The sequence below is a fragment of the Cavia porcellus genome, unplaced genomic scaffold (assembly GCF_034190915.1).
Source record: "Cavia porcellus strain 051 isolate PalLab524CR breed Dunkin Hartley unplaced genomic scaffold, mCavPor4.1 scaffold_6, whole genome shotgun sequence".
NCBI classification, from domain to species: Eukaryota; Metazoa; Chordata; class Mammalia; order Rodentia; family Caviidae; genus Cavia; species Cavia porcellus.
Window position 1 is genome coordinate 75,139,302 of NW_026947489.1, and position 72,089 is coordinate 75,211,390.

At 36.6% G+C, this 72,089-nt stretch overlaps 1 protein-coding gene and 1 pseudogene across 1 annotated transcript; one reads left to right on the forward strand and one right to left on the reverse strand.

Moving 5' to 3' along the window:
• Nucleotides 1-14,750: 14,750 nt before the first annotated feature.
• Nucleotides 14,751-58,151, reverse strand: LOC100733787 (olfactory receptor 3A2-like; annotated as a pseudogene).
• A 6,139-nt stretch (nt 58,152-64,290) lies between these two features.
• On the forward strand, nt 64,291-65,238 carry LOC100734066 (olfactory receptor 1468-like). Its single transcript, XM_003469520.3, has one exon. The coding sequence runs from the start codon at nt 64,291-64,293 to the stop codon at nt 65,236-65,238; it is 948 nt and encodes a 315-aa protein (XP_003469568.3).
• The last annotated feature ends 6,851 nt before the right edge of the window (nt 65,239-72,089 follow it).

Genomic DNA, 72,089 nt, shown 5'->3' on the forward strand with positions numbered 1-72,089 from the left:
GTATTGACACTTCTTCCACCTGTCTATGGTTTATTCTGACACTGATCTGAAGCACACAGCAACTATGCCCTATTACACTTCAACATTTCATATATAAAATAAAAAATAAAAGTTATACCTGCAACAAAGGCCACAGGATTACCTTGAAAATCAAGTCAGATTCTAGACAAGACAGTTATTTGTCAAATGGGAAGCGCTCTTTTCATGCTTGGAAATATTACTACATTTAGTGGTTATGGACATAAGCTAAGCACCATGGTGTATTTTCAGTATTCATAGAGCCTCCAACAAGGAAGTTTATTGTCTCTAAGGATAATGCCAAAATATGATTCCAGTAAAAACGTTGCATAATAATAAATAGCATTGCTGTGGCACTTGGGTACAGAAGACTGAATTCTTTGGGGGTACAGACCGAGCTTTTCTAGCTGTACCTTGTTGTCTAGCACAGTATCAGTAAGTATTTGTTAGATGAAAGAGCAAATGAAAAGATTAGATAGCTAGCTAGATAGGTAGATGACCGATGATAGATAGATAGGTAGATAGATTTAAACCTTACATGAGTGTTACAAATTGATTTTGGTTTTCAGTGCTTGAAATTTCTCTAGGTAAGTGACCATAAAACTCTCTGAGCTTTATAATAAGCTTGGTAAATTCAATTGGAGCAGGTTCAGTGAGTCAACATTTTCACAATCCAATGAATAGAACGCTAAAAATAATTATTTAGTAATAAAGGAAATAATTAAGAGATAACAATTACCTAGAACCTAGTGCTTAGTCACTATCTTCTATCCTTATTACCTTCAATAAATACTTTAACGAGCTTTCTCTTACTGTGTCACTACACAGGAGCTCTAACAGCAAGTATCTCTGGTGTTACTGCTTTTCACACTTCCTAGTTCCGCACTCCTCCAAGGAGCTCTTTGTTCTTGAGCATTTTAACCACCTTCCCTCTGCTACTGTTGGCCTGCAATGATATAAACACACAGTTTCTGTTATCTCAAGGCAGAATTGGGAAATATCCAGCCTCCCTTCTCATTGCTTCTCCATGACTACTTTTGATTCTTGTCTAACTTCTCTGAAGAGCTGTCTTAATTTGCCATCTTCATTTTTTGACTTCCACTCCCTGGGTCTCCCTTTACACCTGTCTCCTCTTCCACCACTGCTCTCAAAGGGCCATTAAGGAGGCTGTGCACTGCTTGGTGACCTCTTCTCTGGTCTACTTGGAAGTTCTGCACTGGAGCCAGGAAGTGACACTCAAATAAAGAACGAGAGTTCCCCCAAAAAGTACCACAGCCATCCTCAGCAATAGCAAGGTAAGTGACCATAAAATTCTCTGAGCTTTATAATAAACTTGGTAAATTCACCTTCCAGTTCATGGCTCACAGTTCATTTCTTCATTAATAAATTAACACTTCCAGTAGTAAGAAAAGAGACAAACATCTTAGAAATATATATGCTTATATAAAAATGTTTATATAGCACATATATACACACACACACCTATATATACATATCTTTACTAGCAATTCATTTCAAATTAAGGAAATAATAAATTTTAATGTTTAGATTATTTCATTAACAAAGACAGAGGTAACTGGTAATTGCAAGTGTCAACTTATTCCACTTTTGCTGATTGACACTCTACATATAAGAATTCTTAGCTTGTAAGTAGGTATTGTTAAAAAATTTTTTAAAATTATCTGCTAAATGTCTATGGTGATTATTTCCAATGATGAAATTATGGATGATTTTTATTTTACTCTTTTGTACTTTCTAATTTTTAATAATCATATATTTTGTTGTGTTATAGAATAAGCAACTTGTATCTGGATATTAAATACATGAAGTATCTTTATTGTTGCACCAAATGAAGAACTGTCTGGTTTCATGTTTATGCCAAAGTAGCAAGGTTCTCCCCTGAATCATGGAGACTTTCACATTAAAGTTAAACCTGTCTTTATAATTAGCTTTATTACATGTATTTTATTTGGTGGCCCAACATGAAAATATTCTATCTCATCCTTTTGGCTTTTCTGAACAATGCCTGCTCCCTCAGACCTGGATTTCCAGTTATATTCTTTTAATATTCTTTTTTTTTTAATTTTATTTAAGAGGAAAAAGAGAAAAACACAAAACAAAACAAAGCGGTGTAAGGGTACATGTAATACAGAACTACAAAAAAAAAAACATAATAGTAAGGAATCACCTGCTAATAGATTACATATTATCATCTTGGAAATAGTTGCTCAAATCACAGTATCAAAGAATACAAAGTGGACATTCAAACAGAGAGACTGCAAACAGCTGTGTTCAATGATCCAAAAACATTAATATAGTCAGCTATTTAACACCCCTAAACACACTTGCTGTTATATCCGTTAGAGCTCTTTTTTTCCCCTCTCTTTTTTACAACAAAATTTACACTTTTTGGATTTTATTACTCCTTAGTTCTTATTACTTTTTTGGGGGGAGAGAATAAAGTCAAATATGGAAAACCAAGCTGTCAGTCAAAACCAAGGATAGACATAGCACATGATGTAGAACAGAGTACAAGGTTATCAACAATGGTTATCAAAGTTGTCTCTTGTTTCCTTAAAAAGAATAGTCTATCTCATTATATATTATAAAGTTGGACAAAACAGTAGGGAACAAGACCAATAAAACTTGGGCATTGTAAACATTACAGGACTTCCAAAGGAGACAACAGTCAAACCAGAATGGGCAACTTAGTGAATCTTATTGCCTTCAAAGTAGTTGCCTATACCCTCAAACTTGATATTATCATATAGAATGGAACAGAGTCTAATCAGTCAAAACAAGATCGTGGGAGCATTACAGGACTTCAAAACAAGTTAATAGGATATCAAAAAGAGTTACTATAAAATATGCTAATTTTTTTTAAATTTTTCCCCTTAATTAAGACAAACATAAGAAATAACTAAATAATTTTTTAAAGAATATGGGAGAGATTGAGATAAGCTCCAACATGGCATGGATCTCAGGAGATACTGCTAGATCTCCCCCTGGAAGGGCTGCAGGCTGCCACCCTGCCTCCACTCACAGGGAGAGGAGATGCTGGCTTGGCTTCCCAGAGACCTAAGCTCCAACAGGGCGAGGATCTCAGGAGACACTGCTAGTTCACCCCCTGGAAGGGCTGCAGGCTGCCACCCTGCCACCGCTTACAGGGAGGGGAGAAGCTGGCTTGGCATACCAGAGTCCTGAGCTCCAACATGGCATGGATCTCAGGAGACACTGCTAGTTCTCCCCCTGGAAGGGCTGCAGTGGGCTAAACTACCGCCGCTTGCCAGGGAGGGGAGGTGCTGGCTTGGCTTCCCAGAGTCCTAAGTTCCAGCATGGCGTGGATCTCAGGAGAGACTCCTAGTTCTCCCCCTGGAAGGGCTGCAGGCTGCCACCCTGCCTCCGCTTGCAGGGAGGGGAGATGCTGGCTTGGCTTCCCAGAGTCCTAAGCTCCAACATGGTGTGGATCTCAGGAGACACTGCTAGTTCTCCCCCTGGAAGGGCTGCAGCAGTGGGCTAAACTACCGCCACTTACCAGGGAGGGGAGGTGCTTGCTTGGCTTCCCAGAGTCCTAAGTTCCAGCATGGTGTGGATCTCAGGAGACACTGCTAGTTCTCCCCCTGGAAGGGCTGCAGGCTGCCACCCTGCCTCCGCTTACAGGGAGGGGAGATGCTGGCTTGGCTTCCCAGAGTCCTAAGCTCCAACATGGTTCCAGTTATATTCTTTGTATTCATTTATTTATAAAATGATATCCAGTGATTCCCTCAGGCTTACACCTGCTGCTTTGGACAAATCATTCCCAATTCATAATATTACTTACTTAAATATATTTTCCCATCACACCATTATTACTTTTATAACTTTAATTTTCCTTTATTACTTTTCTTCATTGCTTGTCTCATTGATTCTCTTTAAAATACCTATCCTCATCAAAACGATTTATTACACAAGAGGGGAAATATTTTCAGATGTAATTTGCACCTGGCTTCAAAGATAAGCTCTAATATTCACTAGCTGTGGAACTAAGGGCTAGTGACTAAGATTCTCCAAGCTCAGTTTCCTAAACTACAATCTGTAATGATTAAATGAGCTAAGAGAGGGGCAGTCACACAGAACAGTGCCCTAAACAAGGTAAATCACAAGAAAGCGTGAAGCTAACATATGACATTTCATTCTTTCCATCCCAAGATAATTTTTTATCGCGTTGCAAAAAGCAATATTACATTTCCTTTTTTAAAAATTTTTTAAAATTTTATTTAAAAGGAAAAAGAGAAAAGCACAAAACAAAACAAAGCGGTGTAAGGGTACAAGTAATACAGAACTACAAAAAAATAGTAAGAAATCATCAGTTAATAGATTACATATTATCGTCTTAGAGATAGTTGCTCAAATCACAGTATCAAAGCATACAAAGTGGACATTCAAACAGTGAGACTGCAAACAGTTGTGTTCAGTGATCCAACCAAAAACATTAATATGGTCAGCTATTTAACACCCCTAAACACACTTGCTGTTGTATCCTTTAGAGCTCTTTTTTTCCCCTCTCTTTTTTACAACAAAATTTACACATTTTGGGTTTTATTACTCCTTAGTTCTTATTACTTTTTTGGGAGAGAATAAAGTCAAATATGGCAAAACAAAGCTGTCAGTCATAACCAAGGATAGACATAGCACATGATGTAAAACAGAGTACAAGTTTATCAACAGTGGTTATCAACAATGTCTCTTGTTTCCATAAAAAGAATTGTCTATCTCATTAGACACTATAAAGTTGAACAAAACAGTACAGAACAAGACCAATAAAACTTAAGCATTGTAAACATTACAGGACTTCCAAAGGAGACAATAGTCAAACCAGAATGGGCATCTTAGTGAATCTTATTGCCTTCAAAGTAGTTGCCTATACCCTCAAACTTGATACTATCATACAGAATGGAACAGAGTCTAATCAGTCAAAACAAGAAAGTGGGAATATTACAGGACTTCAAAACAAGTTAATAGGAAATCAAAAAAGTTACTATTATATATCCTGCTAATTTTTTTAAATTTTTCCCCTTAATTAAAAAAACCATAAAAATAACTAAATAACTTTTTTAATGAATAAGGGAGAGATTGAGATAAAAGAGGACATAACAATATAACAATACAGGACAAAGCATGACTGTTTCAGCAACCTAGTGCTTCACCACCAAATAACCCGACATAATAGTAGTTACCATTATGTCTGTCCTTTTCCTTGAAATATTTGAATAAAACTTTATATACTATAGCTTCAAATATTTCCATATCAAGAAGCCCGGAATAAAGACTTTCCAATTAATAAGTGAAAACTTTATAAGGCTTGAAGGCCACATAATGGGGAATCATGATTACCACATATTTTTATATATTTGAATCATTACTTACATTAGGGAAACTATTTGGAATTCACACATGCGAGATTGATTTATTTCACTTATGAGTATGGTCTCAAGCTGCGTCCATTTATTTATAAATACCTACCACTGTCTTCAAGGTTTCTACCCAATTTGTCCTCCAATAGATTTAGTGTTTCTGTTTTAATATTCATATCTTTGAGCCATTTAGATTTTAATTTAGTACATGGTGATAGACATGGGTCTAGCTTTAGTTGTCGGCAAATGGAGAGCCAGTTTTTCAAGCACCATTATTAAAGACATTGTCGTTCTTCCAATGAACCTGCTTGGCTCCTTTATCAAAGATAAGGCGGTTGAGTGTGTTTGTAGTTGTGGTTGTATCTTCTAATCTATTCCATTGATCTTCTTCTCTGTTTTGTTTCCAGTACCATGTTGATTTTATTACAGTTGCTTTGTAGTATAACTTCAAGTCAGGGATTGTGATGCCTCCTGCTTTGTCTTTGCTGCTTAGAAATGCCTTTGCTATTCTAGGTCTCTTCTGGTTCCAGATGAAATTTAGGAGTGATTTCTCTAGATCTATAAGGTATGTTGATGGTATTTCTATTGGGATTGCATTGAATCTGTATAACAGTTTTGGGAGAATGGCCATTTTCACAATGTTTGTTCTTCCTATCCATGAGCAAGGGATGTCTTTCCATTTTCTGAGATCATCTTAAATTTCTTTTTTCAGTTTATTATAATTTTCACTGTATAAGTCTTTCACTTCTTTAGTAAGAGTAATTCCTAAATATTTCATTTTGTTGCTTGCTAATGTGAAGAGTGTAGTTTCTCTTATTTCCCTCTCTGTGGTTTTGTTGTTCGTGTATAGGAATGCTATTGATTTCTGAGTATTGATTTAGCATCCAGCCACATTACTGAATTCATTTATTGTATCTAAGTGTCTTTCAATGGAGTTTAGGGGGTCTTCTATGTAGAGTATCATGTCTTCTGCAACAATATAATTTAACTTCTTCTTTTCCTTTTTTTACCCCTTTTATTTCTCTTTCTTGCCTAATTGCTCTGGCTAGTACTTCCAGCACTATATTAAATAGGAGTGGTGATAAAGGACATCCTTGTCTTGTGCCTGATTTTAAAGTAAAGGCTTTCAATTTTTGGCCATTTAGTATGATGCTGGCTGTTGGTGTGTCATAAATGGCCTTTATTATATTGAGGTAAAGACCATCTATTCCAATTTTCTGTGAGGTTCTTATCATGAATAAATGTTGGACCTTATCGATGGCTTTTTCTGCATCTATAGAAATGATCACATGATTCTTATTTTTGGCTTTATTGATATGGTGGATTACATTTATTGATTTACATATGTTGAACCATCCTTGCATTCCTGGGATGAATCCCACTTGGTCATGGTGTATAATCTTCTTGACGTTTTGCTGCATCCTATTTGCCAATATTTTATTGAGGATTTTTGCATCTGTGTTCATTAGGGAGATCGGTCTATAGTTCTCTTTTTTAGTTGGGTCTTTCTCAGGTTTTGGTACTAGAGTAATATTTGTTTCCAGGAATGACTTAGGAAGGATTTCTTCCCTTTCAATTTCATTGAATAGTTTGAGGAGTGTCGGCATTAGGTCTTCTTTATATTTCTTGTAGAATTCTGCAGTGAATCCATCTGGGCCTGGGCTCTTCTTTTTAGGTAAGGACTTAATTACATTTTCAATTTCATTAACAGAGATTAGGTTATTCAACAGTTTTACATCCTCTTGATCTAGCTTTGGTACTTCATATGTTTCTAAAGTATCTGTCTATTTCTTCTGTGTTATCAAAATTTTGAGAGTAGAGGATTTTGAAATAGGTGTTGATGATCTTCTGTATTTATATTGGGTCTGTAGTGATTTCACGTTTTGCATTTCTTATTGCATGAATTTGAGCTTTTTCTTCCCTTTTTAAAATAAGGTTAGCTAGGGGCTTATCAATTTTATTTATTCTTTCAAAGAACCAACTCTTTGATTCGTTGATTCTTTGGATTGTTTTCTTAGTCTCTATTGCATTGATTTCTGCTCTGATTTTTATAATTTCCTCTCTTCTTTTGGCTTTGGGCTTGACTTGCTCTTCTTTTTCTAGCTGTTTGAGTTGTAGCATCAATTTATTTATTTGCATTTGTTCTGTTTTCCTGATGTGGGAACGCAGTGCAATAAATTTTTCCTCTGAGGACGGCTTTCATTGCATCCCACAAATTCCGGTAAGTTGTATCTGCATTTTCATTTTCTTTTAGGTACTGTTTAATTTCTTCTTTAATTTCTTCTGTGACCCACTGATTACTCAAGAGTGTGTTATTCAGTTTCCATGTGTTTGCGGAATTTTTGCAGTATCTTTTATCATTGATTTCTAATTTCAGAGTGCTATGATCCGGTAACATGCAAGGGATGATTTCAACTCTATTGCATTGGTTTAAATATGTTCTGTGAGCTAATATATAGTCTATTTTAGAGAATGATCCATGTACTGCTGAGAAGAATGTGTATTCTGGTGTTGTTGGGTGGATCATTCTGTATATGTCTATCAAATCCATTTGTTCGCAGGTGTGATTCAGTTCTGTTATTTCTTTGCTCATTTCCTGTCTGGTTGATCTGTCCCTTGGTGTCAATGGTGTATTAAGGTCTCCTGTTACAATTGTGTTACTGATAATTTGAGTTTTCATTTCTGTTAATAGTTGTTTTATATAACTGGGTGCTCTGGAGTTTGGTGCGTATATATTTAAGATAGTTATCTCTTCCTCTTGGAGTTTTCCCCTTACGAGTATGTAGTGACCTTCTTTGTCCTTTATGGTCATTGTTGGTTTAAAGTTCACGTTGTCTGCAAACAGAATGGCTACTCCTGCCTTTTTTTGGATTCCTGCTGCATGAAGTATTGTTTTCCATCCTTTGACTTTCAATCTGTGAGTATCCTTCTGGGTTAGATGGGTTTCCTGTAAATAGCATATGGTTGGATTTTGTTTCTTGATCCATTCTGCTAGTCTGTTTCTTTTGATTGGTGCATTGAGACCATTTACATTAATGGTTATTACTGTTAAATGCTGGTTAATTGTAGGAATGTTATCTCTCTGCTGTTGCATCTTTATCTTTGTGTTCTGTTTAATTATTTGCTTTGCTTAGTGGTTTTTTCCTTTGTGTATCTAAACTGTCTTTCAATATTTTTTGCAGGATCGGTTTGGTGTTCATGAAGTTCTTCAGCTGTTCTTTGTCCTGGAAGTATCGTATTGCACCATCTATTTTGAATGATAGTTTTGCAGGATATATCAGTCTTGGTTGGAAATCATTTTGCTTTACGATCTGGAATATTTCACTCCATGCTCTTCTTGATTTTATCGTTTGTGCTGAGAAGTCTGCTGTGATTCTGATAGGTTTTCCTTTATAAGTGATCTGTCTTTTCTCTCTGACAGCTTTTAATAATCTATTCTTATGTTGGATTTCTGGGATGGTGATTATTATATGTCTGGGTGTAGTTTTATTTTAGTTATGACTGTTTGGAGTTCTATATGCTTCACTGATCCTGATGTCAGTTTCTGATCTCATGCTTGGGAAATTTTAAGCTATTACTTCTCTAAATATCCTCTTGACATCCTTTATGTTGTCTCCCTCTCTTTCATTAATCCCTATCATTCTTATGTTATTCTTCTTTGCATCGTCTTGCAGTTGTTGAATTGTTGTTTCCTGATTCCGTGTTATTTTCAAAAGATCTTTCCTTTCCTGTTCACTAGCTGCAATCATGTCTTCAAGGTCTGAAATTCTATCTTCACTTTCGTTAAGGCGGTTTTTACAACTTTCAGTGGAGTTTTTTATTTCCTGTATATCTCTGTGCATCTGCATTATGTATTCTGTTTGTTTCTTATATTGCTTGTCTAGGGATTCTATCTTTTTGTTTAGTTCCTCCAATTTTTTATCTGTGTTTTCTTTAGATATATTTAGAATCTCTTTCATTTCTTTTATCATTTCTTCTTTTATCTGGGAGATTATTTCGAGTTTGAATTTCTTTAAAGCTTCCTGGAGTTCCTTGTCAACTTCAGTAGCTATTATGTCTGATATATGAGGTGGATGGGATATATTTTCTTCTATATACATCGCTCCTAGGGTTTCCTGAGATGGGCTGGAGGTTTGAGGTTGTAATTTGGTCTTTCGTTTTGTCATTTTCTATATTTCTGTGTTTCAAGTGTTATTTGAAAGCTTCCTCCGGATCTGTTGAAAATCCCCTTCTATGTTTGGAGCTACTGAGACTCTGACACTGCGCTATCCCAAGCCATTGGGCCTACAGAACCAGTGGCCCTCCTCTGCCTGCTCAGAACTCCGCAGTTCCAGACAAGCTGGGCCTCAGGAACACTGTGCGCCCACCTGCCCCTTGGAAGATCCACAGCTCTTCAATTGCAGCTGGGTTAGGGTGCTCACCACAGGCCGCAGTGCCTCAGGAGCCTGTGATCCCTCCCTGCTTGCAGAGATATTCACAGTCCTCCAGACAAAGGAAAGGACTTCTGCAGGCACTCCAGATCCGCCCAGCTCCTCCTCTGCAGGCAGATGGCTAGGCGCAGCTGGGCTCGGGGGTTAGTGTAGGCCTGCCCATCCGTCAGGAGCTCAGCAGAGCTCCAAGTGTAGCCGGGAGGGATGGGGAGGCAGCTGTAGTGGCCTCTAACCCACTGCTCCACTTCACTGCACCCAGAAGCCTGGGGGGTCCGGAACAGTCTGAGATTTGGGCAGCCTGTGCTGGGCACTCACCACAGGCTGAGGTGCCTCAGGAACCTGCGATCCCTCCCTGCTTGCAGAAATATTCAGTCCTTCAGACAAAGGAAGGGGCTTCTGCAGGCACTCCGGATCCGCCCAGCTCCTCCTCTGCACGCAGATGGCTAGGTGCGGCTCTCTAATTAATTTCTTAAAAAATTTGTATTAGGACATGTTTGCTGTATATAATGATTACATGGGCTCCCGGTCTTGGAAAATTGTAAGATTTTTCACTTTAGGGTTCTGTGCTAGCTGTTGTCAATTTGTGCTTACTTTAATTTTTCGCAAGAAAGAGATAACTCTTTGGTATTTGCTTTGGCAAATTATTTTATTTTTGAAGAAAAATGATATGAAAGTTTATGCAAAAGTCATTGTTTCTTAAATCTATTAATTAACAAGACTGAATATCCAATATCTACTCAGCACTATGGCAGGTGTGTCTGGAAGACACATTATAGGCAGCATAGATTTCTCCCTATGGATCCTATGATATAACTGGAGAGAACAGAAGAGCTTCAAGAGTGACAGCAAATATTATGATAGTTACTTGCTATGAGAGACAAGATCTTTCAGAGTCACTTAAGATCAGCAAATTCAAGCAAAATGATGAATGAATCTCCTAATTGAGGCTATAGTTAAGAGATGAAAAATTGAAAATTGAATCGGAAGGAGAAAAGGAGGGCACCCTCACACATGACAAAGTTTAGATTGGAAATAGTGGTGAAAAGAAAAAGTTAGTGGGGGCTGGCACAAGGCCCTAAGTTCAATGCACTGCACCACCAGAAAAGAAAGGAAAGAAGAAAGAAAGAAAGAAAGAAAGAAAGAAAGAAAGAAAGAAAGAAAGAAGAAAGAAAGAAGAAAGAAAGAAAGAAAGAAAGAAAGAAAGAAAGAAAAGAAAGAAGAAAGAAAGAAAGGGAGAGAGAGAGAGAAAGAAAGAAAGAAGAAAATAAAATAAGAAGAAAAAAGTATGAAAAAGCAAGTAAATACTGGCTTTGGAGGATGGGGTGACACAGCAGACACTGCTAGGAGGAACCAGCAGGAGGTGTAAAGAGCACTGAGCTGGAGAAGAGCACAGGCTCAGAGGCTATTAATGGAGCCTTGACAGAACAGTTCAGTCCTGAGTAGGAGGCAACTGTCTCCAAAGGGACAAGGTGACGGAAACCAATGAGTTCAGCAGCACACAATAGTTGGCCGGAGTTGGAAAATGACTGGATACAGCTTGCTTGAAGACCATTTTATTGGATAATATACTCAGGGTTATATGCTTAAGAAAAGATTTGCACACAGTTTCAGTTCACGGTCAAGTGGTCTCATTGCTTTTGGTTTCCTATAGGGTCTGATGTCAATGGCAGGGAGAACATGGCAAAGCAAAACTACTTACCTCACGTCGGCAGAAAGAAAAGAGGAAAAGAAAGACACCAGAGAGCCACAGCCTTCAGGGTTATTTACCAGTGGACTTTGCAAGGTTAGGTTCACTGAACAAAAGTTCCACTGTCTTCCAACCTGGGCACCTGGGCCTTTGACACAGGGACCTTTGAAGAACATTTAACATTCAAAGCATAACAAGAATGGGATGTGGATAACTGGAGGAAATTTCTTAGTGACCATATTGTCTCTTTGGCTTTCAGGAAATCTTTATACCTCTCTATCCATGAATTCCTTATCCATGCACCATCCCACAGGAAAGAAGTGCCTCTAGTTTATTTGGTGTGATACTTGTAGTGTAGTTGGGGAAAATCAGTCACTTCTGCTGCTCCAGCCCATCTTCACGCCTTATTTTAAAAATATTTTCTAGTAAAATGTACTATAAACAGTTTTAATGACTTTACACAAATTCATTCAGAATTATTTAAAATATTTTAGTAGACCTTGAGGACATCTTCCAGAGGTCAAGATGTCAACCATTTGTTCTGACACTCTGTGATCTTAATCAAGCAACAAGTGTGTCCTATTGCACTTCAAATTTTTAATTTGTAAAATAAATAATAATGATAGACACAGTGATAATGATAGACACAGAACTATCTCAAAAATTAAATAAGATGCTAGATATAAAAGTGTATTTGTGAACTGGGAAGCATGCTTTGCCAGATAGGAATTATTATTACTGTATTTAGTGGTATTTGTTGATGTGTATCTCCATAGTATTTTACAAGGTTTATGTTAGCATCCATGAGAGAAGTTTATGACCTCTAACAATAGTGCTAAAAGATTTTTCTAATGACAGTGATTATATTATAATAAGCGATATTTGTGTGTAACAGATTGAATTCTTTGATGATTGCCTTAGTCATTCTCTTCACTATTAAGGCACAATATATGAATCCACAACATAAAAGGGGAGAGATTTATTTTGGCTCAGTTTCAGAAGTTTCAGTCTTTAAATGGTCCCCCAGCTCCAAGGAACAAGAAGCAGGTGAAAAAGCCTGAGTGGAAGACGCTGTTCATATCATGTCAACTAGGAAACAGAGCAAGGTGAGAGGAAACAAGAATGGAGATGCACCCTTCCAGGTCATACCCCTGATGACCCACCTCTTTCTGTCTGACCTCACTCTGCAGCACACTCAGCTCTGAATGCATCTGCAGATCAATCCCCTGATAAGCACAGTCCTCCATCAGCAGTCACCACCAAAAGCTCTGCCTCTGAATATACGAGGCTTTATAATAACCTGGGTAAACTCAATTGGGCCATCTTTAGTGACTAGACATTATTTGCATCTAATGAATCAGTTTTAAACATAATGATTTATTTAAAAAGGAAATAAGAGGGACCAATTATCAGGAGTCACGTATTTTATTATATTCTACTGTATCACCCCCAATACATTCTTCATTGAATATATCACTACACAGACCAAGTATCAAACATCTGTTATTACCATCATTTTTGTTTATTTAAATAATTTTCCTATTCTACTGATATTCTCTTTGTATATCTCTTTATAGCTCTTTCAAGAATATCCTTGTTCGTGAGCATTGTTATCATTTTCCTGTTCACTGGTGTTTGCCTACAATCATATAAACACATAATTTCTGTTATCTGTAAACAGAACGCAAAAATATCCAGTCTCTCTTATCATGGTTTCTCCATTTCCTGCCTTACCCTGCTCTGTCTCTCAATCTTGAATAACTTCTCCAAAATGCTGATGACATCTTCCTGTCTGGATTTCCCCTTCCCTGAATCTCCCCCTGCACCAGTCTCCTAACCACCATCGCACTTAGAGGGCACTGCTTAGATTACCTCCTCTTCAGTCTATTTGGCAGGTGTCCACCCATCCTCTAATGCATGGTTCCATCTCCATTTCCTGACTAATAAGCTAAAAGAACTTCCAGGTATATAAGAAAATAAGGCAAACATCTTAGAAATATAGTTGTAGTTATATAATATTTATATAATATTTTTGTAGCATCACACTGTAAAGTATAGTTAACTACTACTAATTATTTTCAAAATAATTAATTGCTAAATTCTAGTATTTAGCCTAGTATATTAGCAAAGATAGAGATAACTGGTAATTAGAAATGTCAACTTCTTTAATCTTTTTTGAATGTCAGTCTATGTATAAATCAATTCTACTTTTTGTAACTATAAACTATTAACCAAAAATTTAACAGTTACACACTAAATTATACATGAAAATAATGAATATTTCAGAATGGTGAGCATATGAGAAATTTTATTTAAATTTTTCTGTATTTTCTCTTTTTTTAATAAGTATGCACTTCATTGCATTGTGCAACCAGCTGTTTGAAGCTATAAATCAAATAAATGAATTATCTTCTTATAGAGATGAGAAGGAAGAAAGCTGGTTATGTTTAAGACAGAGACAACAAAGTGCTTCACTCAATGAGGGGCTTTTATTCCATATGAGCCAAATACTTTTCTGAAATTAATTTGATTATTTTTATTTTATGTTGTTGGTAGTCATGTACACAAATATTCTCCCTCGTCTTTATGGTTTTTATAAAAGTGCCTATTTTTTGAGACCTGGGGTTTTCAATCTGTTTTCTTTTTATTGACTCATTTAAGAAACTGATGTCCAATAATTCCATTGACTTGTATGAACTACTTTGGGACAAATCAAATTCATTAAACAGACAAAAACTTCTCAATGCATTTTTTCACTTATTTAAGGAATTTTCCATCCAATTAATAGTCTCTATTAACTTTTCAGTGGCCATCTTTCACCTTCATATACTCTTCTTACTTGAAATGATATTTTATCCTTGAGATGCAATAATTTCAGATCAAGCTTTCCATTGGGTTGAAATTCCAGATCAGACATTTAGAAGCTTTGTCTGATACACCCAGTAGTTGGTGACTTAGGAGAAGCTACTCAATTTCTTCGATGTTTGGTTTCCTAATCTATATAGGTAAACCTGTATGTACCTCATAAGGTTATTAGAACTGAGCTAACAGAGTACAGTTACCTATAACAGTGCATGGTATTTAATAAAAATGAAGAAAGGAGTAATATCAATCTATTTATCGTACTTCCCATCCTGTCAGGCTCTGAACCCACTGCTGACACACCATTCCATTTGCATTAATTACAATAATTGCTAGAGACAGTTATAGGAGTCTTGACATTCATTGAGTGCATGAGAAAAGAGTCACACTTAAAGGCCACCTCCTTGTGATCATTCTCCACCGGGCACCCTTCACATCAGGGTTCCTCAGGCTATAGATGAGTGGGTTCAACAGAGGGCTGATGACAGTATTGAGGATGCCAATGCCCTTGTCCTTCTCTGAAGCCTCCACTGAGCCCAGCCTCATATAGCTAAAGAAGCCTGTCCCATAGAAGATGCTCATGACGGTGAGGTGGGAGCTGCATGTGGAGAAGGCGTTCTTTCTACCCTCAGCAGAGCAGATTCTCAGAACTGCAGCTACTACACGGAATAGGACACAGTGATGAGAACGAATGGAGCCACACCCATAAAAGCTGCTGCTACAAAGAGAAGTTGTTCATTCAGTTGGATGCTGGAGCAGGAGAGCTGGAAGAGCTGAGGGAGATCACAGTAGAAGTGATTAACTACATTGTGGCCACAGAATTTCAGGGTAGACAAGGCAACAGTTCAGGTCAGTGCTTGCTAAAGGAAAAGACATGTGACATGCCCACCCAGGCTTTCTGAATCCCCCAGCTCATGTGGGTGCTGTAGGTGAGGGGCTGGTAGTTGGCCGGGTAACAGTCATAGAACATGACAGTTAGCAGTCTGCCCCAGCTAGCAGGTGGAAGAAGAAGAGCTGTGACAGGCAGGCTCTATAGGGGATGCTCCTCTCCTTGCACAGGAATTGCCTCAACATGGTAGGAACTGTGATGCTGAGATAGAACAATTGATATAAATTGATATCAATTTAATAATTGATATATAAAATTGATACATTGGACTCAGAGATAGAACAATTATATAAAATTCTTTAGTTTGGGAAAAAAATTTGGAAACAAACTGGGAGCAAATGAGCTTCTTGAAAATTAAAAGGAAAGATGATTTTTTTATAGACAAAATTCCATGAAGGGAACTACAAATGTATGCATATCATGGCCATAACTGTGTCCCCACAACTCTCATGTTGATGTGTCTTCAAACAGGTATGTCTTGTTATTTTTAGGGGATTGGCTCTAGGACTCCTCAGATACCAAGATCTCCCAGCCTCAAGTCCATGATACTTGCATATAACCTATTCACATCTTGTTTTACACTTTACGTCCTCTATTGATTATTTATAATACATCCTTGAAAGCCCATGTCATGTAAATATAGTTCTTGTCCTGTGTCATTTAGCAAATGATGATAAGGAAAATAGTCTTTACATGGTAAGAACAGATGCAAATTTTCCAAATACTTTCATACCACCCCTGAGCTTTTGCTGTTCAATCTCCTGACTCTAAATATGCACCATCTAATCTATACTCTATCACAGAACTAGGGACCAAATAAATCTGTTACAGGGCCACAGGCACCCCCACAGAAGATCAATTAGTGATGCTCTCCAAGTCACAAACAAGTCACTCAACATACCCAGTGATCCACTCTAACCTCCAGCTAAGGGTAGATACTCAAATTACATGGAGTTTAACTCACAGAGGAAAAGTGTCAAGTTGGAGGCCCAAGGGTTCAATCCATAAGCAGAAGAAGACACTTCCTGATGAACCATGTTTTCATGTTGACACAGACCAACCACTATCAAAATATTTTTGCCTTCTCCGCATAGACATGTTCTTACCATTATGTAAGCCCAGTGTCTACAAAGCTGTACTGCCCTCCTTCCTTTCACTCTCCCCCTGACTGAATTATTTTGCTAACAACTTTGAAATCCTCCTAGATATTGGGGTTCAAAGTCTTGGCTTTCACTGATTGTCTTTTCTCTCCCTTCACCTACCACTATCCCAGTCAACAAGAGCTTTCTTGACAGGGGCAGGGAAAAAACATTCCAGGGCCCAGCAGTCAACTTCTTTCCTATGGAAAACAAGTTGTGAACATGCAGCAAAGGGGTCTGAGTTAGTACTTACTGAGCTAAGGAAACAGGAACTTCTTGGACAAGGAGGAGAGAGTCATCCTGGCCTGCTGACTCCCCAGAGAGGAGAGAGTTTATAAACACTGTTATACAATGAGACAACTTCACTGACATCACTTTCATACTGGGAATATTTTCCCTCCCCTGTACTACTCCTTGGAGGCTTAGAACATCTTCCAGGGGGAACAAGAGCCAAGTAAACAAGGGCTTCTGCCAACACACAATGACTTCTAGTAATTCCAAATGAATTGGACTTTTTCAAAACATTTCTAAGTATCACTTTCACAGATATGGCAAAATCCAGTCTTTTACGTAAATCTATTTAAGCACTTATGTATAAGTGAATTTGCAAAGCCTTACAGTCTAGAAAGACAAGAAGGCACAGCCTGTGAGTCTCAGGCTGGGCAGATTACTTTCTTCTCTACTGCCATAGCAATCCGAAAGCAATGACTTAGTCCTCAATTTTTATTTCCATTCCAGGCACTTAGCTGTTGACTATACATCTGTGTTAGAAATCTCTGCGTGAGGACTTCCAGGAGAACATGGTGGACAGATAGCAGCAGCTACGGAGGCTCTCTGAAAGACGCAGCATGGAATTCAGGAATGGTGTTGAGTAAGGAATCATAAGCAAGAAGAGATATGCCTTGGTGACCCAAGAATGAACTGGGCTGAGAGAAACCAACTGGGAATGCAATCCTGGTGCTATAACAGGAACAGATAAAGCCTCAGCATGGAAGCTGGAGCCCGTACCATTGGAAGCCACAATTTGGGTTTCCCCCTGCCGTGGCTGCATGTGCATTGGCTCGGCAGGGAGAGAGATGCGCGGAAGCTCAGAGAACAGGAATCGGTGAACGGAGTTGAGAGCGGGATGGGCGGGGAGCCGTGCATCCACCTCCAGTGAGTGAGGGAAAACTGGGACTCTTCCACAGTCTAGGAGACTCCAACAGAGGACATTCTGGGACTGAGCAGACTTGCGGGAACAAGGCGGTGCAGTGACTTCAGTCACTAATCCCCCCTCTCAAGTGGGATTGGTAAGCAGTGCCTAGCCCATGTGACACTGCTGGCTGAGACCCAGTAGGCTAGCACAGCCCAGGTCCCAGCTCCTCAAGGTGACCTGGAGGGGCGGGCCCCGCATAGGCTGCCTGGTCTGCAACTTCCTGGTGTGCTGCAGTGGGTGGGAACGCCTAGCCAGGGCAATTCAATCAGACTGTGACTCACAGGGAAGGAAGGTGGGCCTCCTATATATGCTTGCATATATAAGGAACAAAGAATATGGGAAGAGGCAGCAACAAGAAAGGGTCCTCGGCCCCCAATCCTGAGAAAGAGGCAACAGCAGACACAGCACCAATAGACATAAAGTGCTATCTCAAGAGCCTCATAGACAAGTTCAGGAATGAAGTTATTAATGACCTGAAGCTAGACATAAGCAGAATAGTTAGAGAAATGCTAAGCACCACCCAAGAAAAAACAGATGGTGGAATGGAAGAACAGAAAAAGAGGGGAGAATTGTTTAATAGAGAAAATAGAGAAAGCATAGAATACGTGAAGCAGGTTCAAAGAGATTGCCAGGAAACTAAAAAGTCTATCGAAAACTGGCATAACAGCTTGAAAGAAACTAAGGACAGATTATCTGAACTGGAGGGCAGATTTGTAATATGGGAGCATGAAATGAAAAACTTCTTAAAAATAACAAAGAAACAAACAGCAATAATACAAAGACTAGAAGATAATAAGAGGGTCTATAACTTAAGAATTAAGAACATAAAAGAAGAAGTGGGGACACAAACAAATGAACTACAAAAGCTACTCACAGAAATAATCCAGGAGAATTTTCCTAATTTAGCAAAAGGTAAAGATACTCAGTTGTATGAAGCATACAGGATCCCAGCCACCTATAACCCAAACAGAGCAATACCCAGGCATATAATAATAAAAATTCCAGAAATTCAATACAAGAACAGAACTAAAAGCCATCAGAGACAAGAAACAGATCACTTACAAGGGAACACCCATCAGAATTACAGTAGACTTCTCGGCACAAACCATCAAATCACGAAGAGTGTGGGGGGAAATAATTCAAGCTTTGAAAGATAATAATCTCCAGCCAAGATTGATATGTCCTGCACAACTATCTCTGGAAATTGATGGAAAAACAAGGTGCTTCCAGGATAAAGAGGAAGTAGGGGAATATGCAACCACCAATTCAACTCTACAGAGAATACTGCAAGATATTCTAAAAAAGAAAAATATGAAGAATCCAGAAGTAGCGGCAGAGAGGCCACAGTGAATGGAGCAGAAAACAAAATGAAGAAGACAAACTGACAACTAATGACAGAAAAAGAGCTCAACAGAAATGAGGCAGAGAAAATTGGATGATAGGAACAGCTATTTTGGAGAAAATGACATCTTGAGAGGTAATGCTGATTTAGTATCATCTTGTTTTGAAGTCTCATCAAGCTTTTGTTTTTCTGTCTCCATTGGTCTAAACAGGTGGTATCTTATTGGATTTTATTATATATGATAGTATAAGCAAAACCTTTTATAGACAAGGAGATTATACAGAAACTATTGTTCATTTTCTGTTTGTTGATTCTAAATACCCTGTAATACTGTCATTCTCTTAAATGGTTTTACATTGTTTTGATATATTTGATGCTATGGTATATGAAGTTATACTCAAAGATTTCAAGGAAAGACACAATATGGTAACTACTTTATGTCAGTATAATCTTGTGGTGAAAAACTATTTTGCTTAAATGGTTATGTTTTGACCTTCACTGATTTGCTGTTATGCCCTCTTTTATCTCAATCTCCATTTTATTATTTACTTTTTTTATCCTTTTAATTAAGGGAAAAATAAATTTTAAAATAGCAGGATATATTATAGTAACCCACTTTGACTTTCCATTATCTTGATTTAAAGCCCTGTATTGCTCTCACCATCTTGTTTTGACTGATGTTCCTCTATTCTGCTTTGCTTGATAGTACCAGGTTCAAAAGTTTAGGCAACAGCTGTGAAGATAGTGGGATTCATTATGACGCCCATTCTGGTTGACTATTATCTACTTTTGAAGACCTATAATGTCTCCAATGTTTTGGTTTTGTTGGTTTTGTTCTTTACTGTTTTTTTTCAATTTTATTATAACTAATGATATAGGCAATTCTATTAGTGATAGCAGGAGGCATTATGGTAACCATTGTTGATTACCTAGTATTATGCTTTTACATTATCTATTATGTCCACCCTTTTGATTTGACTGACTGTTCTGTTATGTCACATTTGGTTCTACTCTCTTCCAAAAAAGTAATAAGAACTGTGAGAGCAACAAAACCCAAAATGTGTAATTGTCATTGTACAAAAGAGAGGAAAAGAAAGTGCTCTAAACGATATAACTGCATGTATATTTAAGTGTATAAGATAGATAATGATATTACTGAGTTTTGTTGAATCATTGAACAGAACTGTCTGCAGTCTCACTGTTGGAATGTCCACTTTATAAGCTTTAATTTTGTAACTTGAACAATTATTTGTAAGATGACAAAATGAAATCCATTAACTAGTGATTTCCTACTGTTTATTTTTTTCTGTAAATCTGTATAACTTGTACCCTTTCTCTGTTTTTTTTCTTTTTCTCCTTAAAGAAAATTAAAAATAAATAAATTTAAAAAAAAAAAAAGAAATCTCGGCCTGAACATCCCACAAGAATCTCAAACAATGCAAAAGTGAATACATCTACTGATCGGTAACTGGTGGTCCAGTTAAACACCAGCTCAACTGAACCAGCATGGTGATGAGCATGGACAGCCCACATGAGAACTTTTGCCACATGAAAAGGGGCCAGTAGAGGTAGAGAAGTCGTGTTTGTTCTAAGCAGTGTCATTGTTTGGAGTCATTGGTTCTCTTGGAGGAACTTGTCTTGCTGGTTCCCGTGATATGAACTCAGATGTTCATCAGATTGATAGAATTTGGAAGTGGGAATAGGACTCTGTAGGGAACTGAATCACAGCTAATGCCTCCTAGTTGATAAACTAACCTTACCAACCTGAAGGAGTTGCTAATGGTGCTCACCACAGTTAGCAGTCTTTCCTTTCACTGAGCTGCAGTCCCAATATCTTTCCAAGATAAGCTTCCAGAGCTTCTCAACCTCCAAACCATGTGCTCCTTTCTTCCTTTCCTTTGTACACTCTTTTTGTTTGTTTGTTTGTTTTTGGATACCAGGAATTGAACTCAGGACCCTGCCTTGCCAAGCAAGCACTTATGCTGCTGAGCTATATCTCTGGCCCCTTTAATTTATCTTTTATTTTTCTTTTTTAAGTGGCTGAGAACTCAAGTTACAGAAAACTAATCCCACCCTCCATATATAGAAACAAAGCTCAGGCCCAAACCCAGCACAAATCCACCTGAAGCCTTGGCTAGAGTATACATTCTGGGTCAGACTGAACCTATCTCAGGACTGTGGACACTAGAGCAAACTCACTGCTTTCACTTTTTGCTGTCTGATGGATTTTTCTCTTGGTGTCATCCGGGTTAGTGTTTTGGTTTTGTTTTTTGTTTTTCCATGTTCTATTTTTTTCTCCATTCTGTTGTGTCCTGATTATTTTCTTTTTTTTTTTTTTTTGTATGTTTTTTTTTTCCATGTGTGGTTATTTTGTTTCCTAGGGTCTTGTTTCTTTATTATTCTCTCATTACTGGGACAAAACACCTTACACCCAAAATTAGGGGAGGAAATGTTTATTTGGCTTATAGTTTTTAAAGGTTTCAGTCCACAATCAGCTGGCTCCAAGGCAGGGTGGCATGGCACTGGGACAACACTTCAAGGCATCAGCCAGAATTTTTTAAAAAGGAGGAGAATAAGCTTCATTTACTGCCCTACATTGTACACAGGTTACCCCCACACCCAGGGAGGGTAAAGCATTCACAAAATCTCCTTGCCCTCCTCTTGCACAGGATGAGGATATTTACAAAGTATCAATTATAGCATAGTGTATCAATTATAGCACTCAGTATTAATGCTTTTTGCCTTTCTTTTCCTTTTATACCTTCTTTTCTCTCTCATTCTTGATTTAGATCTCTGAACTTTCTTTTTATTTCATTCTATTCATATACTACCTCTCTTTCATCAACCATCTTGTTTGATTTTGAAACTTTCATGTGAGTAAACATTGATTCTTCTCTGTCTAGTTCATTTCAATACTTTATGTCTACTCTTCCAATCCTTCCCTTTTCTGTCCTAAAAATACCCAAGATTTGGGTCATCATCCTTTGCCTTCTAGCCCTGATCCTACTATATTTAACCTCATCTACCCCTTCATCCTATGCACTATCCCTCCTAACATCCCCCCACACATAACAGGATAAAGTCACTCAAGTAAGGGGGAAATGCTGCATATGAGTTCATGGTATAAGTGGGATTGCATTATAAAACTGTAGCACTTGCCCTTCATTAAAGATATTGAGGATAACAGTGACCATAGTTTGTCATTAGACAGCTGTGCTTGAATCTATTCTTATGGCTAACTTTACTACTTAGATCAAGGTGTTGTACTTGGTATGGTCAGTTTCTCTCCCCTGTATGAGAACACTGCAACAGTAAGGACTTCTAAACAGTGCCATAGCCCATCACCAAAGAAATAGACCTTGAGTCAAGTAGATAGCAACTCCATATTCTTAATATATTGGGAAGGTGAGTTCTAGGGATAGACATAGAAACCAAGAACCATCTATATCTACTAGACATCCTGGGGAACAGGCATCTCCCCAAAAACTCTTGACATCATGGATAAAGCTATCTAGCATAAAAATCCAAAAGAAACAAAATAAAATCCACAGAAAACAAAATAAAATAATAGAAAATACAAAATGACAAGATGAGAAATCAAAATGCAAACTGGACACCCAGCCCACCCAGGGGAAGTCCAGAACACAAAAAGATGGAGGAATTGGAAGCCAACCTGAAACTCTGAAATGATAGCAGCAGAAGTAAAAAAAAATGCCTAAAGTACAAAAAATGACAATCAAAATGAAAGACATTAAAGCAGACAAAAATTTTAAAAATAGAGAAGCTTAGGGAAATAATAGAAACCATGAATTCTCAACAAAGACAAGAAATAAAATGAATGAAACAGATCCCAACAGAAATCCAAAAGTTTAAAAACTCCACTGAAAAATCCTAACCCTGACTCTTAATGTAATGGCTTCAATTCACCAATTAAAAGAAACAGACTGGCAGAATAGATCAAGAAACAACATTCAACCATATGCTGTATATAAGAAACCCTTTTAATCCAATAGCAAATTCATAGACTGAAAGTCAAAGGAAGGAAAACAACACTTCATGCAACAGGAACTGCCCCCAAAAAAGCAGGTGTAGATATTTTCTTTGCAGACAATGTGAACTTCAAACTAAGAATGTTCAAAAGAAATAAAGAAGGTCACTATATACTGGTTAGGAGAAAACCTCAAGAGGCAGAGTTAATAATTTTAATATATATGCACCAAATATGGATGCACCCAGCTATATAAAACAAATATTAGTAGAAATTAAAAGTCAACAAATCAATATTACAATTATAGTGGGAGACCTTAACACTTCATTGACATAAAAAAACAAATCAATGAGGCAGAAAATCAGAGAAGAAAAGAGCTGAATCAAACTTGTGAACAAATGGACTTAATAGATGTGTAAAAAGTGTTCCACCTAACAAAAAAAGAATATACATTGTTCTCAGCTTCATACAGGACATTCACTAAAACAGGCCATATATTAGGTCATAGAAGATGTTTAAATAAATCCAAAAAAATTGAAATTATCCTATGTATATTGTCTGATCATACTGTTGTAAACCTGGAAATTAATGACAAAAGAAATTGCAAAAACTCCATAAACACATGGAAATTATATAACACCCTCTTAAATAACCATTGGGTCACAAAAGAAATTAAAGAAGAAATTAAACAATATCTACAAGTAAACCAAAAACAAATACAACTTCCCAGAACATGTAGGATGCAATAAAAGTAGCCCTCAGAGGGAAATTTATTGCAGTGAATTCCCACATTAGAAAAACAGAATGACTGTTTCAGCAACCTAGTACTTCACCACCATATAACCCGACTTAATAGTAGTTACCATAGTGTCTGTCTTTTTCCTTATTTGGATAAAACTTCATATACTCTAGCTTCAATTAACTTGTTTTGAAGTCCCGTAATACTCCCACGACCTTGTTTTGACTGATTAGACTCTGTTCCATTCTGTATGATAGTATCAAATTTGAGGATCTAGGCAACTACTTTGAAGGCAATAAGATTCACTAAGATGCCCATTCTGGTTTGACTATTGTCTTCTTTGGAAGTCCTGTAATGTTTACAATGCCTAAGTTTTATTGGTCTTGTTCTCTACTGTTTTGTCCAACTTTATAATATCTAATGAGATAGACAATTCTTTTTAAGGAAACAAGAGACAACGTTGATACCATTGTTGATAACCTTGTACTCTGTTCTACACCATGTGCTATGTCTATCCTTGGTTTTGACTGACAGCTCTGTTTTGCCATATTTGACTGTATTCTCTCCCCCCCCAAAAAGTAATAAGCACTAAGGAGTAATAAAATCTGAAATGTGTAAATTTTGTTGTAAAAAAGAGAGGGAAAAAAAAAGAAAAAGAGCTCTAACGGATATAACAGCAAGTGTGTTTAGGGGTGTTAAATAGCTGACTATATCAATGTTTTTGGATCATTGAACACAGCTGTTTGCAGTCTCCCTGTTTGAATGTCCACCTTGTATTCTTTGATACTGTGATTTGAGGAACTATTTTCAAGATGATAATATGTAATCTATTAACAGGTGATTCCTTACTGTTATGTTTTTTTTTTTTTTGTAGTTCTGTATTACGTGTACCCTTACACTGCTTTGTTTTGTTTTGTGTTTTTCTCTTTTTCCTCTTAAATAGAAAAAAAGAAAAGAAAAACAGAATGAACACTAATAAAAACCTGCTTCTATGCTTCAAACACCTAGAAAAAGAAGAGCAAGTCAAGTCCAAATGCTGAAGGAGGAAGGAAATTATAAAGCTCAGAGCAGAAATTAATGCAATAGAGACTAAGAAAACAATACAAAGAATTAATGAATCAAAGACTTGTTCTTTGAAAGAATAAATAAAATTGATAGGTCCTTAACCAACCTTATATAAAAAAGGAAAGAAAAAACTGAAATTCGTGCAATAAGGAATGAAAAGGGTGAAATCACTACAGATCCTGTGGAAATACAGAAAATCATCAATGCCTACATTGGAAACCTCTATTCCCATAGATTTGATAACACAGAAGAAATAGGCAGATTCCTAGAAACATCTGAATTACCAAAGTTGGATCAAGAAGATGTAAAAATGCTGAATAACCCAATTACAAGTAATGAAACTGAAAATGTAATTAAAACCTTACCATCAAAGAAAGCCCAAGTCCTGATGCATTAACTGCTGAATTCTACAAGAAATTCAAGGAAGACTTAGCGCCAGCACTCCTTAAACTTTTCAAGGTAATCCTCCCCAACTCATTCTTGGAACGAAGTATCAACCTAATACCAAAACAAGAGAAAGACCCAACTGAAAAAGAGAACTACAGGCCAACCTCCCTAATGAACATAGATGCAAAAATCCTCAATAAAATACTGGCAAACAGAATGCAGCAAATCACCAAGAAGATTATACACCATGACCAAGTGGGATTCATTCCATGAATGCAGGGATCATTCAACATATGAAAATCAATAAACTTAATAAATCATATCAATGGAGCCAAAATTAAGAATCACATGATCATGGGGTCCCTGGCCAGCGGGTGTCCTGAGTTCTGGAGGCTGAGCAGCCTTCAGTGAGTGTCCTCAACACCATTCCCTGAACAAGGAAGTTTGGGATCGTTGCTCCCACCAGCGAAGGAACTTCACAGCTTCCTGCCACACTCAACTTGCAACATAAGGCTTGGGCCTGCCTGCTTCACCCCCAGTGATTCTCTCTCAATCCTGGGAACTGGGCAGTCAGAGTCCCAGGAGGTGAGGGCATAGAAGAGGATTTCCAACAGGCCCTGGGAAAACCTTGGAATAACACTGAAACACGGAAATATAGGATAATGACAAAACTAAAGACCAAAATACAATCTCAAACCTCCAACCCAACCCAAGAGACCCTAGGAGCTATGTACACAGAAGAAAATACATGTCATACACCTGAAATACCTGACATAATAGCAACTGAAACAAAAGAAGCAATTCTGGGAAGCTTTAAGGGAATTGAAACTAGAAATAATCTCCCATGTAAAAGAAGAAATGATAAATAATTTAAAGAAATGCTGAACATATTTAAAGAAGACACAGTTTAAAAATTGGAGGAACTAAATAAAGAGCTAGAATCCTTGGATGAACAACGTAAAAAACAAACAAAATACATAAAGCAGATGCAAAGAGATATACAGTAAATCAAAAATTCAATTGAGAGTTGTAAAACCTGCCTCAATGAAAGTGAAGATAGAATTTCAGATGTCGAAGACAAGATTGCAGCTAGTGAAGAGGAAAGGAAATATCTTTTAAAAACAAGGAATCAGGAAATAAAAATACAACAGCTGCAAGAGGATGCAAAGAAAAACAACATACAATTGATAGGCATAAATGAAAAAGAAGGAGACAAAATGAAGCATGTCAAGAGGATATTTAGAGAAGTAATAGCTGAAAATTTCTCAAACATGAGAGTGGAAACTGACATCAGGATCAGTGAAGCATACAGAATTCCAAATAGCGATAACCAAAATAAAACTACACCCGGACATATAAAAATCACCATCCCAGAAATCCAGCATAAGAATAAAATATTAAAGCTGTCAGAGAGAAAAGACAGATCACCTATAAAGGAAAACCTATCAAAATCACAGCAGGCTTCTCAGCACAAACAATAAAGTCAAAAAGAGCATGGAGTGAAGTATCTCAGATCCTAAAAGAAAATGATTTTCAACCTAGACCGATGTTCCCTGAAAAACTGTCCTTCAAAATTGATGGAAAAATAAGATACTTCCATGACAAAGAACAGCTGAAGAACTTCATGATCACCAAACAAACCCTGCAAAGAACACTGAAAGAAAGATTAGATACACTTAGGAAAAAAACCACTAAGCAAAGGAGACAAATAGAATGGAAAGATAAAGATGCAACAGCAGCAACATAACATGTCAACAATAAGCCAACATATAACAGTTATAACCATTAATGTAAATGGTCTCAATGCATCAATTAGAAGAAACAGACTGGCAGAATAGATCGAGAAACAAAATCCTACCATATGCTGTCTACAAGAAACACATCTAACCCAAAAGAATACTCACAGAATGAAAGTCAAAGGAGGAAAACAATACTACATGCAAAAGGAACCACCCCTCCAAAACAATAGGGGGTAGCTATTCTGTTTGCAGACAATGTGAACTTCAAACCAATAATGATCCTAAGAGATAAAGAAGGTCATTACATACTGGTTAGGGGAAAACTTCAAGAGGACGGGATAACAATCTTAAATATATATGCACCAAATTCCAGAGCACCCAGTGATATAAAACAACTATTAACAGAAATGAAAAACCAAATTAACAGTAACACAATTATAACAGGAGACCTTAACACACCATTGACACCAAGGGACAGGTCAACCAGACAGTAAATCAGCATAGAAATAACAGAACTGAATCACACCTGTGAACAAATGGACTTAGTAGACATATACAGAGTGTTCCACCTAACAACATCAGAAAACACATTCTTCTCAGCAGTTCCTGGGACATTCTCTAAAACAGACCATATATTAGCCCACAGAACATATTTAAATGAATGCAAAAGAGTTGAAATTATTCCATGCATGTTATTGGATCATGGCACCATGAAATTAGAAATTAATGATAAAAGATACTGCAAAAATCCCACAAACACATGGAAACTGAATAACACACTCTTGAGTACCCATTGGGTCACAGGGAAAATTAAAGAAGAAATTAAACAATACCTGCAAGCAAATGGAAATACAAATACAACTTACCAGATCATCTGTGGGATGCAATGAAAGCTGTCCTCAGAGTAAAATTTATTGCACTGAGTTCTCACATCAGCAAAACAGAATGAATACAAATAAATAACCTAATGCTACACCTCAAACATCTAGAAAAAGAAGAGCAAGTCAAGCCCAAAGCCAAAACAAGGGAGGAAATTATAAAAATCAGAGCAGAAATTAATGCAATAGAGACTAAGAAAACAATCCAAAGAATCAATAAATCAAAGAGTTGATTCTTTGAAAGAATAAATAAAATTGATACCCCCCTAGCGTACGCAAAAATTCATGCATTAAGGAATGACAAAGGCGAAATCACTATAGACTGCAGAAATACAGAAGATCATCAACACCTACTTTGAAAACTTCTACTCTCATAGGTTTGATAATACTGAAGAAATAGCCAGGTCCCTTGAAACATATGAAGTCCCTAAGCTAGGTCAAGAAGATGTAAAACTGCTGAATAACCCAATTTCTATTAATGAAATTGAAAATGTAATTAAATCCTTCCCTACAAAGAAGAGCCCAGGCCCAGACGGATTCACTGCGGAATCCTAAAGAAGTACAAAGAAGATGTAATGCCGACACTCCTCAAACTCTTCAATGAAATTGAAAAGGAAGCAATCTTTCCTAAGTCATTCCTGGAAGCAAATACTACTCTAGTACCAAAACCTGAGAAAGACCCAACTGAAAAAGAGAACTACAGACCAATCTCCCTAATGAACACAGATGCAAAAATCCTCAATAAAATAGTGGGAAACAGAATACAGCAAATCATTAAGAAGATTATATACCATGACCAAGTGGCATTCATCTGAGGTATGCAAGGATTTGTCAACATACGTAAATCAATAAGTGTAATCCACCATATCAATAAAGCCAAAAGTAAGAATCACATGATCATCTCTATAGATGCAGAAAAAGTTTTTGATAAGGTCCAACATTCACTTGTGATAAGAACCTTACAAAAAATTGGAATAAATGGTCTTTACCTCAATATAATAAAGGACATCTATGACAAACCAACATCCAGTATGATACTAAATGGCCAAAAACTGAAGGCCTTTACCTTAAAATCAGGCACAAGACAAGGATATCCCTTATCACCACTCCTATTTAATATAGTACTGGAAATACTAACCAGAGCAATTGGACAAGAGAGAGAAATAAAATGTTTAAAGATAGGAAAAGAAGAAGTTAAGTCATCATTATTTGCAGATGACATGATACTCTACGTAGAAGACACCCAAAACTCCATGAAAGACTCCTAGATATGATAAATAAATTCAAAAATGTAGCTGGATACAAAATCAATACACAAAAATCAATAGCATCTCTATAAACTAACAACAAAATCACAGAGATAGAATTAAGAGAAGCCACACCCTTCACAATAGCAGCTAAAACATGAAATATTTAAGAATTATTCTCATGAAAAAAGTGAAAGATCTTTATAGAGAAAATTAAAATACACTGACAAAAGAAATTGAAGATAATCTCAGAAAATGGAAAGACATCACTTGTTCATGGATAGGAAGAATAAATATTGTGAAAATGGCCAATCTCCCAAAATTGTTATACAGATTCAATGCAATCACAATAAAAATACATTCACCATACTTCATAGATCTAGATAAATCACTACTAAAATTCATCTGGAACCAGAAGAGACCTAGAATAGCAAAGACAATTCTAAGCATCAGAGGCAAGGCAGGAGGCACCACAATCCCTGACTTGAAGTTATACTACAAAGCAACTGTAGTAAAATCAACATGGTACTGCAATCAAAAGCGAGCCAAAGATCAATGGAATAGATTTAGAAGATACAACCACAACTACAAACACTCAACCACCTTATGTTTGATAAAGGAGCCAAACACCTTCACTGGAAGAACGACAGTCTCTTTAATAAGTGGTGTTGGAAAAACTGGCTCTCCATATACCGAAAACTAAAACTAGAATCATGCCTATCACCACGTACTAAATTAATATCTAAATGGATCAAAGATCTAAATATTAAAACAGAAATACTAAATCTATTGGAAGGCAAATTGGGTAAAATCCTTGAAGATAGAGTAGGTAGAGCTTTCATGAACAGGACACAAACCACATGGGAAATACTTCCCAGAGTCAATAATTGGGATCACCTCTTATTAAAAAGTTTCTGCACGTCAAAAGAAATCTCCAGCATAGTGAAATGACAACCCACACACTGGGAAAAAATCTTAGTGAACTGCCCCTCAGAAAAAGGACTTCTGTCTATAACATATAAAGAATTTTAAAAAATCAGACCCCCAAAATTCAAAGACCCAATCCAAAAATGGGCATCTGAGATGAATACACAATTCTCAGAAGAAGAAATACAAACTACAAGCAAAGTCATGAAAAAATGTTCATCATCAGTAGTCATTAGAGTAATGCAAATGAAAACCACACTGAGATTCCATCTCACTCCTGAAAGAATGGCTAAGATCAAGAAAACCTCCAACAACAAATGCTGGAGAGGCTGTGGGGAAAAAGGAACTCTCCTGCACTGTTGGTGGGAGTGTAGACTGGTGCAACCATTGTGGAGGTCAGTCTGGGATTTCTCAGAGAGCTGGGATTGGAAACCCCATTTGACCTGGCTATTCCACTTCTAGGCATATTCCCAGAAGTACTGAAAGCATCATACCAAAATGATATTATGTTCACTCATGTTTATAGCAGCACAATTTGTAATAGACAAAACTTGCAAACACTTAAATATCCATAAACTGGAGAATGAATAAAAAAGTTGTGGTATCTTTATATAATGGAGTACTACTCATCTATAAAGAATGATCACACTGAGATATTTATAAATAAATGGACGCAGCTTGAGACCATACTCATAAGTGAAATAAATCAAACTCACATGTGTAAATACCGAATAGTTTCCCTAGTGTAAGAAATGATAAGAATATGTAAAAGTAAGTGGTAATCATGATTCCCAATCATATTGGTTTGAAGCCATATAATGTTTTCACTCATTAATTGGAATGGTTTTAATCTGGGTTGTTCAATTTTATTGTCTGTGAGAGCATGAATAGCTATTTTGAAGAAAACAAGACATCATAATAGCTAGTGCTGATTTAATATCATCTTTTTTTGAAGTCCCATCAAGCTGTTGTTCATCTGTTTCCATTGGTTTTAACATGTTGTATCTTATTATATTTTACTATATGTGATAGTATAAACAAAATTTTTTATAGGCAAAGAAATATTATAGAAGCCATTGTTAGTTTTCTGTTAGCTGGTTCTAAATACCCTGTAATTCTTTCATTCTCTTGAATAGCTTCACACTGTCTTGATATGTTTGATGCTATAGTATACGAAGTTATACTCAAATAATTCAAGGAAAGAGACACTATGGTGACTACTATTATGTCAGATTGTCTGGTGGTGAAACACAATGATGCTTAAATTGTTTGGTTCTGACCTGTGTTGTTCTGTTACTATGTCCTTTTTTATCTCAATCTCCCCCCCCCTTTTTTTAAATTAATCTATTTTTTCTTATTTTTTTTCAATTAAGTGAAAACTAAATTTTAAAAAAAGTGGGATATATTATAGTAACATTTTGTCTTCCTATCAACCTGATTTGAACCCCAGTATTGCTCTCCCCATCTTGTTCTGACTGATTTTACTTTATTCTGTTTTGATAGTATCAAGTTTGAGGGATATAGGCAACCACTTTGAAGGCAATAAGATTTACGATGATGCCCATTATGGTTTGACTATTATCTTCTTTTGAAGTCCTGTAAGGTCTCCAATGTAAGTTTTATTGGTCTTGTTCTGTACTGTTTTGTTCAATTATTTTATACGTGATGATATAGGCAACTCCTTTTAAGATAGCAAGAGGCATAATAGTAACCATTTTTGATCACCTGGTATTTTATTTTTGCATCATGTACTATGTCCGTCTTTCTGTTCCAACTGACTCTGTTTTGCTTTGTCACATTGTGTTTTTTTTTCTCTTCAGAAAAAAAGAGTTACAAGAACTGTGGGAGTAATAAAACCCAAAAAGTTTAATTGTTACTATAAAAAAGAGAGGGCAATAAAGTGGTCTAAAGGATATAACTGCATGTATATTTAAGTGTGTAGGATCGGATAACCTTGTACTCTGTTTTACATCATGTGCTATGTCTATCCTTGGTTTTGACTGACAGCTTTGTTTTGCCATATTTGACTTTATTCTCTCCCCCCCCCCAAAAAGTAATAAGAACTAAGGAGTAATAAAATCCAAAATGTGTAAATTTTGTTGTAAAAAAGAGAGGGAGGAGAAAAAAAAGAGCTCTAACGGATATAACAGCAAGTGCGTTTAGGGTTGTTAAATAGCTGACTATATTAATGTTTTTGGATCATTGAACACAGCTGTTTGCAGTCTCTCTGTTTGAATGTCTACTTCGTATTCTTTGATACTGTGATTTGAGCAACTGTTTCCAAGATGATAATATGTAATCTATTAACAGGTGATTTCTTACTGTTATGTGTTTTTTTTTTGTAGTTCTGTATTATGTGTAACCTTACACTGCTTTGTTTTGTTTTGTGTTTTTCTCTTTTTCCTCTTAAATAAAATTTAAAAAAAAGAAAACCATATTACTGAGCTTTTGTTGGATCATTGAACAGAACTGTCTGCAATCTCACAGTATGAATGTGCATTGTATGCTTTAATTTTGTAATTTGGACAACTTTTTCTAAGATAACAATATGTAATCTATTAACCTGTGATTTTTTACCTTATGTTTTTTTCTTGAAATTCTGTATGACTTGTACCCTTTTACTACTTTGTTTTTTTCTCTTTAAATAAAAATTTTTTATGTCATTCTGAGTGGTATGATTGAATTTTGTGCACTCTTCTCCATCCTGCTGTGTCTAAAACCATTGGGCAGCATGCCCATGCTGTATATGCTGCACATGTGTTAGGAATTTTTAACCAAGTTATTTTCTTTATTGGTATGTGCTTGTAGTATATAACATTTAGTTGTTCTATTTTATTTTTAATTTAGTACATTGAGAGATGCTAGTCTAGAGTTCATCTTCTCCATGTGAATAGCCAACTTCTCCAAAATTATTTATTAAAGGGGTTCTCATTATTTTACTGTATATTTTTTACCCCCTTGTCAAAGATCAAGTAGTTGAATGTGCTTTGGGTTGTTTCTGCATGCTGTATTTTGATCCACTGATTATTATGTCTGCTTTTGTGCCAGTACCATGCTGTTTTTATCATACTGGCTTTGTAATATAAGTTATAATCCAGGATTGTGCTGCCTCTTGGTTTATCCAGGATTGCTCCTGCTATACTGAGTCTCTCTTTCCACATTAATTTTAGGTTTGCTTTCTCCAGTTCTGTGAAGAAAGTTGTTGAATTTTGACTGAGGTTATGTTAAATCTGAATATCAGTTCTGGAAGCCTGTCCTTAACTGTATTTGTTCTTCCTGTCTAGGAACAAGGGGGTATCCTTCTGCTTTCTAATGTCCTCTTCCACTCTGTTTTTCCAGAGTAAACTAATTTTCATTATAGAGCTCTTTCACTTCATTAGTTAGACCAATTCTGAAGTGTTGAATTTTCCTGGTGGTATTGTGAATATTATTTTCTCCATTTTTTTAAGTGGGTTTCTTATGAGTGCTATTGATTTTTCTGTTGATTTTATATTCTGCTACATTATTGAATTTTTTTATTCTAAGAGGCTTACAGTCGATATTTTTTTTCATATTCTATGAGGGGATCGTGTCATCTACAAATAATGACAATTTAACATCTTTCTCACATATATATATATATATATATATATATGTAAAAATGTATATTTCCCTCTTGTCTAATGTTTAGTACATGATGAGAGATACTAGTCTAGAGTTCATTTTGTCTGACTAATGCTTTGAGTGCTTTAGTATGTTGAAAACAAGTGTTCCTTATTTATTCCTGATTGTAGAGGGCAAGTTTTCTGTCCCCCCACTCTATATTATGCTGATAGTAGGTTTATTATAAATTCCTTTTAATCAGTTTGAGATGTTCCCTTCAGAATTATTTTCATCAGTATTTTTAGCATGATAAGATGTTGGATTTCATCAATATTTTAGGCAGCTATTGAGAGGGTCACATAATTTTTGTCCTTGCTTTGTTTATGTGATGTTTTACATTTATTGATTTGCATTATGTTGAATCATCTTTGCTTCTCTGGCATGAGGCATCTTGGTTATGATGAATGATCTTTTTGATGAATTGTTGCATCATTTGCCAGAATCTTGTTGAGGACTTTTGTGTCCATATCCTTGAAAGAGATTGGTCTATCTTTCTCCATTTTGGTGAACTCTTTGACTGATTTTAGAATCAAAACAATGATATCTTCCAGAAATAACATTGGGAATAATCTTTCCCTTTTAATTTCATTAAAAATCTTAGGGTGCAGTTGGGCATTGTTATGGTTTGGGTCAGGATGTCCCAAGGCCACATGTGGTCTTTCGATATGGGCTTTTTGGAGGTGGCTACATGTGATTTCTGTTTGATTCAAAGTCTAATGCTGTGATTAAGGATGTGAATCCTACACTGCCCTACACTGCAGGTGGCCTGCATCCAATATAAAGGCCTGAAAGAGCCTTTCTCTCCCTTGTCTCTTCTTGATTTTGTTATATCAGCTGCCAGGAAGGACTGGCCCCCTGCCAAGACACCCTGCCTTGCAGTCAGCCTAGTATGGACTGAAACCTCTACCAGCTCTGAGCTAAATAAACCTTTCCTCCTTTAAACTTGGGTGTTGGTATTTTGTCTCAGCAAGGAGAAAAAGTATAAAAAAACAGTTGTGGTGGTGCATACCCATAATCATAGCACTCTGGAGGCTGAAGCAGGATGATCACCACAAATATGAGGCAAGACTGGGCTGCATAGTAAATTGAAGGCCAACCTGAACTGCACAGTGACATCCTGTCTCAAAAAGAAAGTCTCAGGGGGGAATACTGGTGTTAGAGCTTCTCTAATGTTTGATCCTGTCTGGATGGACCTGGACATTTGTTAGTTTGTTGGTTTGTTCGTTTTACTATAGCTTCAATTTAATTAACTGTTATTGTACTACTCAGGGTTTTAAAGCCCTCTTGGTTCAGTTCTGTCAATTGATCTGTATCTAGAAATGCATTTGTTTCTTCTGAATTGTTGAATTTTTTGGCATTCAGGCTTGCAAAATAGTTTTTAATTGTTCTTTTTACCTTGAAATTATTTATTTCTAATAGCATTGCTTTGAACATTTTCTGTCATTTTGGGAGTTAGGTTGTTTGAGAGTTTGTCTATTTCTTTATTCTATTAAAGAACTCATTATTAAATTTATTAATTCTTTGGGAATTTTGTTGTTGTTTTAATTTCATTGATTTTTGCTCTGATCTTTATAATTTCCTTCCTTGCACTAGTTTTGGGTAAGGATTGTTCTTCTTTGACTAGGACCTTGAGATACATCATTAGGTTATTTATTTGGACTCACTCTGTTTTTGTGATGTAGGCATTCACAGTCACAAACTTCCCTCTTAAGATGACTTTCATTGTGTCCCGTAAGTTCTGTTGTCTTCTATTGGCATTGTCATTGAGTTCTAGAGACTGCATAATTTTTTCCTCAACTCTATACTCACTGCTTATTTCACTAAACAAAGTGTTGTTTGGTTTCCATGCATTTGTATACTTTCTGTGTTTTTTGTCTTTGATTTCTTTCATTGTGCTATGATCTGATACTATGCATGGCATAATTTCAATTCTTTTACATTTAATTAAGCTTCCTTTATTGACTTCTGTGTGTTCTATTTTAGAGAAAGCTCCATGTGCTGTTGAAAAGAGTATGTACTTTTTTGTTGTTGGGTGGAGCACTCAAATTCTCTTCAGTCCATTTGTTCAAGTGTTTTGTTGAACTTAGATATTTATTTGTTTAGTTGGTCTTTCTATTGTAATAGTGGGGTATTGAGGTCCCCCACTATAATTATGTTTGTGTTTAGTGAGGGAAGGTTATAATTGATATGAGGATCTTTTTAGTTAGATTCTGATTGCCAGTAAATCAAAAGTCACATAAGACTTCAGGATCTCTGTATTTCAGGATCTTTGGGGTCACCTTACCATGATGAGTAGATCAAAAATGGTCAAAAGAGACACTTCAGTAGGAGGATCAGGATAGTTGAGGAATTTAAGCAGCTAGGTACCTGAGGCTATAAAGAACATAGTGGCCCCACTGTCCCTGGAAGGAAGCCAGGCTGTCATGTGTGATTTTCTGAGTGGCTGGGTCTGACAGTGCTGACTTTTAAGCCCAACAGACTGCCTGGCCCACCTTGCTGGGCCTAATTTCTGCACAGAACCCAGTGGTCTCTTGACTTTTTCCATCTGCCCACAGATACACCTCAGCTAGGCCAATTGTCACATCCTGGGTGTATGGGTAGAAGGGCCTCCGAAGCAAGGGGACAGGCAATACAGAGATGGTGATTTGGGGCATAAGCACTCAGAATTCCTGGAGTTAGTATAATTCTAAGGCAGGCACAACACCTCTGAATGGCCAGTCTCAGGGTACAGGTGAGCAGAATTCAGCACTCACATGTCTTAAAACAGGCATGAAAACAGGATAGTTGTGACTCACTAGTCCCCAGCCATATCTGTTAGATTCCAATAACACAAACTTTAAACGAAACCACTCATCCAAAAACATGAACGAAAATTTTAGATAATTTTCTATGTTCATTGTTTTGTTTTTGTTTCTTTTTTTGTATCTTTTGTCTCTGTGTTTATTATTTTTTCTTATGTTTCTATTTTCTTTTGGTATTTTTTCTGCTACTTTTACCTAATTCTATTAACTACTTATTGCTTGTTTATTAAGTTTATTGGTACAATTTAAATATGCATAATGATCACTTTCATGATAGAGAATTTTTACTGCACATTACTTTTCTCAATTTCTCTTCCCCCTCTAAACTCATACCCTCCCTTTAACTCTTCTTCTCCTCCCTATTTGCAAAACTTCCATTTCCATTTTTCCCTTCTTTTGTCAGTTGCCCTTTTCCTTTTTTTCCTTTTCCCCTCCTGGTTCTTGTGGCCCTTCCCAAATGAGCATATTCTTCTTATTTCACAATGTCCAGTATACATCTGGTCCTTATCACACTTTCAGTTTCTCACTCTAGAGAAACAATGCAGTGTTTACACATGGGTGTTCCGTTTATTTCACTTATCAATATAGTATCAAGGTGCCTCCATTTACCTAGAAATGTCTCAAGTTTATCTTTCTTTATGGCTGAGTAATACTGCATTGGATAGAAACCCACAACTTCTGTATCCCTTTATCAGTGTATGGATATTTGGGCTGTGTGAATGATTCAACTAGTATAAACTGTGCTTCTATAAACAGGGATGTGGTACATTACTGTGGTGTGATGCTTTTAATTCTTTCAGGAAGACACCAAAAGGGGAATAACTGGCATGAATGGGACCTCTAGTCCTAATTTTTTGAGGAATGTTCACATAGATTTCCACAGTGGTTGCACCAGTATGCATTCCCACCGACAATGGAAAAGGGTTCCTTTTTCCCCAAAGCCCTGCCAGAACATGTTATTGGTTAGCTTCTTGATGAAAGTCATTCTTTCTGCAATGAGATGAAATGTCAGTGTTGTTTTAATTTGTATCTCTCAAATGCCCAGTGGTGCAGAACATTTTTTCATATGTTTATCTACTGTTTCTACTTCTTCGTCTGAGAAATGTCTATTCATTTTTTATTTAGAGAAAAAATGCAAAACAGAAAAAAGCGTAGAAATAATACAGAATGTAAAAAAAACAACAATAACAAATGACTAGTCAAAAAATAACAGAAGTCACTAGTTGATAAATTATATATTGTTATCCTAGAAGTACTTGTTCAAGTTGCAAAATGAAAGCATAAAAAATGAACAATAGCAAGGTTAATCCTCTGCTGTCCAAGGTTCTGGGAAGAGAAGGGTCAGCCAAAGATCCACAACAATGCTAGGCCCGGGAGACGGGGGGGGGGGAGGGCACGTGCTGAAGTGGCCAACCTCCAAGGTGGACGTCCAGGGTCTGAGGTGGGAGGGCAGGCACCCTCCTAGGTGAAGGACGGATGCCCATTTTTGAATTAGTTCTTTAAATATAAGTGGTTTTTAAAAATTTATTGATATATTCTAGATGTTCTTTGTCCTTTGTCTAAGAAACAACTGTCAATTTTTTTTCACTTTGTGGGTTGCATCTTCACTGTTGATTCCTTTTGTTGTTCAAAAGATTTTTAACAAGATGAGATACGAGTTGTTGATTTTTTGTGATATTTCCTGTTCAACAGGGATTTTTTAAATGAAGTCTTTGCATATACCTATGTCTTCCAGAGTTGCACCTACTCTCTCTTCAAGAAGGTTTTGTATTTTTTTACTTTATTGAAAACCCCCCAAGATTTCATAGCAAAATAATAGGAAAATAACAATAGCTAACACATTATTATATTGTTATCTTTAAAGTAGATACTCAGAGCTCAAGATTTTAGCGCAAAATATTCTCCAAACATTAGTACAAACCTTTCTTTTCAATGAACAAAGAGAAACTAGTAGTACATTTATCTTGTGTATTTTTCCTTTTCCTTTCCCCCTCCACCACTAGTTCCTTTTTCTTTTAGAGCAATTTCTTACCATTTACAAAATATATAGTAAATTTACTTACTCTCAGTTTCTCACATTAAGGAAGCAATACAATGTCTATACATGTAAATCTGATTTATTTCTTTCAAGCGCATGGTCTCAACTTGCATCCATTTACCTATAAAACTCTCAGATTTATCTTTTTTTTATTTAAGAGGAAAAAGAGAAAAACACAAAACAAAACAAAGCAGTGTAAGGTTACACATAATACAGAACTACAAAAAAAAAAAAACATAACAGTAAGAAATCACCCGTTAATAGACTACACATTATCATCTTGGAAATAGCTGCTCAAATCACAGTATCAAAGAATACAAAGTAGACATTCAAACAGAGAGACTGCAAACAGCTGTGTTCAATGATCCAAAAACATTAATATAGTCAGCTATTTAACACCCCTAAACACACTTGCTGTTATATCCGTTAGAGCTCTTTTTTTTTCCTCCCTCTCTTTTTTACAACAAAATTTACACATTTTGGATTTTATTACTCCTTATTTCTTATTACTTTTTTTGGGGGGGAGAGAGAATAAAGTCAAATATGGCAAAACAAAGCTGTCAGTCAAAACCAAGGATAGACATAGCACATGATGTAGAACAGAGTACAAGGTCATTAACAATGGTTATCAACGTTGTCTCTTGTTTCCTTAAATGGAATTGTCTATCTCATTAGATATTATAAAGTTAGACAAAACAGTAGAGAACAAGACCAATAAAACTTAGGCATTGTGAACATTACAGGACTTCCAAAGGAGACAATAGTCAAACCAGAATGGGCATCTTTGTGAATCTTATTGCCTTCAAATTAGTTGCCTATACCCTCAAACTTGATACTATTGCACAGAATGGAACAGAGTCTAATCAGTCAAAACAAGATCGTGGGAGTATTACATGATTTCAAAACAAGTTAATAGGAGATCGAAAAGAGTTACTATTATATATCCTAATTTTTTAAATTTTTCCCTTAATTAAAATAAACATAAGAAATAGCTAAATAATTTCTTAAAGAATAGTAGTTACCATAGTGTCTGTCTTTTTCCTTAAAATATTTGGATAAAACTTCATATACTATAGCTTCAATATTTCCATATCAAGAAGTCCAGAATAAAGCCTTTCTAATTAATAAGTGAAAATTTTATAAGGCTTCAAGGCCACATAATGGGGAATCATGATTATCACATATTTTTATATATTTGAATCATTACTTACATTAGGGAAACTATTCGGTATTCATACATGCGAGATTGATTTATTTCACTTATGAGTATGGTCTCAAGCTGCGCCCATTTATTGATAAATATCTCAATGCGATCCTTCTTTATAGCTGAATAATACTCCATTGTATAGAAATACCACAACTTTTTTATCCATTCCTCAGTTGATGGACACTTGGGTTGTTTCCAAGATCTAGCGATTACAAATTGTGCTGCTATAAACATAGGTGCACATATATCCCTGTGGTATGATGCTTTCAGTTCTTCTGGGAATATACCTAGAAGTGGAATAGCTGGAATAAATGGGATTTCCAATCCCAACTTTTTGAGAAACCTCCAGACAGACCTCCACAAAGGCTGTACCAGTCTACACTCCCACCAACAGTGCAGGAGAGTTCCTTTTTCCCCACAGCCTCTCCAGCATTTGTTGTTGTTGGTTTTCTTGATCCTGGCCATTCTTTCAGGAGTGAGATGGTATCTCAGTGTGGTTTTAATTTGCATTTCTCTAATGACCAATGATGATGAGCATTTTTTCATGTATTTATTTGCCATTTGCATTTCTTCATCTGAGAATTGCGTATTCATCTCAGATGCTCATTTTTGGATTGGATCTTTGAATTTTGGAGGTCTGAGTTTTTTTAATTCTTTATATGTTTTAGACAAGAGTCCCTTGTCTGAGAGAGAGTTCACTAAAATCTTTTCCCAGTTTGTGGGTTTTCTTTTCACTATGCTGGAGATTTCTTTTGACATGCAGAAACTTTTTAATAAGAAGTGGTCCCAGTTATTGATTCTGGGAAGTATTTTCCGTGCGGTTTGAGTCCTGCTCATGAATTCTCTACCTACTCCTATGTCTCCAAGGTTTCTACCCAATTTGTCTTCCAATAGATTTAGTGTTTCTGTTTTAATATTCAGATCTTTGACCCATTTAGATTTTAATTTAGTACATGGTGATAGACATGGGTCTAGCTTTAGTTTTTGGCAAATGGAGAGCCAGTTTTTCCAGCACCATTTATTAAAGAGACTGTCGTTCTTCCAGTGAACCTGCTTGGCTCCTTTATCAAAGATAAGGTGGTTGAGTGTGTTTGTAGTTGTGGTTGTATCTTCTAATCTATTCCATTGATCTTCAGCTCTGTTTTGATTCCAATACCATGTTGATTTTACTACTGTTGCTTTGTAGTATAATTTCAAGTCAGGGATTGTGATGCCTCCTGCTTTGTCTTTGCTGCTTAGAATTGCTTTTGCGATTCTAGGTCTCTTCTGGTTCCAGATGAAATTTAGGAGTGATTTCTCTAGATCTATAAGGTATGCTGATGGTATTTCTATTGGGATTGCATTGAATCTGTATAAGAGTTTTGGGAGAATGGCCATCTTCACAATGTTTGTTCTTCCTATCCATGAGCAAGGGATGTCTTTCCATTTTCTGAGATCATCTTCAATTTCCTTTTTCAGTGTATTATAGTTTTCACTGTATGTCTTTCACTTCTTTCGTAAGAGTAATTCCTAAATATTTCATTTTTTTGCTTACTAATGTGAATAGTCCAGTTTCCCTTATTTCCCTCTCTGTGATTTTGTTGTTTGTGTATAGGAATGCTATTGATTTCTGAGTATTGATTTTGTATCCAGCCACATTACTGAATTTATTTATTGTATCTAAGAGTCTTTCAATGGAGCTTAGGGGGTCTTCTATGTAGAGTATCATGTCGTCTGCAAACAATGACAACTTAACTTCTTCTTTTCCTATCTTTACCCCTTTTATTTCTCTTTCTTGCCTAATTGCTCTGGCTAGTACTTCCAGTACTATATTAAATAGGAGTGGTGATAAAGGACATCCTTGTCTTGTGCCTGATTTTAAAGTAAAGGCTTTCAATTTTTGGCCATTTAGTATGATGCTGGCTGTTGGTTTGTCATAAATGGCCTTTATTATATTGAGGTAAAGACCATCTATTCCAGTTTTCTGTAGAGTTTTTATCATGAATAAATGTTGGACCTTATCGAAGGCTTTTTCTGCATGTATAGAAATGATCATGTGATTCTTACTTTTGGCTTTATTGATATGGTGGATTACATTTATTGATTTGCGTATGTTGAACCATCCTTGCATTCCTGGGATGAATCCCACTTGGTCATGGTGTATAATCTTCTTGATGATTTGCTGGATCCTATTTGCCAATATTTTATTGAGGATTTTTGCATCTGTGTTCATTAGGGAGATCGGTCTATAGTTCTCTTTTTTAGTTGGGTCTTTCTCAGGTTTTGGTACTAGAGTAATATTTGCTTCCAGGAATGACTTAGGAAGGATTGCTTCCCTTTCAATTTCATTGAATAGTTTCAATTTCATTGAATAGTTAGGTCTTCTTTGTATTTCTTTTAGAATTCTGCAGTGAATCCATCTAGGCCTGGGCTCTTCTTGGTGGGTAAGGACTTAATTACATTTTCAATTTCAGTAACCGAGATTGGGTTATTCAACAATTGTATATCCTCTTGATCTAGCTTTGGCACTTCATGTGCTTCTAAGAATCTGTCTATTTCTTCTGTGTTATCAAACTTTTGAGAGTAGAGGTTTTCGAAATAAGTGTTGATGATCTTCTGTATTTCTATTGGGTCTGTAGTGACTTCTCCTTTTTTATTTCTTATTGCATGAATTTGAGCTTTTTCTTCCCTTTTTTAAATAAGGTTGGCTAGGGGCTTATCGATTTTATTTATTCTTTCAAAGAACCAACTCTTTGATTTGTTGACCCTTTGGATTGTTTTCTTAGTCTCTATTGCATTGATTTCTGCTCTGATTTTTATAATTTGCTCTCTTCTTTTGGCTTTGGGCTTGACTTGCTCTTCTTTTTCTAGCTGTTTGAGCTGAGGCATCAAGTTATTTATTTGTATTCGTTCTTTTTTCCTGATGTGGGAACTCAGTGCAATAAATTTTCCTCTCAGGACGGCTTTCATTGCATCCCACAGATTCCGATAAGTTGTATCTGCATTTTCATTTTCTTTTAGGTATTGTTTGATTTCTTCTTTAATTTCTTCTGTGACCCACTGATTACTCAAGAGTGTGTTATTCAGTTTCCATGTGTTTGTGGGATTTTTGCAGTATCTTTTATCATTAATTTCTAATTTCAGAGTGCTGTGATCCGATAACATGCAAGGGATGATTTCAGCTCTTTTGCACTTGTTTAAATATGTTCTGTGAGCTAATATATGGTCTATTTTAGAAAATGATCCATGTACTGCTGAGAAGAATGTGCATTCTGATGTTGTTGGGTGGAACATTCTGTATATGTCTATCAAACCCATTTGTTCACAGGTATGATTCAGTTCTGTTATTTCTTTACTCATTTTCTGTCTGGTCGATCTGTCCCTTGGTGTGAATGGCGTATTAAGGTCTCCTGTTACAATTGTGTTACTGATAATTTGAGTTTTCATTTCTGTTAATAATTGTTTTATATAACTGGGCGCTCTGGAGTTTGGTGCGTATATATTTAAGATAGTTATCTCTTCCTCTTGGAGTTTTCCCCTTACGAGTATGTAGTGACCTTCTTTATCCTTTATGGTCATTGTTGGTTTAAAGTTCACATTGTCTGCAAACAGAATGGCTACTCCTGCCTTTTTTTGGATTCCTGCTGCATGAAGAATTGTTTTCCATCCTTTGACTTTCAGTCTGTGAGTATCCTTCTGGGTTACATGGGTTTCCTGTAAACAGCATATGGTTGGATTTTGTTTCTTGATCCATTCTGCTAGTCTGTTTCTTTTGGTTGGTGCATTGAGACCATTTACATTAATGGTTATTACTGTGAAATGTTGGTTAATTGTAGGAATCTTATCTCTCTTCTGTTGCATCTTTATCTTTCTGTTCTGTTTAATTATTTGCTTTGCTTAGTGGTTTTTTCCTTTGTGTATCTAAACTGTCTTTCAATATTTTTTGCAGGGTTGGTTTGGTGTTCATGAAGTTCTTCAGCTGCTCTTTGTCATGGAAGTATCGTATTTCACCATCTATTTTAAATGATAGTTTTGCAGGATATATCAGTCTTGGTTGGAAATCATTTTGCTTTAGGATCTGGAATACTTCACTCCATGCTCTTCTTGACTTTATCGTTTGTGCAGAGAAGTCTGCTGTGATTCTGATAGGTTTTCCTTTATAAGTGATTTGTCTTTTCTCTCTGACAGCTTTTAATAATCTATTCTTGTGTTGGATTTCTGGGATGGTGACTATTATATGTCTGGGTGTAGTTTTATTTTGGTTATGACTGTTTGGAGTTCTATATGCTTCACTGATCCTGATGTCAGTTTCTGATCTCATGCTTGGGAAATTTTCAGCTATTACTTCTCTAAATATCCTCCTGACATCCTTCATGTTATCTCCCTCTCTTTCATTAATCCCTATCATTCTTATGTTATTCTTCTTTGCATCGTCTTGCAGTTGTTGAATTGTTGTTTCCTGGTTCCTTGTTATTTTCAAAAGATCTTTCCTTTCCTGTTCACTAGCTGCAATCCTGTCTTCAAGGTCTGAAATTCTATCTTCACTTTCATTAAGGTGGTTTTTACAACTTTCAGTGGAGTTTTTTATTTCCTGTATATCTCTGTGCATCTGCATTATGTATTCTGTTTGTTTCTTATATTGCTCGTCTAGGGATTCTATCTTTTTGTTTAGTTCCTCCAATTTTTTATCTGTCTTTTCTTTAGATATATTTAGAATCTCTTTCATTTCTTTTATCATTTCTTCTTTTATCTGGGATATTATTTCGAGTTTGAATTTCTTTAAAGCTTCCTGGAGTTGCTTGTCAACTTCAGTAGCTATTGTGTCTGATATATGAGGAGGATGGGATATATTTTCTTCTAAATAAATTCCTCCTAGGGTTTCCTGAGATGGGCTGGAGGTTTGAGGTTGTAATTTAGTCTTTCGTTTTGTCATTTTCCTATATTTCTGTGTTTCAAGTGTTATTTGAAAGCTTCCTCAGGATCTGTTGAAAATCCCCTTCTATGTTTGCAGCTACTGAGACTCTGGCACCACTCTACCCCAGGCCATTGGGCCTGCAGAACCAATGGCCCTCCTCTGCTTGTTCAGAACTCCGCGGTTCCAGACAAGCTGGGCCTCAGGGACACTGTGTGCCCACCTGCCCCTTGGTAGATCCACAGCTCTTGAATCGCAGCCGGGTTAGGGTACTCACCACAGGTCGCAGTGCCTCAGGAGCCTGTGATCCCTCCCTGCTTGCAGAGATATCCACAGTCCTTCAGACAAAGGAAGGGGCTTCTGCAGGCACTCGGGATCCGCCCAGCTCCTCCTCTGCACGCTGATGGCTAGGCGCGGCTGGGCTGGGGGGATAGTGTAGGCCCGCTCACCCAGTGAGCTCCGCAGACTTCCAGGTGTAGCCGTGATGGGGAGGCGGCTGTAGTGGCGTCTAACCCACTGCTCCACTTCACTGCACCCAGAAGCCTGGGGGGTCCAGAACAGTCTGAGATTTGGGCAGACTGTGCTGGCCACTCACCACAGGCCGAGGTGCCTCAAGAACCTTCGATCCCTCCCTGCTTGCAGAAATATTCACTCCTCCAGACAAAGGAAGGGGCTTCTGCAGGCATTCGGGATCCGCCCAGCTCCTCCTCTGCACGCTGATGGCTAGGCGCGGCTGGGCACAGGCCGAGGTGCCTCAGGAACCGGGATCCCTCCCTGCTTGCAGAAATATTCACTCCTCCAGACAAAGGAAGGGGCTTCTGCAGGCACTCCGGATCTGCCCAGCTCCTCCTCTCCAGATTTATCTTAATTAACGGCTGGGTAGTATTCCACTGCATAAAAAGACCACATCTTTTTTAAAATTTTATTTTGAAAGTAGTAAAAATGCAATAGCACAAGACAGAACAAAGCCAATTGAGATAATGCAGTGAAATGGATACAGGATTTCACAGTAGAATACTGGGATAGTAGTAATAAGTACCATGGTATATCTCTTTAACTTTACAACAGTTGTCCAGTCAATTAGGTATAGCAAAATCAAACCAAAAATAGAGCATTATAAAACCAATTGAGAATACTGAATAGAGCAAAAGAAACATAACGAAACAAAACCGTGAAAACAACCTTTGCCTTCAAACAGAAGATAGAAGGAAATCCCCCATATTTGCTATACTGCATATGGTCATCCTCCCAAGAGGTGCTGAAACATCTGTCCCCAGTAGCTATGTGTGTGTGGGGGAAGGCTGCTTGATTTTCAGCTTGCATGGCAGTAGGTTCACAGGTAATGGTTCTCCTCCAGGCCCGTGCCACAGGCACTTACCAAGATGGCAGGTGAATAAGCTGCCTGAGTCCCACCATGGCTGGATCTCGGGAGTTCTGGTTCTCCCGTGGTCAGGTTCTTAGGTAATGAATGCCATCATTTTAGTTTTTATTACTTTGGTTGTTAGCAACTTTGGAAACTATATTATAAAAATTACATGTATAGGCCAGGTGTGGTCATGCAGGCTTGTAATCCCAGCATTCAGGGGGCTGAAGTAGGAAGATTGCTGTGTGTTTGAGGGCAGTCTTGGATACAAAGTGGGTTCTAGACCAGCCTGAACTGCATATTGAAACCCTTTGTCTTAGTTACTTTTTACTCATTGCTGAGGCAAAATATCTGAAGCCCAAAGTTGGGAAAGGAAAGGTTTATTTCTTACAATTTTTGGAGCTTTCAGTCCATACTCAGGTGGCTCCAAGGCAGGCTGGCATGGCTGGGCTGCAGTTCATGCTGGATGCAAACAGCAAGCAAGACAACATCTTTTTAATGTGTTCATTGGTTAATGAATATTTGTGTTGTATCCAAGGTCTAGCTGTTACAAATTATGCTGCTATAAACACGTGTGCATATATATTGTTGTGATATATTGTTTTTAATTCTTCTGGTAAGATGTTCAGAAATGGAATAGCTGGTTAAATAAGACCTCCAATCCTAGTTTTTAAATGAATGTTCACTCTGAATTTTTAACTTCTTGTATGTCTGTTTGGATCTGTTTCATGGATTACATTTATAACCTATGTTGAGAGTCCATGGTTTCCTTCCATTTTTTCTGATCTCTATTTTTAAAATCTGTGCCTGCTTTAATGCCTTTCATTCTGATCATAATTTCTTTTTGCACCTTGGGGATTATTTTTCCTATAGCCTCTTCCATTTTTTTTTCATTTCTATTACTGTCAATGCAGAAACTTCAATGGTTGGCTTCTAATTTCCCTTGTGCACTCTGGACTTGTCCTGTGAGGGCTGAGACTCTGAAGTTGCATCTTATTTCTGCTTCTTGTCATTTTCTGTTTTATATTTTCAATTTTATTTCATTTTCTGTGTTGATGCTTGTGGATTTCTTACAGTAGATAACTTTATCCCTAGTGTTGAGGCTTCGCTATGAAATGTCTGTTCTTCAGGGATGTCTTCTCGATATAAGTGTTTCTTGATCTTTGTGTCTGTCTAAAGAACCTACCTTCCCAGTGTATTAAGGATGAGAAGCTGTTATTTATTTGTTTCATCACCCAGTCCTTTGGTACTGGACTATGGTGGTGTTAGTGACCTGATACAATCACAGTGTTATCATACAGGGAGGAAAATTGATTATAACAGGTATGAGATCCTGGCCAAAGTAGTACAGTCAGCATTAACAATAGTCTCAAGCACAGTTGGCTACTGACAAACTATAGTAACTATTAACCCGATACCTTTAGTATCAGGTAGGAGCAAATTCTAGTTATATAACAGAATCCAGGGACTTGTATGTAATGCTTCTTCCCTTAGTGGAGTGATTTTACCCTGTTACTTAGGGAGAGCATTAAGCAGAATAGAAGGTGAGATAGAGATAAATGAGGCTCAGTATAGTAGGAGCAAGGCTGGAGGGCAAAGGATGATCACCAGGTTTTAGGAAACTGGGAGACATAGTAGGGATAGAATGAAAGAGAAATCAAAGGAGTATTGAAGTGAACCAGAAAAAGAATAGACAATGTTTATTCACAGGAAGGTATCATAAAAACAAGTGAGATATTTGATGCGAGAGAGTAAAAAGACAAGTAGAAGAAAACAAAACAGAAGGTAAGAAGTCTAAGTCATGAATGAAAGAGAAAGAAAAAGGAGAGAAAACAGAAAGCAAAATAATGATACAATATAAAGAAAGACAGCCCCCGCAGGGGGAAAACCACCAGCAACTTGTGAGATCAGTGCCATGTTGGAACTTAGGACACTGAGAAACCAAGCAACCAGCTCACCTCCCTGGTAAGCAGCTATGGTGTGGCAGGCTGCAGCCCCTTCAGGGGTACAACCACTAGCATCTCCTGAGATCTGCACCATGTTGGAACTTAGGGCACTGGGAAACCAAGCAACCAGACTGCCTCCCTGCTAAGCAATAGTGAGCCTACCAGTGCATGGGCTGAGAGTCAAACATTCCACTTGCCCTGCCCCCCATTAGCAAATGGGAACCAGAGATCTGAGCATCTCTTGAGGGGTTGACCATATGCAAGATAGCAAATAAGGGGGATTTCCTTCTACTATCTCTTTTTTTTTTGTCTTTTTCTTTTTTACCAGTACTGGGGATCAAACTCATGACTGCCTGCTTGCAAGGCAGGAGCTTATGCTGCTGAGCTAAATCCCCAGCCCTTCTACTATCTCTTTGAAGTCAACTATTTTTACTACTTTTGTTTTATTCTGATTGATGGTACTGCTCTATTCAATATTCTGTTTTGATAAGTTCTATAATGTTCTGTATTTCATTTTGTTTTGCTATATGTGATTGAAAGAACAACCGTTGTGAAGATAACAAGATATACTGCGAAACCGATTACGGTTATCCCAGTAACCTGCTGTGAAGCTCTGTACCAATTTCCCTACACTGTCTCAATTGGCTTTGTTCTGTCTTGTTCTGTTGTATTTTACTACCTTCAAAATAATAAAAAAATTTAATAAAACAAAACAACATGATACAATACAATGATACAAAACAAAAAAGAGCCCAACTGGACAGGAAAAGAAAAACCAATCAAAAATAAGCATGGATCTGACTTTTTTCATACTCAAGGGTATGATCTCAATGTGTACCCATTTACCTAGAAATTTTCCAAGTTTATCCTTCTTTATGGCTGAGTATTACTCCACTGCTTAAAAAAGACTTTTTTATCCATTCGTTGACTAATGGGCATTGGGTTGTTTGCAAGATTTAGCTATTAAAACTGCTACTGTAAACATGGGTGTGCCAGTGTTGTTGTAGTATGATGCTTTTTAATTCTTTTGGGAAGATATCGAGAAGGGGAATAGCTGAGTTGAATGAGGTATCTATCCTAGATTTTAGAGAACCTCCATACTGATTTCCACAGTGGTTGCCACAGTCTATATTCCCACCAACCAAAGAGAATGGCTCTTTTTTCTCCACAGCCCCATCAGTGGTTGTTATTGGTTGATTTCTTGATAGAAATCATTCTTTATGTGGTAAGATGGAATCTCAGCATTGATTTAATTTGCATTTCTCCAACAATCAGTGATGACAGATATTTTATCATATTTATTTGCTATTGAGTTGGGCCTTGCCCAGTGAACCCTGGGCCACCTGCACTCAGGCTCTGGAGCTGAAAGTGCATGCAGCAAGTTACATTCCACTGTCACACATCAGAACATCATTCAGAGCCTTGTAGAACCCCACCCAACATCCACTATCACCAGAAGACCCACAGGAAGGTCACTCCTTGCATACTTGGGCCCCACTCAGTGATCCTGAGTGGCTGGGAGTCACCTGATCAGGCCTCTCTAATGATATCCACTCAACTAGGGAAATTATCTGCAATAGGGATATTATCAACCCAAGAAACAATTTGGACATTGCCTTCAGTTTCCCTAAGGGAATATAGGAAAATGGCAAAACAAAATAGCAAAATGCAATCTCATACCTCCAGCCCATTCAGAGCAAGCCTAGAAGGCATGGACGTAGAAGAAAATGTAAGCCATACACGTGAAACTCCTAAAATGATAGCAACTGAAGTAAAGAAATGACTTCAGGAAGCTATAAAAAAACTCAAATCAGAAATAATCTCCCAGGTAAAAGGAGAAATGATAAATGTAATGAAAGAAATGCTGAACACATCTAAAGAAGACATAGTTAAAAAATGAGAGGAACAATGCCAAAACATGGAAACCTAGAATGAACAATGTAAGAAACAAACAGAATGCATGAAACAGATTCAAAGATATATACAGGAAGTCAAAAATTCCATTGAAAGCCAGAAAAACTGCCTCAACAAAAGTGAAGGTAGAATTTCGGAACTCAAAGACAAGTTTGCAGCTAGTGAACAAAAAAGGAAGATCTTTTAAAACTAAAAAGGAATCAGGAAATAACAATTCAACAGCTGCAAGATGATGCAAAGAAAAACCACATAAGATTGATAGGGATAAATAAAAAAGGAGACAACACAAATGATATCAAGAGGCTATTTACAGAAGTAATAGTTGAAAATATCCCAAACATGAGAATGAAAACTAATATATGGATCAGTGAAGCATATAAAACCCCAAATAGCCATAACCAAAATAAAATTACACCCATACATAGAATAATCACCTTCCCAGAAATCCAACTTAAGAACAGAATATTAAAAGCTTTTAATAGAAGACACAGATCAACTATAAAGGAAACCTTATCAGAATCACAGAAGAATTCTCAACACAAACAATGAAGTCAAGAAGCACATGGGGTGAAGTATTTCAAATCCTAAAAGAAAACGACTTCCAACCCAGACTGATGCACCCTGCAAAAATGTCCCTCAAAATTGATGGAGATATGATATTTTCATGACAAAGAACAGCTGAAGAACTTCATGACGACCAAACCAACCCTGCAAAGAATACTAAAACACATTCTAGATACATATAGGAAAAAACCACTAAGCAAGACAGACAATTAAACAGAGTGCAAAGATAAAGAAGCAACAGCACAAAGATAATATGTGAAAAATAATCCAATATATAACAGTTATAACCATTAATCTAAATGGCCTCAATTCACCAATTAAATGAAACAGACTGGCACAATGGATTAAGAAGCAACATCCAATTATATGCTGTGTACAAGAAACCCATCTAATCCAAAATGAAATCCATAGACTGAAAGTCAAAAGATGGAAAACAATACTTTATACAACAGGAACCTCTCCCAACAACAAAAAAAAATCAAGCAGAGCTATTTTGTTTGCAGACAATGTGAACTTCAAACCAAGAATGATCCAAAGAGGTAAAGAAGGCCACTACATACTAGTTAGGGGAAAACTTCAAGAGAAAGAAATAACAGTCTTAAATATATATGCCCCAGATTCAGGAGCACCCAGCTATGCAAAACAAATATTAACCGAAATAAAAAATCAAATAAGCAATAACACAATTATAATAGGAGAACTTAACATTCCATTGACACAAAGGGACAGATCAACTAGACAGAAAATTAGGAAAGAAATAACAGAACTGAATCACAGCTGTGAACAAATGGACTTAGTGGACAGAATGTTCCACACAACAATATCAGAATATACGTTCTGTAGCATATGGAACATTCTCTAAAATAGAGCATATACTAGCCCACAGAACACACTAAAGTAAATGTAAAAGAAAGGAAATTATCCTGTGCATGTTACTGGATCATAGCACCATGATAGTAGAAATTAATGACAAAAGAAACTGCAAAAACCCCACCATCACATGGAAATTGAATAATAAGCTCCTGAGCAATCAGTGGGCCACAGAGGAAATTAAAGAAAAAATTATACCTTATCTACAAGCAAACAAAAATGCAAATGCAACTTACTGGAATCTGTGAGATGCAATGAAAGCAGTCCTCAGAGCAAAATTTATTTCAGTGAATTCCCACACCAGGAAAACAGAATGAACACAGATAAACAATCTGATGCTACATCTCAAACATCTAGAAAAAGAAGAGCAAGTCAAGTGCAAAGCCAAAAGAAGGAAGGAAATTATAAAAATCAGAGCAGAAATTAATGCAACAGAGACTAAGAAAACAAGACAAAGAATCAATGAATCAAAGAGTTGGTTCTTTGAAAAAATAAATAAAATTGATAAGCCCCTAGCCAACCTTAGTTTAAAATAGGAAAGAAAAACTCAAATTCTTGCAATAAGGAATGAAAAGTGTGAAATCACTACAGACTTTGTGGAGATGCAGAAGATCATCAACATCTATTTTGAAAGCCTCTTCTCTCATAGGTTTTATAACACAGAAGAAATGGACAGAAACATAAACTTCCAGAGCTGAGTCAGGAAGATGTAAAATTGCTCAATAACCCAATTTCTATTAATGAAATTTAAAATATAATTAAATCCTTACCAACAAAGAAGAGTACAGATTCAGGCAGATTCATTGTGGAATTCTACATGAAACTCAAAGAAGACTTAATGCTGACACTCCTCAAACTCTAATGAAATTGAAAGGGAAGCAATTCTTCCTAAGTCATTTTTGGAAGCAAATATTATTCTAGTACCAAAACCTGAGAAAAATCCAACTAAAAAAGAGCAATCACACCAATCTTCCTAATGAACACAGATGCAAATATTCTAAAAAAATATTGACAAACAGAATGCACCAAATCATTAAGAAGTATATACACCACAACCAAGTGGATTCATACCAGGAATGCAGGAATGGCTCAACATATGCAAATGAATATATGTAATCCACCATATCAAAAGAACAAAAAAATTAGAATCACATAATCATTTCTATAGATGCAGAAAAAACTTTTGATAAGGTCCAATACTTATTCATGGTAAGAACCTTACAGAGAATTGGAATCAATGGTCTCTACCTCAGTATGATAAAGGCCATCTATGACAAACCAACAGCCAGCATTATATTAAATGGCTTGAAACTGAAAGCCTTTACCCTAAAATCACGCACAAGACAAGGATGTCCATTATCATCACTCCTATTCAGCATAGAACTGGATATACTAGCCAGAGCAATTAGACAAGAGAGAGAAATAAATGGGGTAATGGTAGGATGAGAGGAAGTTAAATTATCATTATTTGTAGATGAGATAATACTCTGCCCCCAAAACTCCATTGAAAGACTCCTAGGCATAATAAATAAATTCAGTAATGTAGCTGGATACAAAGTCAACACTCAAAAATCAATAACATTCCTATACACTAACAACAAAATCACTGAGAGAGAAATAAGAGAGGTCATATCCCTTACAATAGTATCCAAAACAATGAAATATTAAGAATCAATATAAGAAAAGAAATAAAAGACCTATTCAGGGGAAATTCTAATTCCCTGAAAAAAGAAATCAAAGAGAAACTCAGAAAATGGAAAGACATCCCTTGTACATGGACAGGAAGGGTAAATATTGTGAAAATGGCCATTCTCCCAAAACAGTTATACAGATTTAATGCAATCCCAATCAAAAAGCTACCAGCATACCTCATAGATCTAGAGAAATCACTCCTAAAATTCATCGGGAACCAGAGGAGACCTAGAATAACAAAGGCCATCCTAAGCAACAAAGGCAAGGCACGAGGCATCACAATCCATGACTTGAAGTTATACTACAAAGGTACTGTAATAAAATCAACATGGTATTGGGATAAAAATAGACCTGAAGATCAATGGAACAGATTAGAAGATATAACCAAAACTACAAACAGACTCAGCCACCTTATCTCTGATAAGGAGGCCAAACATGTTCACTGGAAGAGTGATAGTCTCTTCAATAAATGGTGCTGGAAAAACTGGCTCTCCACATGCTGAAAACCAAAACCAGACTCACTCCTATCACCATTTACTAAACTAAAGTAAAAATGGATCAATGAGGCCTCGGGATTTAGCTCAGCAGCATAAGCACCTGCCTTGCAAGCACATGGTTGTGAGTTCAATCCCCGGTATTGAAAAAAAAAAGAAAGAAAATGGATCAATGATCTATATTTTATAACAGATAAACTAAATCTGCTGGAAGACAAAGTAGGTATAAATCTTGAAAACATAGGGGTAGGCAGAGATTCTTCATGAACAAGAATCAAGCCACATGGAAAATACTTCACAGAATCAATAACTAGAATCATGTCTTATTAAAGTTTCTGCATGATGAAAGAAATCTCTAGCATAATGAAATGAAAATCCACAAATTGGGAAACAGTCTTAATGAACTGCCCCTCAGACAAAGGACTTCTGTCTAAAATATAAAGAATTTAAAAAAATCAGACCCTTGAAATTCAAAGACCCAATCCAAAAATGGGCATCTGTGATGAATACACATTTCTCAGCTGAAGAAATACAAATGGCAAACAAATACATGAAAAATGTTCACCATCATTAGTCATTAGATAAATGCAAATTAAAACCACAATGAGATTCAATCTCACTCCAGAAAGCATGATCAGGATCAAGAAAACTACCAGCAACAAATGCTGGAGAGGCCATTGGGAAAAAGGAACTCTTCTGCATTGTTGGTGGAAGTCCAGATTAGTGCAACAATTGTGGAGGTCAGTTTTGAGATTCCTCAAAAAGTTGGGATTGGAATTTCCATTTGGCCCAGCTGTTCCACTTCTGGGCATATTCCCAGAAGAACTGAAAGCATCATACCACCTGATATATGTACACCCATTTTTTAGCAGCACAATTTGTAATAGCCAGATCTTAGAAACAACCTAAGTGCCCATCAACTGAGGAATGGATAAAAAGATGTGTTATTTTTATACAATGAAATACTACTCAGCAATAAAAATGATCACATTGAGATATTTATAAGTAAATGGATGCAACTTGAGACCATACTCATAAGTGAAATAAATGCAACTCACATGTGTAAATACTGTATAGTCTCCCTAATGTAAAAAATGGTTAGAGCACAGAAGATTTTATGGTACTCATGGTTTCCCATTATGTTGCTTTGAAGTCTTGTAATGTTTTCATTCATCGGTTGGAAAGATTTTGTTCTGTTTTATTTGATTTTATTATGTGTGGTAGTGTAAACAGCTACTTTGAAGAAAACAAGACATTATGGCAGTCATTGCTGATTTATTACCATCTTGCTTTGAAGTCCTACCATGCTTTTGTTCTTCTGTTTTGATTCGTTCTATCCTGTTGTGTCTTATTAGATTTTATTATGTGATAGTCTAAACAAATTTTTAAGAAAAATAAGATATTATAGTAGCCATTGTTCATTATCTGTTATTTGTTTTTTTGGGGGGGTTTGGTCTTTTTTAAATTTTATTTTAAAGAGGGTAAAAATGAACACAACAAAACAGAACATAAAGCAATGTAAAAGAAATAAATTTCAAAGTATGACAATCAGAGATATTCACTATCATATTGTCTGTTTTCTTCCAAATAGTTGACCATATCTTCATGTACAGAGAATTCACGTGAAACAACATAGTATAGAACTGATCTGAACAAGATGAGGAAGGTGTTTTAAGTCTTCAAGATCACACAACAGGGAAGTCAACAATTGCTGTCACTGTGTCTCTCATTCTCTTCAAAACAGCTGTCCATTACTTCATATATGTTAAGATTAAACAAAACAAAGCAGGCTAAAATCACTCTGAACAACGAATAATAGTATTGCTGGATTTCCCTTCATGGAACTACAGGATCAGCACTGGGTACAGTAGTGTCTCTTTTTCTTCCAAGTAGTAGTTCATTTCATCATGCATTATATGATCACTTCTCATAAACTGTTAATAGGTTCTATGCATACATGAGTCTCTACATGTATTTCTATCCTTTTTGTATTAGAGGGGAAAACAAAACAAAGCAAGACAAAGCAAAACAAATTCTAGAAAAACATGAAACAAAAAATCATATAAAACCACAATACAAGGTAATCTACAGTGGTTACTGATTTTTTTCTCGTTATCTTCAATAGAATTGTCTGTATTATCAGCATAATATAATTGTGTATAGCAGTACATAACAATATTAATAAAAATAAGATATTATAGATAGTATAAGACTTCAAAAGCAGGTAATAATCAAACCAGAATGGGTATCATAGTGAATCTTGTCATCTTCAGTGTAGTTGCCCGTACTCTCAGACTTGATACTATCAATCATAACAGATTTCAATAAAATCTGTTGATACTAAACAGCAATATAACAAACCAGATTCATCTAAGATTAGTCATGGTAAAACAGTATAAGTTATATAGGGCTTCAGATTAAGTTAATAGAAAATTAAGGATGATTACTATATTATATTCTGCTATTTTTTGGATAGCTGTCTCTGCCCTCAAATCTAGTGCAAGTGCACAAATTGGAAACAAATATAATCTATCTAAGCAGAGTGGTGTGAGTATTGTGAGTTTAAATCCTGATGCACTATTAACAATATCCTCTGCCTTCTTTTTTTGAATACTCCTCCCCTTTCACTCCCAAAAGGTGCATTGCACATTTTGGGTCCCACCAACTCGCTCAGTTTTTAGTTTGAGGGGCCACTTGCTATTTACCTAAGTGGTTCTTAACTTTCTCACTTCTGGACTTTATCTCAATTTGTATTCCTTTACCTATAAAAGCTTCGAGGTTTTCCTTTATTATAGCTAAGCAGTTCTCTATAGCACATAAGTATCCTGTCTTTCCAACCTATCTGCAAGTGCTGGATGCACTGCCCTATTTCTCTCTGATTCCCTATCACCTAGAACATTGTTTTTTCATATTTGATTTTCTGTCCATAAATCTTTTTTCAGGTTAATTGTATTTCCTGTACAGAGCATCTCAGTGGACCCTACCTCCTGATCTACTATGCCTGCATTTCTTCTTTTTTAGTGTATCAAGGCCATCTATACTAGAGAGTACAGCCAACTTTTTCTGCCTAATTTCTGCTATTCTATTTTTCTGCCATTAGAGTTGTCTACTTTTCTCCTTCATTCCACATTCTGCCCCATTCATTGAGGCATCTCTGCCACTGTTACTGAAATCCTGGTACTTTTTGTCTCTCTCTAGAATGTCCTTCAATATTCTCCGTAGAATTGGATTGGTGGTTACAAATCTCCCAGTTCCTTTTTGTCTTGGAAGCATTTTGTTTTCCCATTAATTTCTAGAGACAGTTTTGCAGAGTACATAATTCTGGACTGAAGGCTATTTTCTTTCAGGGCTTGGAATGCTTTGATCAAAGCTCTTCTTGATTTGATGGTCTGTGTCAAGAAGTCTGCCATGACTTGATGATTTTTACTTTATAGGTGATCTGTTTTTTTTCTCTGATGGCTTTTGATATTCTGTTCTTATACTGGATTTCCAGGATCTTGATTATTATATGTCTGGGTGTAGCTCTATTTTGGTTGTAGGTGCCTGGTGTTCTGTATGCCTCATACATTTGAATATCATTTTCTTTTCCTATTCTTGGGAAGTTTCTCTTAATTATTTTTGAGAATAGCTTTTGTTTTTCTTTTGTTTTTACCCCTTCTTCTTCATTCACATCTTTTATTCTTAAGTTATAGATCATCCTATCATCTTCCAGCCTTTGTATTGTTACTGTCTATTTCCTTGTTATTTTTAAGAGATCTTTCCTTTCATGATCATACATTACAAACCTATCTTCAAGTTTTGATAGTCTATCCTTAGTTTCTTTCAAGCAGTTTTGCTAGCTTTCAATGGAGTTTTTAATTTCCTGGTGATCTCTTTGAACCTGCTTCATGGATTCTATGTTTTCTTTATGTTTTTCCTCAAACAATTCTACCCTTCTTTTTGTGCTCCTCCATTCTTCCATGTTGTCTTGAGAGGTACTTAGCATTTCTTTTATTAATTTACTTATGTCTTGCATTACATTTCACTTTTGAGCTCGTCTATGAGATCTTTATGTCCACTGATGCCGTCTGATATTGCATGTTTGCTGCCCTCAGTCTCTTTTGTATTTACCTCTCCTGGATCAATATTCTCAGGGCTGGGGGTGGGGACTTTTTCTTATTGCTTTCTCTTGTCATGTTTTTTGGTTTCTTCCATACAGGTATAGTGGAGGTCCTAGTTCCTTTCCTTGTTGGTTATGCTTCTTTCTGAAGCATGTTGGCTAGGGATTTCTGCCCTCTCCAGTTTGCTATTGATCATTGAGGTGAAAACAGGGGCAGTGTATGCTGGCCCCTTCTCTCTGGTTCAGTCAACCTTTGGGGGTCTTGACTATTTTAGTGTGTGATATGTGCACAAAATTGGTTTGGGACAAATTATTGGGCCCCGGACAGGAGTGTGACCCAGACAAGAGGATCACACCAATCTGGTCTGGGAAGCAAACAGCTGACTGAAGACACTGCTGTTCCTCATTCCTGTCCATCCTGACCAATTCCAACATGTTGTCCAGTTGGACAACCCTGCCCTTTTCCATTGGTGGGTCTTATTCCCAGCACTCACCACTGGTCATTGCAGGTCCTTTGCCAGCTCTGTTCTCTATTGGGCTTTGCAACATCTGACTTTGGCGTGACTGTGGCTGCAGTGAGTCACAGCAGAAGGAGTTCAGGCACTCTGGCGAGAGCACTGTGGCCACTAATCTTAGCTGCTCCAATGGTAGCCCCAGGACTGCTTTAACAGCATGCTTCACCAGCTCTTTTCCCTTTAGTTTCATCCGGGGTTGAGAGGACCCATCTCCATATGCTCAGATCTCTCCATGATGTTTTATTCTGGCATCTGATTTGTCTGTCTCAGGAGCCTCTGTATTCTGCTGCTTATTGATCTGCCATCTTTCACTCCTCCTGATTATTTGGTTTTGAATGTTGTGTGATACTTTCATTCTCTTGAATGGATTTATGCTATTTTGTTATGTTTGTTATATTGTGGTAGCTACTGTTGATATCCGGTTGTCTTGTTGTGAAGTGCTGTGTTGCTTGCATTGTTCTGTTTTGATTTGCTTTGCTTTATTCTCTTTAAAATAAAAAATAAGATACACATAACAGGCCAGGGAATGGTGAAAGAGTCCCAGCTGTGTAAGGAAACAATGTGGAGATGTAGGCCATGCCTCATATCTGCCTGTCCAGGACTGGAATGACAGACAGCAATGCTCCTGCCTAGGTGAGAGGTGCCCACAGCCACTTCACAAGTCCAGCTTACTCCTCATGCAGAGATGGAGCTCTGGCAGCTCAGTTCAGAACATGCTGGTCAGGCATCCTTTAGGTATTGTCAGTCAACAGAGGCAGAGAAGTGTGTCACTGAGGCCGTGTTGTCTGCCAATCCCACTCAGTGCATTGGTACCAGCTCTGTCAGGACCACTTTTTCTACTTCACTGTAAACACAGCACAGATCACTTGCTGATTTGGCAATGGATTTGCAGAGGTTCTCAAGATCAAGCCGGCCCCTGAGCCTGTGCACCTGACAGCTTGTGGATCCTCTGGGTCATTAGGGTCTGAAGATGCCTCCATCACCTCTTTGAAACAACCTCATTGGCCTCTGGATTTTTTCTTCAAGCTACATTTGTCTTCTTTGTAAAAAAAGAAGCAATATTTTATAATTTCACTATATTGATTGGGGATGTTTAAAATACTAATTGAAGTATGTATTTTAATAAATTTAACTAAAAGATACATGATACAGAGTAATAACTATATTATTTTGACCTGTTAATGAAGAATACAAATGTGATGTTGATCTTGATGATTTCTAGAAAAGCTGATTGTTCTTTGTAGTTTGATAAAATTAGGCAGAGACCATACATTCATTTGTTTGTTTATTTGTTTGAGACAGGGACTTGCTATGTAGTTCATACTGGCCTTGGATTTACTCTGTAGTCCAGGCTGGCCTTGAACTCCCAGAAGTTGCCTCGGCCTCTGGACTACTGGGATTATAAGTGGGCACCACTATGGCTGGGTAGGCAGAGATTATTATAGCAGAGGCTTTGAATCTAGAGTTGATTTGTTTGATGATTTACATTGGGGCTGGGGATGCAGCTCTGTGGTAGAGTGCTTGCCTGGTATGTGCGAGGGTCTGGGTTTGGTCCCCAGCATTTAAAAAATACAATAATAACAAAAAATAATTTAACACTGGTTTTCTTGTCAGTCCCCGACATTATCAAAATAAAATAAGATACACTAATAATAACAAAAAACAGTTTAACATTGGTTTTCTCGTCGGGATCCTAAACTTCTTTATTCCAAATCAGGCTGACTTATGACATCTTAGGAAATTAACAAATAACAAGTAGTTATATAAATCTTAAGAAATTAAACCTCTGTTTTGGAGACTTTGTTGCATACATGTATGTCTGCATTTTATTTTGATTCCAAAATAAGTACTCTTGAGCTTTCTTTCAATGTCCTTGTACCAGTAAAGAAAATCACCCCCCCCAAACCTTAAGAAAGTCATTCCTAGTTTTATTTCTTATTTTGTGGAAAATTGAGAACCCACTAGGGATTAGGTCTTGATGATAAAATGAGATGAACAAGATGTGGTTCTTGTTGCAAGTTGTGGTTGTGAAGGTTATACATAAGCAAATTATTACATTACAGTTGGTAAATACAGTGATTAAGTCTACACACAGTTCTTGTACTATACGAGAAGCAAGTGTGAGGCCATGTTGCCTATAGTGATTCCAGATAATTGGGCTGTAACTGGGTTGGACATCGATCAGCATGAAGCAGACTTACCCAATTACATTTGTAAACCCAAAAGCTGATTGATCATGAATTTGAAGTACTGCCTGTATACTTGTGTAGAGTTATTTGTGGTTAATGTCTCCTTAGTCAAACTGGTTTTCAGCTATTGTCTTTGATATTACTTACAATGCCTTAGGGAATGTTTTCTATTCATTTTTTGAGTTTTTTTGTTTCATTTTGTTTTTGGTCATTTTTTTATTTTAAAGAGTATAAAACAAAGCAAAATTGAACAAAGCAGATAAGAACAAAATAATGCAATCAACACAGGATTTCAAAACAAGACAACAGGAAATGAACTGTGGCTACCATAATGTCTCTTGTTTTCTTTGAAAACATATCTTCACACACAATGAATTCAAACAAAGCAAAATAATATAAAACTAATCAAAACAGAAGAATGAAAGCATTACAGTCCTTCAAAACCAGACAATAGGAAAATCAACAATGAGTACCATGACGTCTCTTATTTGCTTCAAAATAGCTGTCCATTACTTCACCTACACTGAGATCAAATATTAGAAAACAGACTAAAATCATCGAAACAAAGAATAAAAGCATTATTAGACTTCTAATAAGATGATAGGAAATCAGCAATGACTACCACAAAGTCTTATTTTCTTCTAAGTAGCTGTTGATAACATCACACATGATAAAATCAATTCTTGTGAACCCTTTGGAAAATCTAGGTGGTGTTTTTTGTTTGTTTTTTAAAGAAAGGATATTGGTATGTAGCCCAGGCTGAACTTGAACTTGAGATCTCCTGCCTCAGTCTCTGAAGTGGTAGGATTATAGGAGTATACCTTGAAGCCCCACTCTTGAGAAAGTATCTTAAATTTCATTTTTAAAAAGCTTTTTCATTTGTAGTCATTACAGATAGTCCTTGTTTAATGACCTACCTGTTTAACCACTGTATGGACTTATGACAGGTGTACTTTTTGTACTCAGGTCCCATTTTTCAGATTTATGACCCATCTTTCCTGTACATTTCTGTACATGTTATTTACAGAGCCTCAATGTGATTTTTAAAATTTTATTTTAAAGGTAGTAAAACCAAAAAAAAACCAACACAGGATAAGACCAACCAAGGCAAAGAAGTAAAAGTGTCACAGAACTTCGAAGGAGGATAATAGGAAATCAACAATGGCTACCATAGTCTATCTCGTTATCTTCATAATAGTTGTCCATTCCATCAGACACAGTAAAATCAATAAAATGAAACAGAATAAAACCAATCAAAACAGAACATTCAATAAAGCAAAACAATAAATCAGAACAAAACAAAACAGCGAGAACAATATTGGATTTGAAAAACAAGACAGAAGGAAATCTACATTGTGTGCTGTTATCCTCTCAATAGATGCTCAGGCCACTAGCCCCAGGCATGCAAAGTTAATCAAACAATGCAAGCATTCAGCTGTTTTTATATCTCAGTTACTATCAACTCAGCCTGTCCTCTGAAACCCGCTGGTCACTTACCTGGGCTGGAGTTGAGGTGGGGTTTTTTGATTCTCAGCCCACATGCTGGAAAGCTCATGGAAGGGGTGATCTAGATTCTCTCTTCCTGGGCCCTGCATGGCTTGCTTAGTACTTTTTTTTTTGTCTTTTTCCTTTTTATCAGTATCAGGGATTGAACTCACGACTGCCTGCTTGCAAGGCAGGCGCTTATGCCGCTGAGCTAAATCCCCAGCCCCCAGTATTTTTCTTTTTGGTACAGTACACCTTGTTTATATAGTACTGTAGTTTTTGTTGAGTGTGCTGCACTTTACTGTAGCTTTATGTTTTGTTATGTAATATAGTACAGCATGTGAGAATTACACAAATAAAAACAAAGTCATCAAGTTGGAAAAAAACACAAGTAACACAAGACCAAAGAGAATGAAAATTTTGAAGAATAAAAATGTATATCACTAGATAAAGCAACTCATTCAGCTAATGATTGCCATGTACAAGAGGAATGTGTAGTGGGTAGAAGAAGAAATGTGAGCTATTGCCTTATGATTTACTGTAGTGACAGGAAGGAAAGGCACTAACAGGAGTTCATCTTGCACTCCTTCCTTTCCATCTGTTGGCATATCTAAAACATTAGATCACAGAAAGCCAATCCTTCTCAACAGCATTGTCCGTCATTCCCAGAGGTCGGTGATATGGAGTTGTGTAGTAGATGCCCACCTGAGTTTCTTTCCAAAGCATGTGTCCTTTATTGTGATACACTGCTTCAGAACCACTGATGATGTCTTATGTAAATTTCCCTAAGCTAATTTGAATCATTTGGTTCATTCCCTGATTAACGATTTTTCCAGCCATCTTTTTTCACTCTCAAAAAGTACATTTCAGTCACAAAAGATTCAAGAGCATTATCTAAAATAACAAGCATCCATCTCTGAGTTTTTGTGACTCCCAAATTTCTCCAAATATAGTCAAGTGTACTCAGTGGCTGTACTAGGTCATTGTTGCAGGACTATGAAAGAATTTGTTCTAGTGTGGTCCTTTGTCTTGAAATAATTACTCCAGGATCTGAACTCCTTGGGGACGCAGGTTCCCTGAAGCCCAGAAATGGGTAGAATGAAGTGTAGTGCAGACACTGATTATGATTACACTGGCTGAGACTTCCCATGCCCGTACTGAATATAGGGAGGATGATCTCAAGTGAGAGCCTCAGAGTAACTCTCACACATGCTAGGTAAGGTGAGAAGGATGATGACTACCTAACCATTAATTTTCTCCTAACCTGAAGGTTTTGTTTTCCCAGAATGTTTGATATGATGCAGGACAGGGTTTTAGATGTGACAATTTTCTGTTCTAAGCCTATCTGCCTTTCAACATTTCAGCATTTCACATGTATTTTGTTTAATGTTTGTCAGAGATAATTGTTGACAGTAGCATTAATGAATATCATCGAGCAGTATATTCTTAAAAGGTTACTGTATGGGGCTGGGGATGTAACTCAGTGGCATAAATACCCTCCTGGCAAATGCAAAGTTGTGAGCTTGGTCCTGGTACCAAAACAAAAACAGATTACTTTATGTCACTTCCATATAATGGTAGTTATGTGAGCTTGTAAGGCTTTTACTCAGTCATTCTTATGCAATATTTTGTTTTTAGTCATCTACGGAATATTTAAAAACAGAGACAGGCTGCCTTTCAGAAATTGTGATTATATTTTCTGTGAGAACCCAACAGTATGTCATTTAAAGTCAATAGCTATATCCTTGTTATTCCAAGTCATTCCATTTACCACAGGGTTGAATTTATATGGGTGCTAACTAAAAATGTAGAATCTTAATTATTGAATGAGAATCTATGGTTTGTATGAGAACTGCACTGTGTGATTCTCACATGGACTCCAGATTGATAACTTCTAATGTCACGGATCAGTGAGGTAGGAAGCTCACTGCATCATCACTTACAGTATCTGCCAGTGATGTCAGTTTTCTATGAAGCTGAACCATACGTATGCAAGAGAATGTGTGTATCTATGTAGAGATGTTGAAGTGGAAACACAGAGACTGAGAAAGATTGATTTTAATAAACTGCATGAACTGCAAACACATACAATACAATAAAATTTTTTAAAAAAGAAATTAGTTCTCATGCAAATAATTTTTCCATATAGAAAAAGTAGAAATTTCCTGGGGTAATTTTATAGGGAAATTTCACTTGACATCTATTGTCAATGAAAGACAATCATTGAACCTTAAAATTCAGGGCTTTAAAGGTTAGAAAACATCAACATGTCAGAAGCTGAAGGAGTAAGATCCAATTGTACTAACTGAGGATGCCCCTTCCAGTGGGTAGAGAAGGCCAAAATATTTTATTGTTTACAGACAAGTGGATGAGAGTAGATAAGAGCCATCCACACCCACTGGAGAAGGCTTGAGCTTCTGCGCTTCATTTTCCATCTCTAATTCATGTCAAAGTATAATGAAAAAACAAATCATATCTGATCTGGAAGATTCAAATTGTAGACACTTGTGGCTGAGATTATAATTGTTCTAATGATGGTGAAATGAAAATTCTGCTGGGAATTTAGCAGATTGTGTATTGTAGACAAATGTCCATTTTTATTTGGACTTAAGGAATTCTATTATGTCCCCCTAAAGGTACTGAACACGGTCAGTGATGGAAAGAAACCAAACCGTCCTCTCAGAGTTCCTCCTGCTGGGTCTGCCCATCCAGCCAGAGCACCAACACCTGTTCTATGCCCTGTTTCTCACCATGTATCTTACCACAGTCCTGGGCAACCTCATCATCATTGTCCTCATTCAACTGGACTCCCGGCTCCACACACCCATGTACTATTTTCTCAGCAACTTGTCCTTCTCTGACCTCTGCTTTTCCTCTGTGACTGTTCCCAAGCTGTTGCAAAACATGCAGAGCCAAGTCCCATCCATCCCGTATCGAGGCTGCCTCACCCAAATGTACTTCTTCATACTTTTTGGAGATCTGGAGAGTTTCCTGCTTGTGGCCATGGCCTATGACCGCTATGTGGCCATCTGCTCCCCACTGCAGTACACCAGCATCATGAGCTCCAAGCTGTGTGTGTGCCTGGCAACCCTGTCCTGGATGCTGAACATGTTCCATGCCCTGTTGCACACCCTGCTCACTGCAAGACTATCTTTCTGTGGGAACAATGTGATCCCCCACTTTTTCTGTGACTTGTCTGCCCTGCTGAAGCTGGCCTGCTCCAACACTCATGTTAATGAGTTAGTGATATTTATCATGGGAGGGTTAATTATTATTATTCCATTCCTACTCATCACCGTGTCCTATATCCAGATTTTTTCATCCATCCTCAAGATTCCCTCTGCTCAGGGAATCCATAAAGCTTTCTCTACCTGTGGCTCTCACCTCTCTGTGGTGTCGCTGTTCTGTGGGACAATCATTGGCCTCTACTTATGTCCATCAGCTAATAATTCCACTGTGAAGGAGACCGTCATGGCTCTGATGTACACGGTGGTGACTCCCATGCTGAATCCCTTCATCTACAGCCTGAGGAACAGAGACATGAAGGGAGCCTTGGGAAGAGTTTTTCATAAGAATAAAATGCTCTTCTGTTTTTCATGGTAGCACTGAGATTTTTACACAAAATTATTCAATAATTATAACAGTGTTTGTGTTGGAATATTATTTCCGATTTCCTCCTGCACCCTGGAAACTTCTGTTCAGAAGCATACTGCATAATGGTCCCACATAGTACAGAAAAAGCAAAAATTTACCTGAGCAATTTAACTAAGGAATGAGGTCTTGATGACCTGGCAATGTTTCCAGGTGGTCCTGGCCAGTGTAAGAGGCACTAGTATGTGTGTTCTCTGTTTTTTACCATAAATTATCTTGGGATCTTGTTTTATCCAGCAATTGGTTTTCTGTGGTACATTTTGAAATAATGCTCTATGATCTCAATACATACTCAATGAAATCAAACTTACCCTTCCACTCCCTCTTGAATCTCCTATATGACTTCTCCTGCAGAAAATTTCATATTATTTTATCACAGATCTCTTCCCTCATTTTTCAACTCAGTATAAAGTTTTTAGACTTGATTGATCTTTAATGGATTTTTATAACCATCTTCCCACAATATGTATTTTGGTTTACCAAGGATGTGCTTAATATCCAGGAGTTTTCATTATGTTTTCTAATATTGAAGTATAAAAGTAAAGACTGATAAAAAGTTTAAAGAACTTTATAGATATCTCTCCTCTTTGTATTTTGGATTTCACAATGGAACTTCATGTTTATGTGTTTTTTTTTCTATCATCATAACAACTGCGTGGCAGAAGAGAAGAAATTGTGTCTTGTTTATAAGCTGAAAATAGAGTTCAAGAACTTCTCACATTGACTCACATCGGTGAATACTGTGTTTTCTTCCTAGTGTGGGAACCTGAGGCTGTTAGTGGGATCCAAAGTGTACAGTGGATATTGTGGAAGTGAAAGAGGAGGAAATGTCTAAAGAGGGAAGAAATGGACTGCTAGTCTCTGTTAGCCCAGCTAAAAGGACGGTTTGCGCTTTCATTATGGGATCATTTTTCATGCAAACGTCTGGCGATCCAAACAACTACTTTGAGGGCAGCGGTTCATAACACATTGATCATTGTTAATCCTCTGTTATTCTGTTTTGAAATTCTGTATTATCGTTTTTACACTTTTTCTTCTTTCATTTTAAAATTTTAAAAAAGAATGTCTCATGTCACACAGAGTATGAGTTGCTGAGCCCGTATAAGACGGCAGATGCTCTGCCTCCGTGTTTTCTTGTCCCCTACTCCACAAAGGAGAGCAGTTTTTCTGTTAGGACACATTCTAACAGACACAAGGTTAAAATTCCAGACATAAAACAATTCCTGTAATCCAATAAAAGTAAAAACAACAACTGAACAAAAAATGTACAAGTAACATTCACATAAAACGAATAAACAGTGTGAAAATGTTTAGTTTCAATGTTAACAGGGACAAATCAAGTTGAAAACCAGTCAGTGGAAGGAGACCAGGGGTGGAGGAGACAGACAGTGAGAAAGGAAGGAAGAAGTAAAAAGTGCCAGATGTGATGCTCATGGATATCACTTCTGTACCATTAGTGTATTTTTATGTATCCAAATATATGCTAGTAAAATATTTAAAAGGAAAAACAATGATCATTAAATGACCATGTACCTAGCAGTTTTGTAAGTGCTTAGATTTCTATGATAATAGCAAGGATACATACAGGTTCTTACATACAGGTTTCCATTTTCTTCAGCTAACATTTATATAGAAGAAAAAAATCCATTTTAAGTGTACAGTTCAAGGAGTATTGAATGCACCTGTACCACTGCCCAAATCTCCCACATCGCCTTACAGTTTACTGAAAACCCTAATCACTTTCCCAATTCCTGCCATTGTTCTGATTTCTAACTGCTATCTATTTTTGTAATTAGATTTTCCTGGCACTGAAGTTTATAGGAATGGAATTGCTTAGTAGTACTCCTGTATTTGACTTCTTCAGTTCTAGGTGATGCTTTATAGAGCCAATCATGAAATGATGTGTGCTAGCGCAATGCTTCTTTCAAAATACAGTGCTCAGTAGTCTTTCAGTGTGTAAACATACCACACTCATTTGCCTTTCAGAGATTTTTGAGTTGCATACAGGTGTTGATGCATATAAATTGTTATGAAATGTTTCTCCCATTGAATTATTCAGGTATCTTTGTATAAAGCCAAGTGACTGAATGTGGTTGGATCTATTTTTGAATTCTTTTCCAATCCATTGACCTATGTTTACATCTTATTTATCCCTTCTCAAATGTTCTTATAATTCTATCCTAGACACATCATTTTTCTTCATTGTATTATCAAATATGTATTGATCACAGCTTGCTCCTTTATGCTAAAGGAATCATTTTAAGGCCCTTTCCATAGCAATAAATTTTGTAATGCAAAATAAACATGCTATTTGCATTTGTTACCATAATGCACATTTTAGTACATTATTAGTAGCAATAAAAGAATTTTTCATACCATTATTTTAATATCATACCTTTTTGGTTTTTGAATTATTTTTATTTCTTCTCTTAGATTTCATCATTTTTACATGAGTGGTAATAAATTTTACATTTATTGAATACATACATATTTTAGATTGTCTTTCTGTATGTGTGCAAATTATACCCAGAGGAGAGTTTTTCTAACTTTGAGACTTTTTGGACATCTGTGCTTTCCCGTTTAAGTCTCATTTTCCAAAACAGTTTTGGAAAATTCTAAAATACCATTTATGTGTCTCTTATCTCTCCTCTTTATATGGTTACTCATCCACAAACTTGTGGGGTTGTTTCACCAAACTTTAAGTTTAATAACTTTATTAGGCTTTGTTTTTATATTTTCTGCTTTTTTTTTTACAATTTTATAAAAAAGCAATCCCTTTTGATTTATAAGGCTCCCATTTACTTCACAGTTTTATGGTTATATCTGAAATATTATGATTGTTTCACTTTTTCTTCTTTTCTACTCTATTGTGACCACTAATTTTGTACTAGATCTGAAATTTATACAGCAAATCAATATACAAAAGTGATCTCTCTTTTTGTAAGTAAAATAGAAAAATAATTCACAGTGTTATGATTATATAAATATTGCTTCAGAAGCAAACTTTAGATGGAATTCTCTGATTTAAGAAGTGAAAATCCACAGTCCTGCCAGATGCCAGTTCTGAGGACAGGAGGTCAGGGGTCTCCCCCCAGCTATTTGAACACCACCTGCTCCCTGGGCTCAACTGCAGGTTGTAGTGTTTCTCGGTCCAAAAGTTAGCTGGGCCCTAGCTGGGACAGCAAGCACGACTTTTGTGTTTTGTTGGCCACCATTACAACACTTGAAATGCTATACCTATGGATGTTCATACAATTCCCTTTTTCCCAAGCAGTGATTCCAGAGGCACTAGCAGTATTTATCTTAAAAGACTTTTCCCCACCCTGGACTGTCATCGCTCTTTCCTGTTTTCACCATATTTGCTCCACATTTCCTATCACTAGTTAACTTTCATCACTTATTATGCTAAACTCACTTAACATCCTGTCTCCCTGAGATTACTCTAGGTCACTTTGATTTGAGATAAAATTCTTCCAAGACTGTAGCTAATTCTTTTGTCCCTTTATCAAGTGGATAGCCATTTAATTCTCAGTGAGAAATCTTACTTTATAGTTTATAGAGAGGTTGGCTTAGTTTACATCTAGTGTATTGACACTGTTTCTGGACTTTCATAGTCATAATCATGGAAGTAAAACCTTTCATAGTTATAATCATGGAAGTTCTCAAAGGCCCAAAATTTTCCTCTTTTTCTCTGCTATAACAGAAAAACAATTCCTAACATGAAATAGTTGTTTAAAACTTTGTTGTTTGAATGAATAAATGCATGATTTACCTGATCAAATTGGATTGGTTTCCCCCCAAAATACCTGGAGACAAAATTGAAGCCAATTTCTATTTTGAGATATCTTTAATCATCTAGTGAATTTCATCACTGCACTTACCTACTTACATCATTTTATATTTGAGATTGTGTTTTTCAAACTGCATTTCACTGTTGTTTCAAACGTGCATATCTCTATAAATTCTTAATAAAATGGTACATGAAAACAAAACAATACACTCTTAAGTAAACAATGTGCTACAGATGAAATCAGTTTTGGCAGGATGCTTTGCTTAATCAAATTCTCCCTTCTTAAGCAGAGAGATACAGTGTATCTTAGTACATGTCTGTATATATACACCAAACAGTATAATCAGTGTTTAAATTTTTAAAAATCATATTACAATAAAAGGTACTTTGTCATTAATGCTCCTCAAAATACTCCCACTTGCCTGAAACGCAGCAACCCCATCATTCTTGCCACTTTCTGAAGCAGTCTAGAAGTTCTCTTTCATGAGTGTTTTTAGGAAATGTGATTTTAAAATGTGGTAAATGCTGCTGCCAAGGGGCATCCAAAGGAAAGGCAGGGTTGAAAGGAAGTAAGGGAAAAGAAAAAAATGAGAAAAGAAGGGTAAAAAGGAATCAAAGCTTTGTAAATAAGGATGGAAAGAGGTTGGAGGGAGAGGAGGGAAATGGGGAACAAAAAAGGAAGCAAGATATATCATGTACAGGCACAAATTCCTTATGATGGGTGTGATCATTATGTGTACCTCAACTGTGCCAATAAACTCAATAATAAAAAACCAACAACAACAACCAAAAAGCATTAATTACAGTGTGTCTAGATTCACTTTATCCACAGGATATGGCACCATGTGACTTAAGGCTCTTTTCCCAAAGTCAAAATGACCATTAAAGGTGGATGTTTTGAATAAATTTAGCCGAGGAGGCCACGAGAGTGCAACCAAATAGACTCATTAAAAAAAAGCCTCTAGAGTTGCTTCAAAAACTGGTAAGAGCAATAGAAAGGTGGATAAGTGTGTTCAAGCATGGGGGAGTATTTTAAGGAGGCTCGATGTCCATATATCTTTTACTGCCATAAACTTAAAAATTTAAACATAGTACATTTTTCTATTACACTCATGTTTGTGTGTTTTTGTGTGTTCTTTTTATGTTCTCATAATGTAGTATATCTTTGGGAATGATTCCCTAAGTCAAGTCAAACTGATGTGAAACTTAATAATATGTACCTCATATTTATTCATTCATATGAGAATTGTAAATATGTAATTTAAAAACTTTTCTTTTATGAAAAATTAAAACAAAATCAAACTATAAGAGAATAGCAATCGTTATTATGCTGTGTATTGTTATCCTCAAAGAAGTTACTAAGGGTCCAAGACATGAGTGAAGAAAATCAATAACAGCAAAAAATGTTTAATACAAAAATAGAAGTTATTAAATTTGTCTACAGAAAAGAAAAATTCAAGCATGAAAAAACTTTTAAATGTGCTTTATTATTTCTTCAGGAGCAAAGTCCAAGCCAGGCCCAAGCCAGATTCACAGTTGGCTGTGTATATGAGAGCAAGGTCTGTAAAGTCAGGTGAGCACAGGACACCACACACAACTGCAGAGAAAGCATTTATATACAGGAGAGAGCTAAGGTGATTATGCCACTCATGTCTTTTAGCTCACTGAGAAGACTGGTTGATGCCTATCTTGGTTGATTAATTTTGTATGCCTGAATCTTGTAATCTGAGCAACTACTTTGAAGACAACAATATGCAATATATTAGCCATTATTAATCTCTTACGATTTTGTTTTGAAATTTTCTATCATTGTTAATTTATCATCTTGTTTTGAAACTGTGTCATTATTTTTATTTTGTTTACTTTTCTCTCTTTAAAATAAACACAAACAAATTCTATTTCCATCAGAGCCAAAAGAATAATTAAAATTCAAAATAAGAATGTTTCACAAGGCAAGGAGCACAGTCAGCCATTACATGTGGTATACTAAGCTACTATTGACAGTAATTACTGACTCTGTTTGATGAATTCCTTCTCCACAGCTGTCAGAGGCTGCACAAACTTTAATCTCTTTGACCCTGGATTTTCTTTGTGGAGTCCTAGGAACACTATAAAGAAGGAGAGGTTTAAATTGACATCCTTAGTCCTTCCTTAGCAACTTGTTCAGTATTATAATAAGGAATAAATATCTTCATGAAAAATTACAATCATCAGCACAAGTGCCATGTCACTGATTTCTTAAACTAGAGGTATATGCTTGAAAATAAAAGACAAAAGTGCTCAACATTATGCAGTTCCATATAAGAATAAAATAAATGCAAATACTTGCTTTGCTAGAATGCAAAATCCTCAGCCAATATTTTCACATATTTCTTGTATTATCTTGTTATGCTGAAAAGGTATCCCCTGAGAAACTTTTCATATCTGTATGTTTAGGTGTGGATGGGTAGATAAAGACAGACTCAATATATAGGCAATAGACAGACATAAGTTGGTGTCAGCTGGAGAAAAGCCTGAGAGCTGGCTGCCAACATGGATTGTCTCAGGAGGTGGGCTATGAAAGGGTCAGTGAGGGCTTTCTTACCTTGTAATTCCCTATTTTTACATTTTCTATAACAAGTGTATAATATTTCCTTTCAAACAGGGAAAAAAAATTGTAAAGAAGGGAAAACGAGCTGGGCAGCATAAATGCCTGTCCAGCAAGTATGAAGTTATGAGTTCAGTCCTCGATACAAAATAAAATAAAATAAAAAGAGGGGAAAGGAGAATATTCTTGTTTTTAAAGAAAAATTAAATTTAAAAAGAAAATAATACTTGACACCACTGAAGAATACACTTTATATGATTAAGATGGGAAGTATTATGCTATGTGTATTTTAACACATTAAACAATTTAAAAGACTTGGGAGTTATAGCAAACAATTCTCTGAAGGAACCCTTTGTTTGAGTTGTTCCATATTGTTGGTGAGTGTAAATTAGTGCAGTATGGAAATCAATTTAGTAATTCCTCAAA

Excerpts from the sequence above, each read along its gene's own strand:
- LOC100734066 (XM_003469520.3), top strand. The coding sequence starts at position 64,291 with ATGGAAAGAAACCAAACCGTCCTCTCAGAGTTCCTCCTGCTGGGTCTG.